General features: G+C 46.9%; 1 protein-coding gene and 1 long non-coding RNA gene across 8 annotated transcripts; one reads left to right on the top strand and one right to left on the bottom strand.

The window, feature by feature from the left end:
- Positions 1-36,434: 36,434 nt before the first annotated feature.
- On the bottom strand, positions 36,435-41,785 carry Zfp36l1 (ZFP36 ring finger protein like 1). Of its 2 annotated transcripts, none has more exons than XM_003472373.5 (2): positions 41,578-41,785; positions 36,435-39,205 (listed from the first exon to the last, which is right to left on the bottom strand). In XM_003472373.5, the coding sequence occupies exons 1-2, from the start codon at positions 41,632-41,634 to the stop codon at positions 38,246-38,248; spliced, it is 1,017 nt and encodes a 338-aa protein (XP_003472421.1). In that variant the 5' UTR covers positions 41,635-41,785; the 3' UTR covers positions 36,435-38,245. The 2 variants fall into 2 exon arrangements, with proteins under 2 accessions (XP_003472421.1, XP_063097203.1); XM_063241133.1 differs by lacking the exon at positions 41,578-41,785 and adding an exon at positions 39,545-41,562.
- A 73-nt stretch (positions 41,786-41,858) lies between these two features.
- On the top strand, positions 41,859-59,888 carry LOC101788646 (uncharacterized). 6 transcript variants are annotated; one of them, XR_010044883.1, is made up of 8 exons: positions 41,859-44,679; positions 46,312-46,380; positions 46,579-46,664; positions 53,327-53,413; positions 53,968-55,508; positions 56,536-56,677; positions 58,121-58,196; positions 59,242-59,888. It is a non-coding gene; the product is annotated as an uncharacterized LOC101788646 (long non-coding RNA). The 6 variants fall into 6 exon arrangements; XR_010044881.1 differs by lacking the exon at positions 46,579-46,664 and having other exon boundaries at positions 41,862-44,679; XR_010044882.1 differs by lacking the exons at positions 46,312-46,380; positions 46,579-46,664 and having other exon boundaries at positions 44,247-44,679; positions 53,968-54,304; positions 55,285-55,508.
- The last annotated feature ends 11,088 nt before the right edge of the window (positions 59,889-70,976 follow it).

The raw sequence follows: 70,976 nt of genomic DNA, 5'->3' as shown, positions 1-70,976 counted from the left end.
TATAATGCAACAGTTTTCAAAAGTAAGGTTAAGATTCACATGCATAACTGGGATAGGGGAAGAAGGAGAAAATAAATAAATATATTTTTATATACATACGCACACAAAACAGTTAAGATAGTTACACTACTCAATTGATATTAGTTCACTAAAAAAAGATGTATTCCTATATCATTTGATCGTTTTTTATGCCTATAGCTTGTAATCAGAGCAACTACTTTGAAAATAACAATACACAATGTACTAATCATTATTACTCTCTTACAATCTTATTTTGAAATTTTGTACCATTGTCTTTATTGTTTTTATTTTTTTTAAAGGAAAAATAAATTAACAAACAACAAAAAAGATCCACATGCATCAAAGAATTTGACATGCAAAGAATTTGCAATCGTTCTTAAAGTTAAAAACACAGTATTTTGTAACAGTGTGAACTAAATTAGAGAGTAAATGTTTATATAGGTATTTATGCTTTAAAACATCAGGAAAATTTAATTCATTTGGTGTAGGAAGGAGGTAAAGGGTTAGAGAACAGGAGGCTTTTATGTTTGGATTTTTAATACCAAATTTATAAACTTGCCAGATAAGGTTGTTTTGCTTCTTAGGCGCACACAGAGGACTTGTGATTAGCCTGATGAGCGAGCGTGTCTGGTCAGCTCCATGTATGCTGCAGGGGCTGGAATCACTGTCGCCTTGACTCCTGGGACGCTGGGAGCACGACTGAACCCACAGCCTTCAGAGACAGCAGCACCATGGTCGCATGCTGCAGGCCAGAGTGGATGTTGACTGCCCCATCTTTTGGGGACAGGAAGAGGTTCCCCACTTACCCAGAGCCTTCACTGCCTTCCCTCACAATAACCGGCAGGGCAAACATGACAGGAATTCTTATCCCATTTCACAGCAGGGGCTGGGACAGGGCACTGAACCTGACCCCAGGCACAGGATGGGAAGGCAGTGAGCTGTGACCAACCCATGGAGTGTAAGTTGCAAGAATAGAAGCATCTCTGTGCAGAGAGACAAGCCTATCACTGCAACTGGGGCCATGCTGGGTCAAAGTCCCCTCCCTGGCCAAGTCCCTAGGGAGCAGCCCACTTTGCCACTGACTTTTCATTTTCAAGCTACCTGATGCATTCCAAAAGTCAAGTTGGACACTTCAGACACCCATTCGTTTCAACTCTTGAAACGAAATGGCTGCACAGCTCTGCGTTCTACCACGGGTGGTTTAGAAAGGCATCATTCTGAAGCAGACTGGTGTCCCTCCCACATTCGTATGTCAAAGTCCTAAACCCTAATATCTCTGAATTTGGCTCTATTTGGACATACAGGCCTGAGAGAGGTAAGTAAGTTAAAATGAGGTTACAGTGATCCGAATGCAACTTCAGTGACATCCATACAGGAAGACGAAATTTGAAGACTGGCAGAGGGAAGATCATGTAAACACACTAAGAAAAACAGCCATACACAAGCCAGGGAGAGAGCCCTGAAACACATCCTGCTTTCACAGCCATCAGAAGAACTGTCTGCCTACACCTCAATCTCAAATTTTCTACCCTCCAGAATGGATCTCAATCCATTCCTGCTGTAAAAGCTGCTAGATCTGAGGACTTTGGTTATGGCTGCCTTGGAAAACTGTGGCATACATCTTTCAGAAATCAACTTTTTCTCATTTCCAGCTTCTTGAGATGGGGCCTCCCTATCCTGGACAAACTGTTGTATCTTAAAAATGCTCAAGAGAGTGGCTTTGAGGCCAGCCACTGTGGCGCACACCTGTAATCCCAGCATAAAGGAGGCAAAGGCAAGAGGGTCACCTCAAGTTTGTGGCCAGGTTGGGCTACATAGCAAGGTCCTGTCTCAAGAGAGAAAGAGACAGAGAGAAAGACACAGAGAGTGGCATTTGTAGGAGACAATTTGAGCAGCTCCCCTTGAATGCAGAACAATTGTTTTAGCATTAGTTAAATCAAGTCTTGTCTCCACCCCCTGGTATGTGCAGAGTTGGCTATGGTATTTCCTTCTCCCTTCAACTGGCTATAAGCAAGGCAAATAAGGCTAGAGGAGGTACTGATACGTAATCTTGAAAACCAACCAACATTTTCCTGTTTCCTCGCATTGTGTTCCTTGTTTTAAATGGTTGAATGCAGTGAGATGGCAGAGCCAGTCAGCTCCAGGAATGTCAACTGGGTACAAGCCTCAAAATAAAAGGCCATGATTTCCCAGGATACAAAAGTTTACATGTCAGAAACTAAAGCAACAGCCTCCTAAAACCATTCAAATGCTACGTAACTGAGTTATGCAGGCTGCTCCTTCTGCTTATCATTCTCTGCATATTGCAAAGATGCTTTTCTCCCCACTTGGCTGGCCAGCTCAAGTAATTCCCACCATCCTCACTCATCCTTAAACCACTCCCCTTTGCACAAGATAATAAGTTCTCTGAGAGGCCTTGGATCAAGGCCTTTGTCCATCCATATATGCTCACTTGGAGCAGACTTAGGACCCCTTGGCTGCCCATAACTTTAAATATGTCTTAGTGTCTACTCTCACCACGGGTTGCATTGAAATTGACTTGTTGGAATTCCAATATGTTTCTATGGGATTACAAATACAACTTTCTGGATTGTGAGGTAGACTGGAAAAAGGATTATGACATTTGGATTACAATATTCTATATTTGATTACAATAGCATTAAGACTGCGTGGCTCTACTAAATGATCAACCCTACCATTGTTGTATTATTTGTGCTTTGGTGCTGGGATTCAACCCAGGCCCAAGTGCTGGGGTTGAACATGCTAAACATGCACTCCACCGGCAAACTGTGGCCCCAGCCCTTCATAATGTTTCTGATCTTAACAATGACTAAGGGGGGAGACTGTGCCTACAGTAACTGTAGCAGTGTACCAAGTGTTTGTCACTGCAGGAGAGCATTTCTGTGAAGGACTGGGGCCCACCTGCAGATGAAGTCCCAGCATTGCTTTGCTTCAGACTCCTCCATTTTTCAGAGATAAAATAAAATCTTTCATTGTAAATGCCAAGTAAAAGAGTAATCAATAGAACGTCATTTTGCTCCAAGAACAGTTTCTGTTTTAAAATATTAATTTATAGATTGTGTGATAAAAATAATGCTCACTTTTAGAAATTTTGGACAATATAGAAAAAAAGAAGAAAATACCCATAACCCTACCACCCTGATACCACCTCTGTTTACATTTTTGTACATGCTTGCTTTGCTTTACATAGCTGTATTTCATAATTGAATGCAGAGTCATATATATACAATGTTACATACTTTTATTTACAAAGCATTCCTCCATACTGCTATAATCTTTCTGTAAACATCCTTTTAAAATGACTGCAAAATTCCATCAAGTGGATCAGTTTTCTTAAATGTTGAACTGTAGAACATCTGCATTAGAAACATATAGAGTATGTTAAAAATGCAGATTCTGGACTCCATCCCAGACCCATTAAATCAGAATCATGAGAATGAGGGCTGAAAGTCTTCACTTCAATAAGTTTCTCAAGCAACTCATGAACCTACAAAAGATTGAAAACCAATAAATTCTGCATCACCTTGGCTTTATATAACTGCATCCCTAGTGCTGGACAATGCAGTTATTCCCAGTTTTCTTTCATAAATAACTTTGTAAAGGACATCTTTGTGCATAAAGCATTTTGCAAACATTACAGCAATTCTTTAGGATTTTATATGCAAGCTATCAACCTTTTAAAGATGCTTGACTAACAATGCATGGTGACGATACCTGTAGTCCCAGCACACCGCAAGAATGAGGTAAGAGAGCTGCAAATTCAAGTTTTTAGGCAACTTAGTGATTTAGGAAGAATCTGTCTTTAAAAAAAAAGGAAAAAGAAAAAAGAAGGAGGAGGAGCAGAAGAGGAAGGAGGAGAAAGAAGTGACGGGCGATATAGCTCAGTGTTACAGGTGTTATAGGTGTTATAGGTAGGTTCGATCCCCAGAACCACTAAATAAACAAATAAATAAATAAGCTTGAAAAATACACAATACACATGCATGTAAACACACAGTCTGCTCAGGTTTCAGGGAGACATCTGTTGCCAATTACTTATCTGTATTTCTGTATTATACTGGCTCTTATTTTCCAACTCTCTTTTTTTTGTATTTAAGAAGAGAAAGGAAAAAAAAACAGAAAAAGGGTACAAGTTATACAAAATTTAAAATATAAACAGTAAGAAATCACTAGTTAATAGATTACATATTCTCATCTTAGAAATAGTTGTTCAAGTTACAAAATTGAAGCATATAAAGTGGACTTTCAAACAGTGAGAGTGCAAACAGTTTTGTTCAATGATCCAAAAAACACTCAGGATTATGGTTATCTATGCTATACACTTAAACATATATGCAGTTATAACCTTTAGAGAGCTTTCTTTTCTTTTCTTTTGTACAATGACAGTTACACATTTTGGGTTTTATTACTCCCACAGTTCTTACTGCTTTTTTTGAAGAGAGTAAAACCAAATGCAACATATCAGAACAGAGTCAGTCAAATCAAAAAGATGGACATAATAGATAATGTAAAAACAAAATATAAGGTGATCAACAATGGTTACTATACTACCTCTTGCTATTTTAAGAATTGGCAGTTATAATAAAATTGAACTAAACAGTAAAAAATAAAACCAAAGCATTGGAAACATTACAGGATTTTAAAAGAAAATAACAGTCAACCGGAATGGGCATCATAATGATTCTTATTGTCTTCACAGTTGTTGTCTATACTTTTGAACTTGGTACTATCAAGCAAAGCAGAATAGAGGAAAATCAGTCAAAACAAGATGGTGAGGGCAATACAGGACTTCAAATCAAGTTAACAGGAAATCAAAATAGGTTACTATAATGTATCCTGCTATTTTTTATGTATTTTTCCCTTAATTAAAAAAATAAAAGAAAAAAGTAAATAATTAAAAAAAGGGGGGGGGATTGAGATAAAAGAGGGTATAACAACAGAACAGCACAAGTCAAAACATAACCATTTAAGCAAAATAGTGTTTCACCACAAGATATCCTGACATAAAAATAGTTACCATAGTGTCTCTTTCCTTGAAATCTTTGAGTATAACTTCGTATACTGTAGCACCAAACATATCAAGACACTATAAAACCATTCAAGAAAATTATTACAGCATATTTAGAACCAATTAACAGAAAATGAACAATGGTTTCTATATAAACTCCTTGTCTATAAAAGTTTTTGCTTATATTATCATATATAATAAAATTCAATAAGATACAACCTTTTAAGACCAATGGAGACAGAAGAATACAAGTTTGATGGGACTTCAAAACAAGATGATACTCAGCACCAGCTATTATGATGTCTTGATTATTATGATGATTATAGCTGGCCCTACCTTCTGATCTTCTCTGCCTCATTTCTGTTGAGCTCTTTCTCTGTCCTTTGTTGTCAGTTTGTCATTCTTCATTTCGTTTTCTGTTCCATTCATTGTGGCCTCTCTGCCACTATTTCTGATCTTAGTATTTTCCTTTTTTATGCTGCAGCATTCTCTGTAGAGTTGAATTAGTGGTTACAAATTCCCCTAGTCCCTCTTTATCCTGGAAGCACCTTGTTTTTCCATCAATTTCTAGGGACAGTTGTGCAGGATATATCAATCTTGGCTGGAAGTTATTATCTTTCAAAGCTTGAATTATTTCCTCCCATGCTCTTCGTGATTTGATGGTTTGTGCCGAGAAGTCTGCTGTAATTCTGATGGGTATTCCCTTGTAAGTGATCTGTTTCTTGTCTCTGATGGCTTTTAATATTCTGTTCTTATATTGGATTTCTGGAATTTTGATTATTATATGCCTGGGTGTAGCTCTGTTTGGGTTGTAGCTGGCTGGAGTCCTGTATGCCTCATATATCTGAGTATCTTTACCATTTGCTAAATTAGGGAAATTCTCTTGGATTATTTCTGTGAATAGCTTTTGTAGTCCATTTGTTTGTGTCCCCACTTCTTCTCTTATATTCTTAATTCTTAAGTTATAGATCCTCTTATCATCTTCTAGCTTTTATATTGTTGCTGTTTGTTTCTTTGTTATTTTTAAGAAGTTTTTCATTTCATGCTCCCATATTACAAATCTTCCCTCAAGTTCAGATAATCTATCCTTAGTTTCTTTCAAGCTGTTATGCCAGCTTTCGATAGAGTTTTTAGTTTCCTGGTAATCTCTTTGAACCTGCTTCACATATTCTATGTTTTCTCTGTCTTCTCCATCGAACAATTCTCCCCCTTTTTTCTGTTCTTCCATTCCACCATCTGTTTTTTCTTGGGTGGTGCTTAGCATTTCTCTAACTATTCTGCTTATGTCATGCTTCAGGTCATTAATAACTTCATTCCTGAACTCGTCTATGAGGCTCTAGAGATAGCGCTTTATGTCTATTGGTGCCGTGTCTGCTATTGCATGTTTCTCAGGATTGGAGACCAAGGACCCTTTCTTGTTTCTCCCTCTTCCCATATTCTTTGTTCTTTATATATAAGCGTATATAGGAGGTCCAGCTTCCTTCCCTGTCGGCCACAGTCTGTTTGAATTGTGCCAGGTAGGTGTTCCCACCCACCACAGCGCACCAGGGAGACACAGACCTGGGCAATCTATGCCGGGCCTGCCCCTCCAGGTCAACCTATGGAAGGCTTCACTGCGAGGGTACACCTCCAGGTGCGGGGACCTGGTTTGTGCTAGCCTACTAGGTCTCAGCCAGTGGCATCTCGCAGGCCAGGCACTCCCCACCAATCCCGCTTGAGAGGGGGATATGTGACTGAAGTCACTGCAGCATCTCCTTCCAGGAAGTCTGCCTGGTCCGAGTATGACCTCTGCAGAAGCCTCCTTCTCTATGGAAGGGTCCTGATCTGCTCACTCACTGCAGGTCGATGCAGGGCACCAGGCCAGTCCCGCTCCCAACTCCATTCAACGCTTCCCAATCTCCAAGCTTTTGCGCCTCTCTCCCCGCTGTGCCTACCGGCACCCAACAACAGCTGCAGGAAATTCAAGTCGCAGTTTCCAGTGGCGCAGGGTCCGGCTTCTGTGCTGAGACCTTATCTGTTCCTGCTGTATCACCAGGAATGCGTTTCCAGTTGGTTTCTCTTAATTTAGTTCGTTCCTGGGTCAGCAAAGAATATCCCCCCGCCCGTGCCTAGGACTTCCTGCCCGGCACCATTCCTGGATTTCAAGTGCGGTTTCTCAGAGAGCCTCTGAGGCTGCTGCTATCTATCCACCATGTTCTTCCAGACTCCTCCAACTCTCTTTTCAATGATGTACCATATTTTTTTTTTTTTTTTTTGGTACTGGGGTTTGAACTCACATTTGCCAAGCAGGCACTTACACCACTGAACTAAGCCCCTGGCCCTGATGTACCATCTTTATTACCGATGGGTCACATTTAAGTAGCCAAGGAATAAGTAGACAGTCAATAAAATATCCTTCATTGGTATGGGACAACTCTGGCCTAACACATGGAAAACCAGGACACCCCAGACACCCCCAAACCTACAGACACATACACATGAGCCCAGTAGCACCTTAAAACACTCTCGTTCCACAAGTCACAAGGACAGCCCACTCCTCAATTTAGGAATGATAACCCCTTTGGGAGACACGTGAGTAGGCAGGGGTTGGGCTGACCTGTCTGATGCAGAAGTCATCTTTCAAAGAACAAAGACTATAGCACCTAACAGAATTCAGGACCCCTGTGAGCAAAATTGCTTCACAGAGCCATAGTACACTCGGGCCAGGGTGCTTTTATATAGGTGGAACTTGCAAGCAGCCAAGAGGTCAGGAGAGCCACAAAGCATTGTCAAGCACGCAGCACGCTGTTCTTAGTGTACTACAATGCTTGGGGAAAGGAAATGATACAGAAGAATGAGGGACTTAAAGCAGCCTGCCCTGCTCAGGGCCACCGGAACTCACTCATTTATTTAACCAGCATGTATAGAGCATTTTCCATGGGATAAGCATTGGTCTAAAAGCTTCACGAATGTTAATGTATTCAGTCCTCCAAGCCAACCCTAAGAGGTAGCATCACTCCACCGACAGACGAGGAAACTGAAGCACAGAGGTTAAGTAACCTTTCTAAATCCACAGCTAGCAAGTAGAGGAAGAATATTTAAATCTAAGTGATAGCACAAGAGTCCATTCCTTTTAGTCCTTGAAAGATAAAGTCACATGAGAACTCAGGGGTTTTTATTTTATTTTATTTTGGTACCGGGGATCAAACTTGTGACCTTGTGCTTGCCAGACAGGTGCTTAGGCCACTGAGCTAAATCCCTGGCCCAAGAACTCAGTATTTAGAAAGAAAGATTAGTGAGTAAAGCCAAGGCCACAGAATTTTTTAAAGTAGCATTAGGAGCCCAGGTGGTGTATGCCTTTAATCCTAATACTTGGGAGGCTGAGGCAGGAGGATTGCTGCAAATTTGAGACCAGTCTGGGTTACAAAGTGAGTTCAAGGACAGCCTGAACTACATGACACCCTGTCTCAAAACAAAACAACAACAACAACAACAAAATGGGCCAGGGATTTAGCTCCATGGCACAAGTGCCTGCCTGGCAAGCACTAAGTTGTGAGTTTGATTCCCAGTACCAAAAAAAAACAGTGGCCTCAGGAGCAGCGACACTACCCGCAGAACTTCTCACCCCAGCAAATGCAGCAGGTTGGGCATGACACGGCAGCACTTGCCTGCAATCTCCAGGACTTGCCAGCAATCTCCAGGATTTCCCAGCAAACCTGGCATGCTGGCCAGCCGCTCACACGCAGCACATGGGAACACGCGTGGCCTGTGGAGCCGGTTCATAGCGCCCCCCCCCTGCCCCGAGCCTCCCCCTAGCTGAGGGCTCTGAGACAGGAGGGGGGCACCTGGCTGGTCACCCTGCCTTCAGCTTCAGATAGTGGCACCTAAGTTCCTGGAACATCCTCTCCTCTCCCATCCTCTCCTCTCCCTCTCGTCTCCCCTTAGAGACGCCTCTCCCTTTACATGAAGGAAGGCAAAAGCCGTCAGAACTCATTATCCTTTGCCTCCAAGGCCTTCCACCTCTGCAAATAATTATTTGTGTTGTAAACTCCCATGTGGAAGCAATCTCCAGGATTTCCCAGCAAACCTGGCACGCTGGCCAGCCGCTCACACGCAGCACACTGGAGCAAGCAGGGCCCCCCTTTAAACAAACACACTAAGTTAATAATAACACTGACCACATTTGACAGCCACGCTTACTAATTAATTCTCATTTGTTCCTTCTGTTAAGAAGGGGGTAGGGCTTGCAGGATTACAGAAGAACTGAGGCTCCAAACCCATTTCTCTTAAGGTGGCACCAAAGAGCCATTGGAAAGTTCTGCATGGAGCCTCCACTCTGGTCAGCCTTACCCAGTCCCACTAAACTGAACAGGCACTGCTACTTGTACTTGTCCTTAGCCCCTGGCTCGGAAGGGAGAAGATCCTAGAATCCCCTCCTGCCCACTCCAGGGTGGTGACCAGTCTGCCCGGTAACAGAACTGTAGGCGGCTCCTCACACCCTCCCTTCCATTCACCTGCTCTTGCAAACACACTTGGGCCTCTCAGCCATCACCTCATTCCATCTTCTCCACCCTTCCCATCTCCGGAGCAACTGAGCAACCGAGAGGTGCAACCACAGTGGAGAGGTCAGATGACACGCTCAGGTTCACACGGCTCAGAAGCAGCCAGACCACAGCCTATTGTCTGCAGCCTCACCCTTTGTACCCAGGGATGCGTGGTGCAGAAATGCATTCCAGGTGATGTAACCGGCAGCTTCCAGGAGAATAGAAGTCTTGGTGCCCAATCTGGGACTCTGACCACAGAACCCATCCCCTCCCCTCACACCTGCCTCCAAAGGCCTTTGGGCTCTGGGCTCTGAAGAGTTGAACTGTTTGTGGGCTCTGGAGGAGGGAGGCCAATCCTCCTGGGAAACTGCTCCTACTTGGTAGCCTCTATTCATGGAACTCAAATCAGTTTATCCAAAGAATATTTTTGCTAGACTACAACACACCCCTGGCCTTATGGCATGAGCTAAGTCATGGCATGGTTAGGGGACCTTCACCCTAAGCTATTTTCAGATCCTGGCATCTCAAGGTCAGGACAGTTCACTGGGATGGCCCTGGACCTTGACGTCACACTCTTTCTTCTCTGTCTGAAACACTCAGTGAGCATTTTCTATGCACCAAAAGTTTCCCTGAGGCCATTAACATTTTAAATCAAGTTCAGTTCTTATAACAACCCAGAAAGATACACAGTGTTATTGTGGTACTTGTTTGACAGATGGGGAAACCAAGTCTGAGGGTTTTTGTGCTTTCCAAAGGATGCACCCCTGGATCTGCCTTGGGACTCTATAATGTTTAGGACTCCCATCTTCAGTTGTAAGCGCCACCTGTAATACGCTGCTCCACCTCTTACCCCCACCACCACCACCACCACAGATGTGCTGAACTCTTAGGGCAAAGGTGCCCACAGTCACGTTTTTCCACAGTTGATGGTTTATGAGGTTGATGACAGTCATGTGTCATTTCATTTCCTGAGAAGACTCAAGCGCCTAGATGCAGAAATCAACACACTCCCCACTACCCTGGACCCTGGGCAAGAGGCATCAGTTGGTTCTGAGAACTGAGAATATCAGGCTTCTGAGGTTGTAAACAAAAAAGAAAAGAAAATTCACTTGGCTCCTTGCTCAATCTAGGCCTGACTAACCACATCCTACCTGAGATCAGCATGGAGGTTGGGGCCTCATGAGTAATAACCCCATAACCTGTAATAGGAGCCACCATTTGCCTTGGGCCCCTCTGACCCACAGCTCGGTGGAAAACATGAACTCGTGTATGCTGGTGACATCCTCACAAGCCAGAGGGAGAGAGATAGCCAAACAGACTCTCCTCTTCAGCATGAAGATGCCGAGTCACGGAGGAGAGATTTCCCATTATTCACCAGGAGATAAGATGCCTCCACCCTCTGCCTGTGCCACAAAAGGACAAGGGATTACTAGGTCTCCCAAAGCCCCTAGACTGGAACTGGTTCCATGGCCCCTCAAGACTGACAGTGGCCCCTGAACAGGGGAGTGAGCAGTTTGGCCCTTATCTGCAGGCCTGCCTGTCCCCTCTCTCCGAGCTCCCTGCTCAGGGAGCAGGTTGTTCCAGACACAACTGGCTGTTGTGGCCTCGCCTGCCTTTTCCCCATGCTGGGATCCAAACGCCAGATAGCAAAGATACTGTTTGCCTGGAGAGCTTAGTTTAAACCTCCTGCAGTGTTGGTCTGACTGCTGGCCACCCCAGCAAGCCCCACGTGGAGGCCTTGTCCCTTCCTGGCCTGCCTCAGGCAGACCCACAAGGCAAAGAGCTTGCCCAGGCAGACCTTCAAGGAGCAGGGCTCACTCTAGCTTCCTCATTGGAGGGCCCCCCAACCGGCCTCTGAGGTCTCAGAGACCTCTTTTGAGCAAGCCTGCTGGGTTAGCCAGACACCTTGATCCCTCTTTACTGACCCCTTCCCTCTGCTGGCTTCTCTGACACCAACCCACCTGGTAGCCTCCTCTACACACCCAGTCAGCAAGCCCCTCAGCTTCAGTTTCTTCCCATCTTCTTAGCCCATCCCTGGCAACTCACTTCTGCACAGAATGAGTGGGAAGGATCCTGAAAGGCCACGTAACAACCTCTGCATCATGTAACAGATGAGGAAATAGCAACCAGGGACACAAAGGAGACCAGGGCCAGAGCTGGCACCAGCGCCAGCATTCGGTTCTGGCAAAGCTGGACTGGTTTCCAGGAATTTGGGAAATGTTTGCTCCACCAGCCCGCACACAGTAAGTCAATAAGGGTCATTGGAATGGCAGTGGGGGTGAATGGAGAACAAATGTCACCACTATGGGATGAGCCTGCTAAGGCCCAGAAGGGTAAAGGAGGCTTCCCAAGGCCCCGCGCTCACAGTGTTTGTTAGTGTGATCTCTTAGATACAGACGAAATGGATGAGAGGCCCCTAATCGTGCTGGTGACAGCTGATGTCCAGACAGCATGATTCTGTAACCTCACTTAGTCACCTATTAACAAGCAGCTCTGACAATCCCTCTGCAAGGGCGCCCTAAAACTCCCCTTCTGCAGGGCTCTGCATCTGTTTCTCCCAGGGCCCTCAGACCCAGGTGAGCCCGCCACACGGAGACTCCATTCTCATTTTTAATGGAGAAAATTCTAATGCTAATGACCATGTTCCTCCTTGCCTGGAGAACTCCTACTTGTCCCTCAGTGATGGGACCCGTGGCACAAGAAGGTCTGGCTTTCTGTCCCAGCTTGGCAGTTATCTGTACCTGGTCACATTTCTTAACCGCTGCAAGCCTCAGTTTTTCCCATCTATCAAATAGAACTATGTCTTCTCTTCCGCTGTCTCTTTGTGAAGTTAAAATTAGAAAACAGATAAAAAGAATGCCCTGATTTATAAAATGTCCTACAGATAGCAACCATTATTCATTGTTAACATGATGGTTTCCTGGTATCTGAGAAAGGCTCTTTGTCGGGAAGCAGAGGGGGAGTCACTTAGGTAACTCAGCCAGGTCACTCCTGCCCGAAGGACTTAATGAGCTCCTCGCTTACTCACCACTGTGCTGCACCTCTCCTCCAGCCCTGACTCTTTCTAAACTCCTTCTGACCCTGCAATTGGCAGCTCACCCCACCCACGCATCTGGTCTCCTCAACCATTGTTAGCCCATCAGAATTGACCGTGGTAGGGAGGAGCTCCCCAGAGCCCCCAGAAAGAGCCTCCCCCGCCTCCTCCACTCCCAGGCTTCCTCCACCCTGGGGAGCTCCCACAACTCCCTTTGTCACTGTGGGTGTCAGCAGAGGTAACCAAAGGCTGGGTACCCTAGGGGTAGGCTGATGGCGGCCTTGGGCCAGCCTGGTGGCACTGACCCCTGTGGACCTTAGGTTCTCTGAATCCCACACTAATTCTGAGAGCAGGGCCAGGGACTAGCATTTTTACTAGTCCTCTATTATGTGCTACTCTTTCTGGCCACGTTAGTACTACTAATCATACACAACAGAAGGGGTCATTATCTTCATATCAAAGAAGAGGAAAAACAGGTTCCAGCACCCACTACCCACACCTAAGGAATGGAACACAATACAAACTCAGGGCTCTCACCTTCAGCCTGGACTCAGGTGGATTCCTCACCCTCCATAATTTCTTGAATCTATACATAGCAGGTTTAACAAAGTAAATCAGAAGAAAAACCGGGCATGGCAGCACATACCTATAATCCCAGCATTTGAGAGGCTGAGGCAGGAGGATCATTGCAAATTCGAGACCAGCCTGGAACACAAAGTGAGCCCAAGGCCAGCCTGAACTGCCTAGTGAGACCTTGTCTCAAAAGGCCAAAAAAACCAAAACAAAACCAAAACCCAAAAAACACACAGAAGGAAAGTCTACATTTCCTAAGATTTCTGCATTTTTAAAGTTATGACAACACAATAAATAGTATGCTTGATCTTGGTCAAAAGACTAGAAGTGATGATCTCACAATAAATATTTGAACTGAATATAAAAAATTAAAATCCCCTCTAGTTGTTGGTAGAGTCAGGAGCTTTAATATTATTGCATTAACTCCTCCAAAATGTTCCTCTCCTAACAGCTTCCTCTTTCCAACTGAAACAGCTCATGTATATAAAAAGTAGCAACTGATATTCACGGACCATTTACAATGCACAATGCCCTTCACAAGCAAACTCCCATTTTAATCCACCAGCAGCCTCTGCAGAAGGTATTATTGTTATCTGTTTTTCAGAGAAGGAAACTGAGATGGAGAGATTTGCCCTCAGGTCACTGAGTGAGCTTGGGAATTTAAAGTGGAGCTCATACCAGATCTCAGATTTCCTGCACCAAGACCCAAAGTCTTTACAGTGAAGGTACCTACTATGTGCAGGGCCTGAATGCAGTGACAGGAAAGAGTTAGTTAATAGAGGTAAATGGGAGACTTGCTAGGGGGTCTTGAAGATGACCCACGCACACGGAAGGGTTGAATCAGCTAATGGCGAACCTAAGACATGAGTGCCACAGCGGGCTATTTGCCACTAAACTCTAAAAGGTTCATCACCACTGGACTCTAGATCTTTCTCAGTACTGCCATGTGAAGGCAAGACGGGGATGGCAGGCAGATGCAGCAAGCTGGAAGCAGGTCCTGCCTGAATAAGCTGTAGCTCAGCCCTCACCTACTCCCACCCTTCCTGCTCCACAGACACTAAAGATCTAGGATCTCTTCTGGTGACAGGCACCTGCCACAGAGGAGGATGAGGCTGACAAACAGCCACAGGATGGAGCCTCCAATCCACAAGCATTTGCTGTGCTTATTTTTCTCTCTCTCTTTCCAAATCCACTGTTTTTTTCAAAGAGAAAGAAAGAATTCCAAAATATGTCAATCAGGGGACAACAATGGTACACACATTGTGTGCTGTCATTCATTTGCTGTGCTGTGACACAGGCAGGCGACCAGGAAAGCCTGACAAGCCTCTGTTCCAGGAGTCACTACCTAGAGTGTCTCTTAGGTGACTGCACCTCCCCCTGGAGGATGTCTCCTGAGCTCCCCAGCCCCCATCCCAACCCCTCTGCCACTGGTTCCCTTCTTTCCCTCCCTCCACGCCACCTTCTGTCTTTTCCCTGCAGCCTTCTGATCCAGCCCTTGCCTCCCTCTGCAGCCCTGTTTTTCCGCCCCACCAAACCCCAGCTCCTTTGCTTCCCCTGTAGTGCATCTGACTACCATGCACTCTGTGCTGCTCAGTCCTCAGCCCTCTCTTTACACATCATCCCTGCTGAAAGTCTTTCCCACCCACCAGGAAGGTTCGAGCCCCTGCCAAAGGCTTCTAGAATGTTCCTTGCCTTGGTGTGTGATTCATTTCACTCCATTGCTTTTAATCTCACAAGGGACAGTCTGCGTCCTACTCCATAGCACAGCACCCAGCATCTGGCTCCTGGATCCTAAGATGCTACATGACTCAGACCCAGGTTGCCTCAGGGAGGCTGAGGAGTACAGGACAGGGAATTCTTGAACTAGATTCAGTATGTTATCACCAGGCACTGTTGAGGCTGGAAATCTTTTTTAGATGCCCAAAGACCCACATACCACTTCCTAGATGAAAGACACCACCACTCTAAGTATGGAGAATATAGCATCTCAGCTCAGCTTCCACCCAGCCAGCTCTGTGGAGGAAGTCTAGGACTGAGAGTGGGGACAGGGTTGGGAGATCTGTAAGCCACTCGGGCCTTGGCTGGCTGAAAACAAGCCTTGGTCCAGGCCATCGTGCTGCACTCTGCCCCCACCCCAGAGACCAGCTGGCAAGAACCAAATCTTGTGTAAACAAGGCCACAGGAAAGCCAGCCCCTAACTGTTATCAGTTCTCTCGCTCCAGCTCGGCCACTTTGCTGGAACACTGCAGGCAGAGAGAACGGGGCCCAGACTCCTCCCCTTTCTCTTTATCTTTGCTCCAGGCTGGCTCCTCCTCCCCCAGGGGTGGCAGGGCTCCCGGGTCACTCGTCACTCCTTCCCGCCAGCTGGAGAAGGGAGGCTAGCTGTCTTAACGACCCAAGTCAAGAAGTCAAGGCCAGTCTCGGACTGTGCTGGGAGGTTCTCTCCTTCCTGGTTCCATCAGGATGGGGTCCTGGATGTGTTTACGTTGTGAGAGGAGGTGGGCAGGAGTAGCGGCAGCACAGCCTGTTCACTGAAGGGTGTGGCATGGCCACAAGAGCCATAGGCTCTGTCTTTGACATCTAGGACAGAAGGATTGCATATAAGTCCTCACAGTGTCCAGCTGGAACAAGATGGATGAGAGTTCATTAGCTACAAGGCCTCTTCCTGCTCTAAAACTCTATAATGACCAAGATAGAAGGCTGCCAGGAAAAGCTGTAGCCCTGGGGAGTCTGACCGTCTCTTTCTGGACTTTTAATTTCACAAGCCTGGTACTGACCCAGAAAGAGGGGGTGGCAGGCTAATACTCTCCAAGCTGTCACGTTGCACCAGAGACTTTTCAGCCTGAAAAAACTTGGAGTCTGTGGCAGCTGGTTCCATGAAATGTCTGAGCCACATCCCTAAGAAAATAGATCCCTGTATTTCTCAGGCCCACTGAACTGTGAAGACAGGAGATGCAAGCTGCTCCTCCCTCACACAGCCACATTTCTCTTCCCATCACATTCTATGGGTCCTCGGAAAAGGTCGAAAGGAAGAGTGGATCTCAGCCTCCAAAGCAAGAGAGATGAAACTGTGGAGTATTCAGCCTAACTCAACAAGCCAGGTATGGTGGTGCCTTCCTATAATCCCAGCGCTCAGATGTTGAGGCAAGAGGATTGCCTGGAGATTAAGGGCAGCCAGGGTTACACAGTAAATTCAGGTCAGCCTGCACTATATATAGAGACCTTGTCTCAAAAGGAAAAAAAGACAACACAACACAAAACCAAGAAACCCCCAAAACAAACAAACTACATCAACATAGTAAGATTCAAAACCTGGCAAGTCAGGGGATGTTTGGGAATGGAGATGCTTCCTCAAACTAAAAGAAAGCAAAACTCTAAACACATAAAGCAAATGTCAGGAGGCCACAGCTACAATATTGTGCCTCTGGATTTTATGGAAATGAGAACAACAACAAAAAAATATGACCCTAAAATGGTCTCCTAAAGGGCACTGGGAAAAGGAAGAGCTTGAGAAGCCAGTCTTGAGTCTAGACACCAGGCAGGCAAACTGCAGCCCAATTCCGGTCATTACCTGAGTTTGTAAATAAAGTTTTATTGGAACACAGCCACTCTCATTTGCTTACACATTGTAAGCAATTGGCTGCTTTCATTCTACAACAAATTTGAGTAGTTGCAAAAGACTATAAGGCCTCCAAAGCCTGAAAGAACCAGTAAGTTGCCATTTATAGAAAAAGTTTGCTCGTCTCTGAAGTGAGACAAAACAACAAATGGTGTTGGGAAAACTGAATATCCACATGCAGATTGAAATTTGAACCCTGTGTATGATCCTGTACAAAAATCAACTCAAAACAGATTGAAGACCTAGCTATGACCTGAAAATCAGAAACTGCTAGAAGAAAACAGAGGAAACACTTCAAGACATTGGAAAGGAAATGGTCTTTTTGAATATGACCCCAAAAGCAAAAGCTTGACAAATGAGATTATATCATAAAAATAAACTTCTGCACAGCAAAAGAAATAACCAACAAAGTAAAGAGATAACCTACAGAATAGGAGAAAACACTTATGAGCTACGCATCATACAAAATAATATTCAGAACATCTAAGACACTCAAAAAGCCTAACAAAAATACAATTTAAAAATGAATAAATAAAAAAATGAATAAATGATCTTGATACTTCTTAAAAGAGGGAATTCAAACAGCAAATATATGAGAAAATGTTCACTATCATGAGCTATCAGAGAAATTCAAATCAAACTACTACGAGACACCATCTAACCCCAGTTAAAATGGTTGCTATAAAAAATAATAATAATAACAAATTTTTGTGAGGATGTGGGAAAAAGGGAACGAATACACTGTTGATGGAAATGTAAATTAGTACAACCATCATGGAGAAGAGTATGGAGATTCTTCAAAAAACTAAAAACAGATCTACCATGTGACCCACAAATCTTGCTTCGGGGTATTTATCAACAGGAAATGAAATCAGCAAACTAAAAAGATCCCTGAAGATCCATGTTTATTTCAACACTATGCACAACAGCTAGGATGGATTCAAACTAGGCATCTCTCAACCGATGAATGAATAAAAAAGTGGCATATAAACAATAAAACACTGTTAACCATAAAGAAGAATGAAATACTGTCAATTGCAGCAAAATGGATGGAACTGGAAAACAATATGTTAACCGAGATGAGCCAAATACAGACAGACCAATATTACATATCGTCTCTTCTATGTGAAAGCTGGTGGAGTTCACTTGAACGTAGAACAGTGGTTAATAAAGGTTGGGAGTTGGGACATGGATGAAAGGAGGTTCACTTTGGACATTGCACACTGTATGCATGTGTGAAAATACCACATTGAATCCCACTACTATCTATAATCAATACTTGATAATCAAAAATAAAATAATTATTAAAAAAAAGAATTAGTGAGGCTGAACCTCATGACTTAAAGCAGAATTGACGCTCAGGACTTTTTCTGTGGTAGCCTGCATTATTGCTCACTGGAGGAGGACTATACTTCTCGGTCCCAGAACAGAGTAGGTTTGGCCATGTGACACACGTTGGCTAATGAAGGATGAGCAGACGTGGCAGGTATCACTTCCAGATAAAGTCTGAAGGAAGTCAGTCTCTCTTTCCTCTGCTATGAAACCACGAGCGTCCCTAGTAAGGTGTCCCAGGGTTACTCCAGTAGCCCAGAAAACCCCTGAGCAGTCCATAGCCAGCTTACAACCAACTTAGAGTATACGTGAAAAATAACTTTTGCTGTTGTGAGCCACCAAGATTTTCTGGTTGTACTGCAGCATAATTAAACGCATACACCTTAACTTCCTGTTTGTTTTTGCCTTATGTGTCCAGTAAAATTGAGTATAGTTTTTTTTTTTCTGTTTCCTTCCTGACTTTGATTGAGAAATGGTCAACTGAGTCCAGCGGATGATTATAAACCCCTCGCAGACCCCACTGCCCCACTCTTCCTTTATTTTCCCACTGAAGACTTCTCCATCAGAGTTTCTGTTATGCCCCATTATCATACTCCCAGCTTCTCACACTCTTTTTTTGTTTTTTACAACTCAAACAGTGGCAAGGTCTCCTAGAGCTGGGTTGTCACATCAATTTGGAACCACCTAACTCACAGCTAGGTCCCAGTCTGGAAAATCTAGGGAGATAACCGGTTATATAAAACATATTGATGTCTTCCTCTTCATCCTCCCCTCTGAGCTGAGTGTTCCACCTTGGCCACTGCTTCCCTTTCTCCATGACCAGCAACCATCCCTTGTGATGTAGCTCATGCTCCTGCGGTCTTGTCAAAAGCACTTGTGTTGTTGTACTCTTTCCTTCTTGCTCTGTTAACGTTCCCAGCCAAATCACAACTGGCCACAGGTGTTGGGTGCAGTTTCTGAAGCGGAATCCCCAGGTTAGAAAGACCGACATGCTTGTGGACAAATATGAGAGCACTTTCCTAGGCCAGACCTGGGGTTGCCATCTGTGCCATTTGGCAGGAAGAAGACTAAGCCCTGGAATGGTTTGGGAGATGAGTAATGACCTTTTCCTCACATGGCAGATAGACCCACGGAGCCACTGGCAAAGCAACATGAAAGTCAGGGTTGAACTAGTAGAAGATAGGGCAGGTCAGAAAAGAAATGAGTTATTATGATGCCAATCAGGTACCCAGAGCTCTGGGCCCCCTCCCAGCTCAGAGCCCCTCTTCCCTCTTGGGAGATCCAAGAAGAGAAGTTCTGCTCTGCTTGTCTTCTTGGAAACCAGGACAACTGGGTGTGGGGTCACATCTCTGAAGACATAAGAAGGGCAGGACCAAGGGAGAGTTAGAGGGTCTCTGGGCAGATGGCCATTCTGCAGCTTCTTCCCTCCTCTCTCCCTGCCCCAAACCGAGCACAGCAGTAGATCTCCACTACAAGTTCTCAGCCTGCAAGTGATAAGAGAGGGATGGGAGGGCCCACATTAAGGGATCTGAGCAAGCACATGGAGGTGGAGGGAGCTGAAATTCCTTAATCCTCTCCCTACCCGTAACAGACAGAAAGCCCTTTGTAAACTAGAACACCACATGAATGAGCAGCAGCACTGTGGCTGTTACTGTTTTTATTATTCATTCTATCTTGCTCCAGGAATCAACCCAGATTCTCACCTGGTCATAACTTGGTAAGAGTCCCAAAGTGACTCTAATACCTACTGAGTACCAATTCCAGGTTACAGCCTGTCCACCTCCCCAGGCTAGTCGAAAGCTCTGAGTATGCTGGGTCCCCCTGCCACTCCTGGCCAGTGGCATGCCTCTATTTCCACCTTCCCCAGTTCCCCTGACTCTTGAAGTCACATCTCATTCACAATCCCCTAGCAGCCCCTTCCCTCTAGCAGGTCAGCAGAGGTGTACTAGTCTGAGCTCTAAGGATAGTTCTCCACAGAGCTCCAAGGTACACATCTCCCTCTGCTCTCCACCCTAGCCCTCTCCCGCTGACTGACCGGAAGTTCTTTGGCTGCTCCATGCGATGAGTTCACTGCCTGCTCCACTATGGATCCAGCTTTACTTGGGCCACACATTTGAGCCTGTGCCTCTCATGGCTTCCTCAGAACCAACCAGATCATGACCCAGCCTCTCCAGCTGTTTTTTCTCAGGCCTCAGTGGACGCTTTGAAGGCCCAGCCATGATGAGATATTATGTGGGACGTGGTTGTTGCCTTTAAGAGGGTTGAAGAAACAAAAAATATATGGAGAAAAAAATTCACTCAAGGCAGTCAAGACCATGTGTGGCACTCTAGGTGCTCACAGAGGTTACAAATGTCCAAATGTCTCAGCCCTTGCTGAGAGACCAGCTTCATCTTACTGAGAGGATGGAGTAGGCCTTGCTGCCCTAAAACATTCCAGAGAGGTAAAACTCTATCCTGTTTGTGAAGGACCTCCAGGGCCAGAGGTGCACTGCAGCCCAGACTGTCAGGGTCAACTATTCTCCCTGAGGTCTCCCTCCAGCACAGCCCAAGCTCCTGCTTGTATCACGACCAGTTAGACCCCAGCTTCAGTGCCACCATCCTTGGACCAGAACATGGGCAGCTGAGGGAGAACTGTTATAGGCAAGAACCAAAGAAACCCAGCCAAGGAAGTCTTTCTGACTCTCCAACTCTGATCTCCGGGATTCACGCAGAACCACCCACTGCAGCAAGCAGAGGGAGGCTTTTGGGCTCTGCTGGAGACCAGAGTCTCAAATATTCTGGGGAGTGAGGAAGGCCAGGAATGTAAAGTGTGTTCACAGTGCCAGAGCTGGAGGCTCACACTCCCAACTGATGAGGCTGTAAAAGGAATACGGATGGAACTGCTGTGACTCCTGGTCACCACTTGGCCCAGCACAACTGATGGCCCAGCTAATGGGACAAAAGGGGCAAAGTGGGCAGCCATTAGCCTAGACCGCATGGGAGGGGATCCACGGCTGCTCACACCACAGGGCCTGGCTTCCAGGGCAGAGCGCGCTACGTGGGGAAAGGATGGCAGGCTCCTTTCTGCCCTCCCCCAGGTCCTAATTACAGCCTGCCGCAAGCACCCTAATGGCCATCTTAGCTGCACTCTCTCTGCCCCTCACAGCTTTGCACAGCTTGAAGAGGCTGCACCAGCTCTTCCCCTAACTCATGGCAGTTGTAAATGTGGGATGGGAATGAGATCCTCACTGCACCAGCACGTCTGCAGCTCAGGAGGCTTCCCCAGGGTCACACCTCAAGAAGTACCCATACCTCCCAGCTGAGCTCTCCTCTCCAAGTTGCTGCCACCAGCGTACCACCTCATTTAACCCATCTGATCTCTCCATGAGGACAGGCACTGTTACTCCCACTTCACAGAGGAGACAGTTGAGGCCCAGCGAGCACCTCACACACAGGAAACAAAGGGGCAATGTTAAGACTGAACCCCAGCCTTTCTGACCTCACAATTTACACCTGTGATTACCGCTTTGCTCCCTTCCTGCCTCCCAACCCCATGCCAGGAGCAGAGATGGATTCAGCCTATTCCTTCCAAAAAGAGTGGCTGTCTGAAAATATTGAGATCTGTGACATGGAGATGCAGGAGGAGAAAGCACCTCCTTGATGAGAAGAGACCCCCTGGACCATGGAGACACAGGTGTAGCCCTAAGTGTGGAGAAATGGGTTGTACAAAGTGTCATTTCATCCATTTCCTACTTCCTCTGAAGTTAAAAACAAGTACTTGGTAATGTCACAAGACCATGACATAAGTCTCAATAGTGTGTCATCATGGAGTGTCCTTTATCCTCCTTATCGTGGATTATCTGTTCATGGGTGGGGAGAAAGGGCGCCTCTCGGTAGAGTGCAATGGCACAGCTGCCAAGAGCCTGTGTCCCCCAAACACTAACCCACACCACACCCACTGCAGCCTTGGGGCTGCTACCTCAGCTTCTGCAGCAAATAAATTTGTGAGAGGAGGTCCAGTGACAAAGGTAGGCTGGGAGCCCTCAGTCCCTGCTCACCTCCAAGCAGGCAAGAGGACCCCACCGGCTAGGGCCTGACTGGTGGGCAGATTGGTCAGGGAGGGCCTCCTGCCCTCTCCAAAGCCTGCCGGAAACAGTTTCCTCAACATGACTCAGTGAGAAGCCCAAGGCAGGACAGGCTAGATGTGTGACGAAGGCCAGTTTCTTACCCTGGAAAATGGTTTCCTGCATATTCCCAGCATGCCTTTTAGGTGTGATTAAGGACACTATTGGTCGCCATCTTGGCTTTAGGGACCCATTGGGACGGGCTAGGGGGATGCTCAGCCCTGGGCCCGAGCAGGTGAGCAGAGTCAGCCTGCTGAGGGGGAAACAGAGGAGCAGGGGTCCCACGGTGCCTCTTCATGGGGCAGAAGGAAACTCCAGTCCCGCCCCTCCTCTCCTTCACTTTGCTAAAACAAGGTGGAGAGGAACCGCAGGCCCTCCTGGAAGCCCTTTCCTGCAGGCATCAGCCAATCTGAAGAAAGGCCTCTCCCGCCACCATTTATTTCTTCTACGTGGGTCCAAGTGTCTTCTTACTTGTTATCACTGAACATTTTAGGCCTGTTAGTGTCGCTTCTGAGAAGAGAGAGATTGGATCATACCCATGGCTGCTCACAGGTCTTAGGAAATGCTATTCAGCAGGAGGCTGGGCAGGGCAATTTAGGGCCCTGTGCTCCATGCTTCCCCCAACACTGCTGCCACAGCACCACTACCATCCATCTTACCACCTTATCTGGAGAGTCCTGGAGAAAGGCGTTCTGCCCACCCGTGTGGGAACCTTCTACCCTAACCAGTGCCTGGCACATAACTGCTATTGGTATTCACTCACTAGCATTGATTCCAATCCTTTCACCATTCATGTCTTAGAATGCTTCATGTGCATTCTTTTTTATTTTTATGCCACAACTCCATAAGGTAGACATTCTCCCATTTTACAGATGGAAATGGTGAGGTGTGGAGCAGCTAAATGCCTTAACTGAGGTCACACACATTATAAGAGGTAGAGAGAGGCAAGAGTTTAGGTGCTAGATCCATATGGTTCCCAAAGCCACATTTAACTCTTGTAGACCAGCTGCTTTCCCTAGCCTCAGTGTACAAAGTTCTCTCCTCAAATCCTCTTGGCCAGTGGGCTACGGAGCCCCTGTTACCCCCTCAAGAAGCCATTTCCCCTGGGGCCCAGACAAAGGTCAAAGGGAACTCAAGCCTAGAGCTGTCTATTGCCGATGTTGGGAGCATGGGAAGCGGGTGTTTTTCTTCCTCGCAGCCTTAGTGGCTGTTTCCTACAACATATCCGCCCTGGAGAATGACCGGAAGAAGTGGCTTCCGGTTGGGGCAGGGAGGAGCCCGCCTTGTCCTGCCTGGCAGAGAAGAGATTTTTGCTCCAATGTAGCAGCTATTCTGCCTTGCTCTTAGACAGGGAGCACAGGAGAAGCAGAATTAGGAAGTGGAGTTTGGGATCTTTATTGCATTTGCTCTCAGTATAATTGATTTAATTAATTGTACATTTGTATGATTTCATAGTTAACAATGGCTGTGTTTAACAACTGACTCACAAAGTGCCTGAGAATTCAGCAGTTGGCTCGCACGAACCAATACAATATAGGGGCAATTATTTCTCGGGATGTTGTGAAATCCAATGAGATAATGTCAGTGTCCCCCAGTCTTGGGCAGGAGTCAGCTGTGCTACCTGGGACATAACCACTCTGTGATTCAGGTTTAGCCCATTTGTAAAGATAAGCAATATCAAAGATTATATGACAAAACAGATACAGAGCCAGGGTAGGACCAAAGTGACAACGGTGTTCACAAAGGACCAGGCATCACTCTCAGGCCCTGCTTATGTGAGGTAGGCACCTGGGTATACACTTAAGTACCTCACCTGCCTGCCTGTCATTCCAGTCCCACTCCTGGCACAGAGTAGGTCCTTGCTGCTACCACTACAAGAGCCACTAGCAGGGTGTGTAACCTGGCAGTCACATATGAAAGAGAAAAGTTATCTCATGACGGAAGAAGCTTCAGCACAGTCCACTGTCCTGGGGTGCCTGGGGATACTCAGGGAGCTATTCCCATAATGAGGGCTCTGTTTCTGCAAATGCCCCCACTGCCTTCTCAGGGAACTGAGTCATCTCTAGGAGATCCAGGGCTGTTTTCGGAAATAGATTCTGCAAACAAGAATTTCTTTGCATTAATTGGAAAGATAAAAAAAGAAGTGTTACTCTTCAAAATGTATTTTCTACTACTCAGTATATAAATATAGCTGCAGGATTATTGTCCCTCATCAATTCTCTGAGGGAAATTGACCCCAGAGGGACATGGGTTTGTTGACCTTGTGGTTTCCCAAGCCTGCTGTCATCCCCTCTGCGCCAGTCACCCGGAGCTGGGTGAATGCTAGGACACTGTGGTGTCAGGGGAGGAGGAGAGGCTATGGGGGCCACCGAGCTGGGAAATTTTCGCTGGCCAAGGAGGTAAGAAAAAAGACTTGGGGTTATGGGGCTGGGGATTTAGCTCAGCGGCATAAGCGCCTGCCTTGCAACTTGCAAGCAGGCAGTCGTGAGTTCGATCCCTGGTACCGATAAAAATGAAAAAGACAAAAAAAAAAAAAAAAAAAAAGACTTGGGGTTAATTCCTTGAAAGGGGTGGCTAGAAAATTCTAAAAGCATATAATACTTGTAAGGATGACAAACTCTCCAAATTCAATTTTTAAAAATTATATGCCGTCTTATGATAAGATCACCAAATCTACCTACTTCTGAGTATTTATGTAAATAAATGAAATCACAATTTTAACTATTAAAGAAAAGTCTAGAATTAAAAGATTCAATTTCTTCCCTTCACTCCCTCCATAACCTTGGGCAAATTCCCCAGGAGCTCACAGTCTCCATTTCCCAAACCCAGGCTGCTGTAAGGAGCAAAGGGATCGAGAGCCATTCCCAAAGAAGAGGATGGTACAGATGCAGGAAGGAAGGCCCTCTGGCTTCCAAGGTGTGTCCCGAGCACCACGGGTGAGGGTTCCTTACACCAAGCAATCCAGACATGTGAGCATTTGAACTCTGCCTGCTAGGTTCACAGCGGGCTTCACATGCAGAGGTTCTCCCAGAATGTCTCTGCCTCCTGGCCTGGAGGGAGGGGCTTCCATTGCAATCACTGTGGCCTTGATGCCTTAACAGCAAAGGTAAAAGGGCCTGAGATTGTAACTGGGCATTTGCCTGGCACGCCTGAGGCCCTGGATCCAATCATCAGTTCTAGAAAAAAAAAATTGCTAAAATACAAATTATATGCCCTTGACCTGGCTTAACTCTCAAATCAGTTCTTTGATGCTCTTCTTACTCACATAGACTCACAGACTCAAAAAGTACTGACATAATATACTGTCCTTTAGAAATAACTGCTTTCTTAAAATACATGACCAAAGGGAAGGATGAAATCTAACAGAAAGCATCAGTGAAGGAGGTATTGTGGGTCAGAGACTTTCCCACACTCGAGCCAGACAGCTCCTGACTCCTACGATGTCTAAAATAGTAGGACAAACACTGGTTTTGATTGTCCACCAGATCACAAGATGCCTTGGGGCATGGGCATGTGGTAGATTATTTGCAAAAATGGCTGAGTATTCTTCTTCCTGTGTCTGTCCCCCCAAATAGGACTCCACAGCTGCTGCCATGGAGATACAGAACTCCATTTTTTCACTCCTTGAATGGGGGCTGGTCTGATGGCTTGCTTTGGCCAACAGAATTTGATGGAAGAGATATGCTGATTCCAAGCCTGTCCTCCAGGATCCCCACCTGCACATTCTCTTGAAGCACTGCTGCTTCCATGAAAAGGAGACCAAGCCTCACTGCTGGAGGTCGAGGGGCCATGTAGAATGGAGATAGCTGATATGATCAAGGCCATCTTAGACCAGCCCGCCCTGGTGCCCATGGCAGCTGACCACAGATGGGCAAATAAGCCATGCTGAGACTCATCCAGCTCAGCCCAGATCAAATCGCCCACCTATTAAATTGTAAGCTAAATACATGGTTATTACACACTAATTTTGCGGTGTGGTTTGTTACCCAGCAAAAGCCTGATACGGCACAGATATAGTTCTTCTGCAAAGCACCCAGGGCTCTGGTCCTGATGCCCAGTCTGTGTAGACAGAAGAGGGCTACAGATGAATTTGGTACAACCCATGTCCCTCTGTCCTTACCATTTTGGTGCTTGTCTGTCCAATTGCAACCACTAGCCCCTGCCAGCTCTCTCTAGCCCCCTCACAGCTCATACACAATGCCAAGCAGCCTTCAATCCATGCATGCAGAGTCTCAATAGTCCAGGCTCCCTGTCCCTGGTGTATGTTGCCCCTGAGGCATGTGTCCATCCCTGGTTCCCACATCTTTCCCACAGTATCAAAGGTCAGCCATCCAAGGCAATGAGTGATGTGATAAGGATTAGGATAAGGACTGACCACCTTCCTTCTTCTGACTCACTGCTTGGCTCATGTATTGGTTCTTCCTGGGCTCACCTATCAAATCTTCATTCCCGGTTTGCTTCTAAGCAACTAAGGAAGGTGGGCACCAGAGGCAGGCTACCAACCACAACTACTTCAAGCCCCGTGCTGCAAGTTTTCGATGCTTCTCCCAACACACCCAGGAACCTGCTGTGAAGACACTGTCCATGAGCCCCCTGCCACTGCCTCGGGCACAAACACCCCCACAGCCCAGTGTGTTGTTTGAAGAACAGTTTCCTCCACTAGCTGTCTTTGTAAACAGTTCCTGCTGTTTCTTTCATTTTCCAATTTACTGTTTCATTTCATGCTCTTCATTGTGGAAGAAGAAAGTCTTAGAAAAGAGAAAGAGCAAGACTCAGGACAGAAAAGCATGGAGCAATGGGGTTCTCCCCACCTGTCGCTCTTCTCCTGCCCAGATCTGGCCAAGGCCCAACCCCACTGCAGGCCTCAGTATTCAGAGACACCAGATCAGCATTGCCAAGGCTCTCAGACCAGCACATACATCTAGAGTTATTTACTGAGTGCCTGTGACATGCCATGCACTGCTATATTTGCATACAGCAGAGCAGAGGGTGGGAAAGGCCAAGACCTTGCTTTTCATGTAGCTTATAATCTGGTGGAGAGAGAGACAGAAAGAGAGAGACAGAGACAGAGACAGAGACAGAGAGAGAGAGAGAGAGAGAGAGAGAGAGAGAGAGAGAGAGAGAGAGAGAGACAGAGAACCTATGCATTACCCCAGGTCAGAAACAAAAGGAGCAAAAGTGAGCGTGGGTTCTGGGGGAAGGCAGGCCTGCATTCAAATCCTGTCTCCGCCCACAAGGAGCTGTGTGATCTTGGGCATGGTGGTTAACTCCGCTGCACCTGTTTCCTCCTCTAAGCAGCAAGGAATAATAGCACAGTTGGTTGTTACAAAGTTAAGTGAGTTAACACCTGCCACATATAAGCCCTGAGTCAGTCTCAGCTAGAAGGACTTTTCTTAAGGTGACACCTGTCTGTTATATAACCTGCCATGGGGCCAGCCCAGGACCCAGCGGGGAATGGACATTGGTGAGGCCAGTAGACTAATTCTTTCAATATTGTGCATGTATACAGTTACAGGCTTTTTCCTAATTATTCTTTGTAAAATACACAGCTGCCTAGGCTCCAAGGCTTTTTATATTTCATGTTTTGACAAATATTCAAGTACAGAAAATATTTTTCTACTATTAGAGGAATAGAACATTCAGGAGATTCTAGGGAGTGTGGTGGGGACCAGGGCAAACAGAAGGGCCTAACCCCAGCATATAGATACATACATACATAAATAGGTAGATCTGCTACTTAGAGCCATATAGCTGATGGTAAAAGAAAGATAAACTTTCTGAGGCCAGATGTCCCAATTTTTCAAGAAACACCAAAAGCTCAACTATTATTTAAACACTGACTTTTTAAACATTGCCCTAAAATTCTTAGAAATGCTGGGCAGAGCACAGCACATTTTAATGGTCTGTGGTCTGGCTAAACCCACAGGCAACGACCTTGAGACCAATCTTTCCCCGCCTCGGTCAGTCTCTGTATTCTTCACGACGGGGCCCGTGGAGAGGCTCAGCTCTGGAAGCATCATTCTCATTTGGCTCCTGTGGCTCTGGGTAGTAAGAGGGTTCCTCAGACACCCCAGAGCTGGGCAAACCTCTCTCTCTCTGAACAGGTGCTGGCCTGAGCTTCCTCCGGCTCCTTGGCAGTTAAGTGTGCCAGCCAATTAGCAGGACATCACAAGCTGAACTACCCTCTAATTATCCACTCTCAACTTAGTATTTTATTGGGTCCATATACATAATACTATCTGGTCCAAAATCCAGTCTGGTTAATTGATAGTTTCATTACTTTGTGTCTTGTCTCTCAACTCAAATGGAAACTTTATGAATGAGGATCACACTCTATGCCCTTTTGAACTATGCGGCACCTTTCACACTGTATCTTCCCCAGTGCCTGTGTATGTGTTGACCAATTCATTCCAAAGATAATTTTGCATGTGTTGTTCTTGTGGGCGGTGTTTGAGTAACGCTTCAGAATGTAGAAGAGACCTCTTCTAGGAACATGTAGAAAGAGAAGTATGTGTTTAACAACAAAACTTACCTAACAACATAAAGTGTAACCATCTGTATGCCTCCCACATCAACACACACCAGTCCCAAGGTGCAATCCTGCAAGAATTGTTTCAGTGTTCTCACAGGACTCGGAAACAGAAATATCTGGGCTCTTCAGCCATCTCCTGGAGAGGCCAGAAAGAAGAAAGAAGTATCAAGTGAATCCAAAATATGCTTAAAATCAGAGGAAAGAGTCAGCTTTCTTTATTCTCAGGTTCTGAGTCCTCGGATTCAACCAACTCCGTGTGGAAAATATTCCAAAAACTTCCACTTGTACTAAAGATGTATAGGTTCTTTTTCGTCATTACTCTAAATGATAAAGTTTAACAACTACTCACACAGCATGTGCATTGTACTGGATATTATAAGTAATGTAAAGATGATTTAAAATGTAAAGGAAGCTGGGCATGGTGGCCTACACCTGTAATCCCAGTTCTTGAGTCAGGTGGATTGCCATGAGTTTGATACCAGTGTAGGTTACATAGTGAATCCAATGCCAGCCTAGAATACATAGCGAGACTCTGTCTCAAAAACACAATGACAACAAAAAAGTATGTAGGAAAATGTGTGTAGATTATATGGAAATCCTGCGCCATTTTATATAAGAGACTTGAGCATCTGCAGATTTTAGTATCAACAGAGATCTCCTGAAATCAGCCCTCTAGGATTGTGATGGATGACTATATTAGGTTTGTTGTGACTGAGCACACTGTTAGGCTGCTAAAAAAAACCCTCAATTGTTAATTATGCCTGCATTGAAAAATCTATATTACTGGTGATTAATTCATTAGACAGCTTTCTTGGAGTCTAGCTGTAGTCCTCACAATTTGTTTTGCAGAATGTAGTGATTCATTTGCACTTTATTTACTCTTGGCCTCCCTATTCTGTTTTAATAGGTCTAGAACCCATAATAGAAAAGAGTTGAACAAACAGTTTGAGAACAGAGCAGTGAGTGCAAACATAGAGCACTCAAATCCCAAAGTAGTCCAGCTGGGAAGGCCTGGAAGATGACCAAATCCAAATCTCCTCTTGCAATGAAGCAACTGAGACCCCCAAAGGTTAAATGACGCACTCAAGGACACACAGCCAGTGACAGACCACAGGCCTGATCCTTTCCCCTGGCTTTACCAGGGACACCATGGCCCCTGCACATCTACAGCCAGGCTTTTGAAGGACTTGGTCCCCTAGAACGATGGGCTCCTAGACATTATGAAGTTAGACTAGTGGCAAGATCCATCCATTCGGCATTTGTCAAGCATGTGCTAAATGCCATGAGTCTTGACAGGAAATCAAACAGGGAGCCCTGCCTCCCTGACCTACAGTATCCTCAAGTTCCATGAGACACTGACAAATGAGTAAAGAGTGAAGTGAACATGGAACTTTCAGAGACTTAAGTATCAAAATATGAAACCAGAAGGGTACAATGGGAAGGGAGAAAGAGGGGTGGCTGTGGGTGGGGCGTCTGGGAGTCACTCTGCAGAGTCCCTGTCCAGGTTGGGGTGGCTTCACCTAGGTTGTTTGACCATTCCCAACAACAGGAAACTCACCTCCTCCAAAGGCCAGCTTGTTAAAATGATTTTCCCTGGACCAAGCCAAATCTCTCTGTCTGGACCTTCCAACTTCTGTAACTCCTTCTCTGAATGTCATAGAAACCAGTCAGCTCCTAGATGCAGGGCAGTGTATTCAAATACAAGGCATAGTCCTCAAAGAAGACAGTTTGTTTCAGTGTTTTAATGTGAAATAGTGTTTGGCGAAATACAGCATACCAAGTGGATGACTTACATGTTCTCATCCAACCTACAGTTCATAAAAGTGCTTAAAATCATCACTTCAAAGGGTGTTCAGACTGCCAATTTTTAGTCCTGGACTCATCTGTGAGTCACCTGACATCATTAACACACCACCTCCCTTCTGACTATAGCTCTAGTTGAATTTTACAATGTCTACACTGTAAGCTTCCCATCCTTTGGCATGGAAAAGGAACTTCAACATTCTCAATAAAGGAAAATATGTGTATTTTGCTTTCTAAGATATTCATGAACTTTACAAGAATTTTCTGGCCCAATCCCAGTATTTCATTGACAAGGAAATGAAGACCAGAAGTAGGAAGTGACTATCTAGGGCCATCAATGATAACTATGGCAGGAGTGGTCACTTTTGGTTCCCAAACCAGGCTGTCACTGGGCCGGTGGCTGCTCCAGTGTCTTGCCTTGGCTTGCCTTTGTATGGGGATGGACTCCCAGCCCTCCAGTGATGGTGCACATGTACGAAGAGACAGCCCAGCTCCCTGATTCGTTTTCACTGAGGTCCCACACACCAGAAAATTTCCAGAACACCTGACTGCACAGAAAGTCCCTTGTGAGTTGGCATGCATATCTGAGTTTAATGCATCAGGCTCCATCCAGGAGGAGGCAGCATAGGCTCCAAACCCAACCAACAGCTGCACAATGCTAGTGGCCAAAATTATTTTACCTAGTCCAAAATTCTGACAGAACTAACTACCTGGCTGCCTCCAGAGCCCCTGAGGCCTGTAGACTGGAACAAGGGAAGAAAGAAGCCCAAGGCCTCCCCAACCCAGCTCAAGGCAGTTGGGGGGACTTTTGGTAGCTGCACGAGATGGCCAATTAGAAAGGAATTGGTGGAGCCCTTAAATAACTGCTTCATTACCTTGTGCTTCCAGATTGCTTGGTAGGCAACACAACCACCCTCTAAGAGATGAAATAGGGTTCCTTCTACCACTAGCCACGTGGCAACTCAGTCAACATAGGAATTTGGGTTTTGGTGCAGCTGCTGCGCCTGCCAGTGGACTCAGTACAGTGGCTGTCACTGAGTCACACCTGACCTGCCCCACTTTATAAAAGAGACAAAAGATAAGGCCAGCCTCTGCTCACGACCCAGAGTGGGTGGCCATTTAGGATAGAGGGATCTCAGGGAAGGATGAGCTGAGAGAAAACGGTGTCCTCTAGGACTATAATCCCCAAAGAAGAGTGATGCCATTTGATATTGTCACCTGTACCAGGTGGGGACTGAGCTTGGTGCTGGACTCAGACAGCCCTAGGCCCTTAGCTACTTGCTATAGGGCCAGCCATGTAATTGGGAACGGTGGCCTCCCTGAGCCTAACCTTCCCCACGTGGGAAATAGAACCAGTGATAACACACATTCCCAGATACTGTGTTTTTAGGGGAGAGTTGTTTATTTTTTATCTTTTTGAGACAGGGTCTCACTATGCAGTTCAGGGTGGCCCTGAGTTCACTTTGTATCCCAGGCTAGTCTCAAACTTGCAATGATCCACTTGCCTCAACCTCCCGATTGCTGGGACTACAGGCATGTGCCATCATGCCTGGCTGACAGGCACGTTAAACTTGACCGCGTGACAAAAGGCTACACCCCTTAGAGTTTCCCCAGACACCAATTTCCCAGGTTCCCTTTACCACCTACAAAATTTGAGAGGGTACTAACTTGTTATAGAGTTCTTTTGACTCTGCAAAGAGAAAAACTTTTCTGACATGGATGATTAACTCAGGTATACCTGGATCACTGTGAATTCTGTTTTCCTGTAGAAGCAACACCTGCTCACAAGGTGCAGTTCACAGTAGAGGGAACTATGCAAGGATTCACATCTCTATGAGGAAATCCCACTCCTGGGATAAATCACTCACCTACTCTGAGCCCATTCTCTCATGAATAGGGGGGACCATCCGTATCCTCCAGTCAGTGTTATAAAAATCAGCCACAGTTTAAATTCCTATAATAGGCCAGGTCCCTACTGGATTCCTTTCTTTGCCTTTATGCATATTATTTGACACTCACACCAACACTGTGGGCTTTTAGTTTTGCAGTGTAACTTAAGTACAGTGAAGTGCCACATTTTTCCTGAACAGCTTAGTGAATTGTATATACATGCTGTATCTTCTCATGGAAATCTAACTTTGTGAACTGATTTGGGACTTTGGACAGATGGACTCACAGAATACGTGTTCTCTGTGGCTGATTTCTTTCAATGAACTTTGTTTTTGCAATTCATCTCTGTTGTTGTTGTACATCAGTAATTTTTCATTGGCTGACTGCAACACGGTATAGCCTGGTATACTTATCTCCTTCTTCCTCTTTTCCTCCTTCTCCTACTTCTTCCTCCCTTTTTTCTCTCCTCTCCCCCCCTTCCTCCTCTTCTTCAACATCATCATCCCATTTTACAAATGGGAAATTATTTTATATTACTTACTAAATCTCTGGTATAAGAGCATAGAGTGACCTTGACCAAACAGGGGCTTAAACCCAGGTCCCTCTGACTTCAAAAGCAACTGTTTACCCTGGAATAGTAGAGGCAAAAAAAACCAAGTCAGCCCTGGGTGGTCAGGGCTCCTCCTCCTTGAGGTACAACTGGGAGTCAGAATAGCACAGAAAACTATGCTAGGTTTAGCCATAGCTAGTGTTTATTTTTGTCAAACCCCAAGCTGATAGAACAGGTACAGTCGTCACTTACAGCCCTGTACCTTGAGATTAGAGCTTTGCCAACATTTCAAAACAAGTGCAAATAACCTAAATGAGGAGGTGGCATTCTGGTCCACTGGCCAACAGTGTCTCTTACGGGCCACCCTGCCCTGGCTTCTTACAGACTGGTTTCCCACGACAGTAACTCAGATGTAACATTTGGGAGTTTTCCAAAGAACACCCAGATTTATCTGCAATCCAAGCTTTATCCAAGAGGCAGGACTCAGGTGCTGACCTGAGCTCAAGGGAAGGGTGTGCCCTGCAGCCCAGCTCTCTGCACCCCATGGATTGGCCATGCCCAGGGCAGCAAGGGAGACCTCCCACCTTCTCACCTGCTGAACTCAGGTAGCATTCCAGGCAAGCCAGCCAGACATGATTCAGTGGTTGGCTACGTGCAGAGGTGGGAGATCCTGGGGGGAGAAGGGCAAGGGGCCAACTCCCCAAGACGCCTAAGGCACCCTTTGCTCTGTTGATCATTAACAGAAACCACCCCCAGCAGGCAGAGAAGGGGAAAGTCCAGGAGGCTAGCCTGCCCCTCCTCCCAGCCCCCTCCTCCAAACAGGCCAATCCAGGCCTTCTAGGACATGAGATCATGATACTTGGGGGAGGGGTGCATGCAGATATCATCCAACCTGACTGTCCACACTCTTGTAGAATTGCCGCCAAAGGCCAATGGAGAAGGAAACTAACCCTCTTTACAGTATGCCAGGGACTATGCCCAGCATTTTCCATGTGTCTGTCTGTGATACAAGATAGCACAGAGGTGAAACACAGTGATGGAGCCAGTCTGCTTGGGTTCAAGTCCTGACACTTTTTTACTGTGACAGGTAATGAGCTGCTCCAACCTCCCACCAGTTTCTCCATAGGTAGAATGGGGTTAGTATGGAAGTTTCACCATGAGGTCATCATGAGCATCTGAGTTAAAATGCACAGTTCTCAGAGGACTACAGCGCACAAAGAGCTGTCATTACTAACGGTGCACTTGACCCTCATGGTAACCTTTCAGGATACAACTGAAAGGTCCAAGATTGGGTCACTGGACAAGGCACATGCACATTGGTCTTCTTCCTTCATGTCATGGAGTCTTCTTCCTGCTAGGATCCTCCCTCACTTTCATAACCAAAGTTTTGAGATATGACTAACTACGAAAGCCAAGGTAAGTCTGCCCCAGATTCTCTGCTGGCCTTCAAAGGCCATCCTTCCCTCCTGAGTGCCACTGCCACTCAGGTAGTCACCACTTTTCTCCTGACAATGAAATAGCCAGGCCAGGAAAGGGAAGCCATCAACCAGTAGCTCATTTTTCTGACAGCTTCAAGACATTCAGCCAAACACAGGTTGCAAGGCCAGAGGCCATGGAGACTTGGCCTACACAGGGAGGACCTTGTGCAGGTCCCCAAATCAGATCAACCCTGGAGTCCTAGCCAGGATATAGAGGATGCCCTGTGTCCAGGAAATTTGGCTGACAAAGCAGGACTTGGCTCTTCCTACCCCACTTCCCTCTGGGAAGGCCTCACTTCCAGCCTGGTTCCTACCCTGGCGGACTGTGGAGGGGCTTAGAGATGGAGGTCCCCTAACATCTCTGGGCTCACACTACCCTCAGCTCCCTGCCAGCCTATAGCAGGGCTGCTGAAAGTCCTTCATCTTCAATTATCCTAGGAAAATAATGTACCCAAAAGGATTGTATTTGCTTTCCTAAGTAGCTTAGGCTGTAAGGTCTAGACTCTAGGCCTGTTTGGCCTAAATCTGAGCTCAGGTACTCTCCATAGGGACACATGTGGGATAAGAGCTGAAGGCCCAGGGACAGCTAACTTCCCCAAATGACACAAAGCCTCTTCTTCCCTTCACAACCAACCTTATCCTCTAAGGCTGGAGTCAATGCCTATCTTTGGTATCTAACTCCAAGGAGGAGATTTAGGGCTGGCTGGAAGGCAGGCTTAGATCCCTCTGAACTCAATGGTCACAAGAGGGTTAACTAGAAAGAGATGTGCACCATATACTCCTGTATATCTGCAGGGAATGAGCTTAAGGTGAACAGTTGTTATAATCAGAAAGGAGAATCACATTCCACCACAGCCCAACCGGGACGTGTAGACAGACACTGCTTTTGGAAGGTCTGCTTTTCCCCTTCCTGCACCACTTGCCTCTACCCTGGAAAATAGACCCTTTTTACCTTACACCCTACCTCCTGTGATACCTGCAGGCCAGATAGAGACAAGAAGGTATAAGTACCACAGTCCTGGCCTGGAAGGTATCTACTAAAGACCTGACCACGTTTGTGAAAGGTCTGGTGGTCGAGGCAAAAATTCAGCTTAACTCCCACCCTCCTCTACCCACAAGGAAGAGCCTCATTTTAGAAAGATCCAACTTAGGGGCTGGGGGTTTAGCTCAGCCGCATAAGTGCCTGCCTTGAAAGCAGGCAGTTGTGAGTTTGACCCTTGGTATCAAGAAAGACAAAAAAAAAAAAAAAAAGATCCAACTCCTCTCTTTCAGGTTAAATTTCACTTCTTAGTGGTCAGCTGGCCCTAGCTGGGGTGCTCTCAACCAAATGTACCCCAGTCTCTTTTGCATGGTATGAGGTGTAACTAGGCCCCAGGTGATGGGAACCATCGTTGACTCCTATGTTAGTCAGTGTAATACCCATCTCTTATCAATGGCCCTTGAAACACAGAAGTGAGTCAAACCCAGATATGACTGAAGCCCATGCCATCCTCTTTCTCCTCTCCAGGCAGGCAAGTCTCAGACACCCCGAGGCAAGCGTGGAGGTGAGGATCTGGTGGAAACATGAGCCTGAGCTTTCAGTAACAGAATTCACAAGTCTGCAGGCATGCCATGTTCCACCCTCAACACTGTCCAAAGGGATGAAGACCACAGGCTGGGATGGGTTGGCCTCAAACAGGCTAAAAGGTGGGCAAGGCCAGCCTTCGCCATTCAGTCAGTCAAGTTATTGCACTGCAGAGCCTTCTCTGAAGCAACCCAGCAGCAAGGACAGGCTCTTCAGCACAAAGCCTCACCCATCCTCAGTAAGCAACAGACTTCCCAGAGTTAGGGAAGGGAGCCACGTATTTAGTTAGGAGACCAACCAGCCTGTCCCACCAGTGCAGGGCTTCTCCAGGGAAAATCTACAGTCAGTTCATGAGCCACGTAAAACCAGAGCCATCACCAGTGTTTCTTGAAAAACGGGGTTTATTGATTTTTAAACTGCAAATAGTCGTTACAAAAAGTTTTTTTTCTTTTAAATAAATTCACACAAAGAAAGAGAAATAGAAAGCGACGGTAGTGACCAGCAAGAGGAATAATAATTACATTCATCTTAATGTGTCTGTGTGCCAGTTCTGTTTACACTAACATTGGAAAATTCCAAACCTGGAATCCAGAACCTCAAATCTGCGAGCGGAATGTCTTGAGATGGGCACATGGAAGTCAAAGGGTTTTCTCTTTTTTTTTCCCTTTTAGAAACTATACATAAAAAGTTGTTTTCCTTCTGTACTGTCACAGAACTTTTACATACATTCTCAGTCCTAGCTGTGAAAAGCCTAAAGAGAAAGAAACTCAATTTGCAGTCCAACACAAAAGGGGGAATTTCTAAAATAAATAATCCAACAGTTTTTTGCATTTTTTTAAATTAATTTTTCATTTTTTTAAAATAAAATAACCAAAAAAGTGTAAAGTTACAAAAAAATGTTGTTGAAGAATAATATATTAAAACTGTGGAAAAAAAAGGAAAAGACACGTCACAAAATTTTAAGATTAATATGAAGATCATAATTTAACATAAAAGAATATATTCTATGGATTTGTCATCCCGATAAATATGAACAAAATTAACAAAAAAAGCATAGTTTGGCAATAAATACGTTTTGATAAGTTAAATAAGCTTTTTTATATTGATGTGCAGTGACAAGCAAAATTTTTGCTCTCCAATTTCTGAAAGTTATATGAAGTTTAAAACCCAGGGAAAAAAGCATGGCGTGAGTGCTCTAAAGGTAGACCTACGGTATTCTAGAGCAAAACCATTAAAGCTACTTCTACAGGAAATCGTTTTACACAGATATTGTATGTGGAATGAATACCATTAACTGCTCACCCCTTACATGTTTTTTTAGCTTTTCTCTCTTTTTTTTGTTATTTTCTTTTTAAGATGTCACATATGAATTGGGGAACTTTAGCACCAAAATCAAGTCTCTCATAGTCCATCTAGCCTCCCCTTCCTCCCCACTTTAAAAAAAAAAGGAAAAAATTAAATCACAAAGTCCCACTTATGTCAAAATCTTCATCCACTTTTCCAGCCTTCCTTCCTGCAGACCTACAAACCCAGGCAAGATTAGTCAATGGGGGTTCAGGTTGGGAAGAAAAAGGTTTTGAATGTCAAGACAGTTTTCCCCAAAAACCCAAGTCCAGCAACGACTCTCCCAAGGGGGTCACAACTCTCTACTGGGAAGAGAGGAAGAAGTGTGTGGGAGAAATAAGGGAAGGTGCAGTCATGTCGCCAGTGGAGGGAGCTGCTGGTTTTGGGTGTCCCCCCACCCCATGGGCAGAGGCCCCAGGAGGCCCACGGGTGCCCCCTGGCGCTGAAGAGGTAATGTAGTCACAGTGACAAAGTTAGATTACAAGGCACTAAGTTGCTTCTGTAAACTGTTACTGCTTTTTCTTTTGTGATTTGGCACTGAAGGCTTAAGCCAGAAAAAAGGCATCTACGGACAAATATGAGACTTGTCTGTTATGCGTGGTAAGTGGGCTAAAAAAAAAAATCGAGGGAGGGGGTTTCAAGCCAGAAGAAGCTACTGACAAATTGACTTGTCCTTGTGTTGGGGGAGTGGGGAAATAGGGAAGGGACATTTCAAGGTTCTGGTGGAAGGCATCTGAGCTTAACCTTGTTAATGTAGGGTGTGTCAAGGGGAATGGGGCGGTAGGTTGGTGAGGGTGTAGGTGTAGGATGAGAGGGGTGAAAGAAGCAGGGGGTCCGTCCCTACCCTGGCTTAATCATCTGAGATGGAAAGTCTGCTGAAAATGGGCAGGCGTCTTGAGTTGTCCAAAGTGGGGGAGTCTGAGCCACTGTGGCTACTGCTGGAGCTGCTCAGGTAGCCCTCTTGGTCCGAGAGAGAATCCTGAGGGCTGGGGGGAGAGTCAAACATGTGAGGGGACTCGGACATGGGCCGGAAAAGGAAGGTGGTTGGAGAGCCACCCCCAGGCAGCCCCATACTAGGAGCAAAGAGGGTCGCCAGCTCCTGGCTGGAGAAGGCAAAGGGGTTATTGGTGCCATCAGGCAGGGTAGGTGAGCCCAGGAGGTCATCGGCGCTCAGAATAGGGGGTGGGGTGATGGACGTGGGGCTGTCCAGCAGCCCGGTGGCAGCGGCGGTGGCAGCGGCACTGGGAAACCCAGCAAAGCTAAAACTATGCTGGAGGCGGGGACGGTCAGCGGAGAGGTCCCGGGCCCCGGCCAGGGCTCGGCGCTCCTCGGCGTTGTGGATGAAGTGGCAGCGGGGCCCGTAGGGGCAAAAGCCAATGGTGTGGAAGGTGCGGCACAGCTCCGTCTTGTACTTGGGGTGGCGGGTCAGGCTGCGGAGCTCGTGGATGCCGTGTGCGAACTGGCACTTGTCCCCGTACTTACAGGCGCCGTTTTCCTCAAAGGGGCGGCACAACTCCGTTTTGTAGCGGCTGGAGTTGACCTGGCCACTCCCAGGCTGTTTCTGGGTGGGCAGCAGCCGCTCGCCCCCTTCAGAGAAAGAGCGGTCTCGGAATCGGCTGTCCCGAGAGCTCAGAGTTGGGGCAGGCTCACCCTTGAGGCTGCTGAGGAGCTGGTTCTGATGGAACTTGGAACTGGGCAGGGTGACCGAGTGCCTACGAGGGAAGCCCCCTCCGGCAGGAGTACCCACGGCCTTCCTGTCCAGCAGGCAGCCCCCTGCATTGGGAGTACTGTAATTGAGCATCTTGTTACCCTAGAAGGAAGAGAGGAGGGAAAGCAAGGTTATAGGTGACATCCGCCAGGTCAGGGAGGGGTGCCCAGGAATGCCAGTCCCTCCATAAACAGCAATGTGCTGTCTCTTTCCCTAAGGAACTACCTCCAGCTCTACCCCAGTGAGCCCCCTTCTGTCGCTTTTCCCGCACACACCAGCCACCTGGGTTTATTTTGGCCCCATGCATAACGAACTCCCAAATCCGGGCCAGGGTGACAAATTATATATTCATCTGGCTGTTATGACCCCTGAAATGCACCTTCATACCCTCTTATCTCCAAAGGTATAATTTTTTTAATCTACAAAATATAATTTCTTTACCTCCTAAACAGATTCAATCCAGAATACCTCACACAAGGCAGATCTCTCTAGATTTCTTGTCTCTGAACAAAAATGGGTAAGACCCAGAGAAAAGACAAACATCAGCCAAGTCCCCTCTTAGTCTCCGCTCAGTGGTAGCCCCTCCCCCACAACCTGGCCCAAGACTAACTTCCTCCTTCAGAAGTGTTCCCTTCCTTCCGCAACAGGTTTTCAAGCCCTGTGTTTTTTTGTTGCAGCAGCAGGGAGGTCTGGTCTGCGATTGGGGAAAGTGAGTTGTGATCCCTAAAAACTCTAAGATCCAGGCTCCTGCAAGGGGTACCCTGGGCAGCCTCGCATTTCCCACCATAACTCTAACCCTTCACTCTCCTGGCTGCAAGAGAGAGTTGGATAAGAGCACCAGTGTTTAATCTTGAACGCAAAGCTGCAGATGGGAAGGAGAGGAAAGCACCGACCAACCCCCCAACACACACGCAGCAGTCAACAGCAGACTGGGGGAGGGGGTGGGGGTGTGTGCTGATTTGTCACAGGCAGGGTTCTGTTCCAAAGGGACCCTGGTCACCTGCCCAAATAGTGCCTCAGATATGGAAAGGGCGCCAGTAAGGGACCTGGGAGTTGGCTCTTGGCCCAAGTGGGTGTCATTGTGCAAATTCTAAAGTTGGTCCCTTAGGATCAACAGCAGGGGATCGGGAATCTGTAACCACAACCACCCCACCGAGCGGATTACAGAAACCCAGTGGAGAGCCGGTTCCCAACAATGAGGTTCATTTTAAAAAGTCCTGCGGGGGAGGGAGGGGAAAGAAAGAAATAGATCAAAGAGCGGGAGAGCAGGAAAGCGAAGGGAGACTAGCCGGGAGCTGTGCGCAGCGCGGGCTAGTGGAGCTTGGGAAGGCGCAAAGGAGGGAAGGACGCTAAAAATTCCAATTTTTTGATGTTGCTCCTCAACTCCTCCGCGTCTCTGCACCCCAACCCTGCAGCCCTGGGGCCTTGGCAAGCTGTGCCGACAGGGGCAGCAAGCTGGGAAAAGAGAGCAACATGACCCGACGTGTTTAAGAGAAGGCTAAACACTTCGGCAATTATAAGTAGCCTAGCAGCTTTGCCCTTTCAAACTGGGGGAAGAAGACTGGGAAAACATTTAACAACATCCATAGGTTTTTGTTATGACACACCCCTAGACCATTCCGGGTTTTAAAACACACTCTCAGAACACTACGAATTTAACACTTTTTTTTTTCAATACCGGCTGGCGAGTTATCCGGCTGAAGGAGGCCTCTATGTAATCCTTACAAGAGGCGATTCTTCAACTCAAACATTTTGTCCCCTGCCCCCCGCCCTAATCGATGTGCCACCGAGCCCCATAACACAGGTAAACGGGTCAGCCCATTTCCACCTAAAGTTCGCGGCGCAGCCGGCTACAGCGGAGGAAGTCAGCAGAGATCGCAAGACCCGCTGCAAACTCACTGTGCGACATCTTTTTGAATCACAACCCTCGACCTTTTCCTTCCTCGCAAATCCCTGGCTCCCCAAAAGCAGCAGGGAAAATCGGCCAGCACGACATGGTCTCGAGACTGGCTTCCTCGAGAAACTCTACAAGCCCCAAGCCCAAAGGCTGGTAATGGTGCTGGGCAAAATCGAACCCAGGCGCACACACCCAAGGTGCACACGGAAGAACCGAGGAGACCAGCAAACCCCGGGCTCAACAAGCATATTAAGTACATAAAACTTGTCCCAAACTTTCCCCACACTCCTCACCAGTCTACCCGGCATCCCCGCCTGGCAGACCTCTCCTCTCCAAAACTCTGATCCTCAAATTCACATGTAAACTCGCCAAGAACTGTTGAAACTCCAGGGTTGCGGAGGACAGGCCCAAATTCCTTCAAACTGTGTGGAAAATGCGGGAGAAAAGCATCTCCCTTCATTCTCCTTTTACCTTCTGCTTCCCAAGACCCAAACTTTCAGATGGTTCTTTTTTTTTTTTTTTTTTTTTAAAGCAAAAAAAGGACTTTTTAAAAAGCAAACGCTCCGCCCCACTTTACCTTGCATAAAACTTCGCTTAAGTCGAAGATGGTAGCAGACACGAGGGTGGTAGTCATCGTGGGCGCTCGCACGGGGCAGGGGCGAGGATGTGGTGCGTCGCGAAGGTCCCGGTGCGGGGAAGGCGCAGCCTCCGGCTCTCCGGTCTGGAGTCCCACACGCCTGCTCCTGGCGCCCCACGCCTTTCTGACTCTCCCGGGCTGCGGCGCGCAAAGCCCAATTTATAGTTTCAGTTGTTTCTTTTTTTTTTTTTTTTTTTTTTTTTGGTGGGCTGGAGAAAGGAGGAGCTTTAAACTTTATTTAAATAAGGGGCGAAGAAAAAAAGTTGATTGACACAGGTTGAATCAGCCATGCGGTCAGGAGGGGGAGGAAAGAAACTTTCAAAAGGAAGAGGGGGGGAGGGGAGACGAGGAAAGAAGGCGGAAAAAAAACCACTCCGGGCAGCGCACTTTTTTTTTTTTTTTTTTTTTTCTTAAAGAGGAAAAGTTTCGAGTCCCCGGCGTTGCTGGCGCCCCTCCCCGAGCCGCACGGGGCAGAGGGGGAGGGGCCCCCCTTTGTGAGCCTTGCCGCGCGGCCCCGTGACATCACTCATTCCACTCCCTTTGGGGTGCTTGTTGTTGTGTTGTTGTTTTTTGTCGGGCAGGAAGGCGGGCTCGACTTTCTCTTTTTGCAAGCTGGAGCTGGAGCCTGTCCTGTTGCGCCCGGGCTGCGGTTTCCATCTTGCGCTGTTCTTGCCTTCAAACTTCTCCAAGTGTCCGCACAACTCACCTTTTCCTGACTTCTTCGGCCACACCTGGTTCCCCTCTGCAAACCTGGTTGGGCCAGGACGTGGAAATTCGGAGCGCCCCAAATGTTCAAGTCTACAGAATTTTGTTTTTTTTCTGCCGGCTAAGGGAAGGGAGGGAGTAGAAACGTTTTTTTACACCCCCCCCCCAAGGACCCAGCCTGGCGGGGGCGAGCGCGGCGAGATTCAGCTCAGCACGCGTCTACACTCCTGTTTGCCCTACCGCCTGCGCTCGAGTGTGGACCTGGGGGGTACGTTGGAGGGGGGAAGACCCCAGCCCTGGCAGATTGTTAGTTTTTAAACTGGGCTAGGCGTGGCGCTTCTTTGACATATCCAATCTTAATAAACTTTAGTATAGAAAATCCTGAATCTTTCATGAAGTCCCTTCATTTGCCATGCAAAAAAAAGAAACCACCCACTGAGCAACGAGCCACTTTCCACGCGCGCTTTGAATTATGGGCCGCCCCCCCATACACACGCACAGAGTCATGAACAAAAGTTATTTCGTTGAGAATGAAGGTAAATAAGTGGGGGAAGCGACACTTTTATTGTTGCTGGTCGGCCGCCCCCGCAAGAACGGAAAATATGGTTTGTCACCATGCGCTGTTTTTTTTTGGGGGGGGGGTCCTATGGTGGCATAGGATCCCCAAAACTGACCCGCAGTGAATTACAACAACTCAAACGATAGTGCGGGCTTATTTCCTGTTAGGCTGAGCTCCCTCCTCCCCATCCGCTCAAACACCAAGTTGCGAACGAGTCCCCGGGCCGCTCCCCGCGCCTCTAAACAGGCGCTGCGGTGTAGACCCGGGCGGGAGTCGCGGGCTGGGCTCGCGCGCTGCCTCCTAGCACTCCAGGCCGCCGGGTGTTATGAAACCCGTGCGCCGAGCTGCGAGCAAGTTCCATTGCGATGTAATTAGGTCACCCCATTATGAGCACGTTTCTTTGGAAAGGACGAGGCAGGCGGAGCAGAGTGCTCAAGGTCCCCCCCCACAACTGTTTACTGCATTTCTTATTTATTCGTCAACCTCCAGGCAAGCCCAGAGAAACCTTCCAAAGCACAACTGTTTAAGGAACCACATTTTTTTTTAACTTGGCGAAACACACTTTTGTAGCCACGAACCTACGTGATCTCCCCCAGCGGGGTTTGCTTTTATTTGTCTCCTCTAACGTGAATTGATGGCCCCCCATTTTAACCCGGCCGCTGCCCCCTGGCTTCTTCTGCCGCTGCCTCCAGCCGCCTGTTGCTTCTCCCCACCCCCTGCCCCATTTTTCATCTTTTCTCGAAATCTGGCAAGCGCCAGAAAGGAAAATAACTTCCATCCACCTTAATTTAAATCATTCAAGTATGTAGGTTTCTTTCTTACAGCGATGTTTGCTCGTTTTCTTCCCCAGCTTCAAGAAGTGGGTGTTTGGGGCGGCGGGGGGGGGGGCGGGTTTCGTGCAGTTTCTTGGTGATGAGGGTAATGAGTTCCAGATTTCAGGACAGAGTAGGGTGCGCGTTAAAACCACAAGGTTAGTCTGAGCTCTGATGTGAAGCTATTTCGGTCTCCCCTTCCCACCCACCCCTAAAAAGGGCTGGCTGGTCTTTAACTCCAGAGAGCTCGCCGAGCTCAGCAGAGGGACGAAGATGGGGACCCTGGTCGGTCCCCAAGGACCACCGGCAGTCCTTGAGGGCCGAGAGCACCAGCCCGGGTCTCAGCGCCCCAGGCTGGCTAAGGAGTGGTTTTTCCAGAAAGAAAGGCGATTCCTCGAATTTCCTCCGTCAGTCCAACTCCCCCCCCCCCCTTCTTCGGCTCCCCAAGACCCAGCAGGCTCCCTCCAAGTTGTTTACCGGCCCCGCCGACCGCCCGGGTTTGTTTCAGCTCCCGGAGCCTGGCTCTATAATTAAACTTTTTTTTTAATTGTCGGGTTGAGACGTCATTTCAGGGACTTTCCAAGGGTGAGGGAGCCGAGGGGAGGGAGCAAGCGCCTTTAACCCTTGGCGTACCCGGCGTCTGGCCGCGCTGCCGCTCAGGTGTGCAGGCGGGAACGGCGGCGGCGGAGGCCCGCCGCAAGGGGGCTCCTGGCACGCCCTGCGCCCGCGCGGCCGCCCCTCCACCTGCGCGCGCGCGTCGGCCCGCAGGCCCGGCCGCCCGACTTCCGGCCGCTGCCATTCGCCCGGAGTCAGGCCCGCGGGGAGGAGCCGGGCCAGGTATTTTGGCTGGGGGTGGGATGGCGCTGTTAGGTTTTCACAAAGAGGGAAAAGTGAAAGCCCTCGGGTGGAAGGAGGCGCAGCAGCTCGATTCCTCAGCCGACCCGGAGCCGACGCACCTCCCGGCAGGTGAGAGTGTGGAGCGCGAGGCCGCGACCCCCGCCCGGCTTTGTCACCGCGCCGCCTGAAGGCACCGCCTCCCCTGGAGCCCCGCGGTGTTGCGCTTCCTCCAAGTTCCGGGTCATTTGCAAAGTCCCCCAAATTCTTCTGCTTGGGACCTGCGCTTCCCCCAACTTTTGCTACCTGAGACCTTGGAACAGCAAGTTTCCAGCGGGTAGAGAGGGGGAACTTCTGGTCACCTAGTTGAGTTACCTGTACCATTTGTGCATTTCGGACTCCTCCGTCTAGACCTAGGCCCTGTGAATCCGGCGCTCCTGGGTGGGGCCGGGAATCTGCATTTCTTTGGTGAATTGCCTGTTAGTAACTCAAAATATGGAGGTTCAGTGATTGTTCCAGAACACTGAAGTTGAGAGATCCTCCATCCAAATCTTGGCCATGGCATTTTCTAGCAGTGTCTGGTTTTTTTTGTTTGATTTTACTCATGAGCCTGAGGAGGAGTAAGATGGGTCAGGTTGCAGCCTGAGTACCTGTTACCTAACTGGAAAATACCTGCTTATTGTCACTGAGGTCTTTAGAGAGACAGTAGAAGCCACAGCCTCCTCTCTATAGAAGTCCTGAGCCCTTCAGGGTATTTAAAGGGAGCACTCAGCCATCAGCATCCTTCTAAATCAGGCAGCAGCCTTGAGAGAGAGCAGTTTAGGGTTCACTGTCAGTGCACCCTTGAGTGGTGTCAGGATCCTGGGGGGAAGCTCCAGGAGCAGACTGCTGGGAGGACTGAGAGAGCTCAACCTCAGGCACAGGGTGCCTCTGCCTTGCTCTGTGCCTGAGGTGGAATATTCACTCAGGTCAATTATTTCTAGACATTCCCTGCAGATGTGTCCCACAGTTAAGACTCCAGGCTAGCCCACAACTGCACCTCCAGTACCCACTTGCCTAGGCCTGCCTAGAGCAAACTCAGCCAGCATAGGCTGCCTCTCCTACTTTGACTAACCCCACTCCTCAGGGCACTCTGTTCCAATTTTAGAGGGAAATGAGCCATCTTCCTCTTGCCTGAGGGGCTTTGTACATGCAAATTCTGTCCAAAATCTTATCTTTGGCCCAAGAAAATTCTCAATCTTTCTTTAGAACCCAGCTCCAAACATCACTTCCTTAAACATTCTTGACACCCACCTATCCCATCAAGGCAAGGTATTTGTCCAGGAGCATATGTCATGGAATGTTCATTTCCTTGTCATTCAGATCTATGAATGTTAGCATATGAATGAATGCATACAATAGCCACCATAATCTGGAAACAAAGAGTTTCATCATCTACCCCCAAAATCTCTGTTCTGCTCTCCCTTTATAGTCACATTCTCCCCCACCCTGACCCCTGACAACTACTGCTCTGTTTTCTGTCACTAATTTAGTCTCTTCCAGAATGTCATAAATGAAAACATACACTTTATGATTTCACATAACATGTCTTTGAGCGTTATCCATGTTGTCACAGGTATCTTTAGTTCATTCCTTTTATTAATTGTATTTACTATATGAGCATGCATTAAGTTTGTTTATCCATTCACCTATTGAAAGACATTTGGATTTTTTTCCCGGCTTTTGGCCATTTTGAATAAAGTTGCCATTAACTTTCTTGTACAGGTTTTTGTGAAAACAAAAGTTCTTTCTCTCTGGGACAGATAAACAAGAGTGAGATTTCTAGGTCATATGGTAAGTGTATGTTAAAAATTAATTTTTACACTGCCAGACTATTTTCCAGAGTGGTTTTACCGTTTTGCATCTTCAACAGAAAGTTTCCAGTTGTTCTACATCTTAGGTACTTAAAATTGTTAGAATTTTTTAATTTTACCATTTTATTTTATTTTTATTATTATTCTTTTTGGTCTTTTTCGTTTTTATCGGTACCAGGGATCGAACTCACGACTGCCTGCTTGCAAGGCAGGCGCTTATGCCACTGAGCTAAATCCCCAGCCCCGATTTTACCATTTTAATAGGTATGTAATATCTTATTTTAATTTGCATTTCTCTAATAGCTAATGATGTTGAACATCATTTCGTGTTTGCCATCTGTACATCCTCCTGGTGAAGTGTCTTCAAGTCTTTTGATTGTTTTTGTGCTTGGGTCATCTATTTTCTTACTGTTGAGTTGTAAGAGTTCTTCATGTCCTCTGAACACAGTGCCTTTGTCAGAGATATGATTTGCAAATGGAGTTTGTGCTTTATCTTCTCATTTTTTGAATAAAGTGCCTTTCACAGTGCAAAAGTCTCCCATTTTAGTGAAGTATATGTTGTGTCAGTGTTATCTTTAGTGGGTCATGCTTCTGATGTTAGAACTCAGGATACTTTGCCTAACCCAGTCATTAAGGTTTTCTTACTAAAACTTCTGTGTGTTTTGATGGTTTGTTGTTAGGTATTTAAATGTTTATAGTTTTTCTTTTTGTTTGCTATATTGAACATTTTATTAGTATGCAATTCCCTTTTGTCTCCTTTAACCTTTTCTGATGAAAGTCTTACTTTATCTGTGCTCTTTTGATTCCTGTTTGCATAGAATATCTGTGTGTGTGTGTGTGTGTGTGTGTGTGTGTGTTTGAATCCAGAACCTCCTGCATACCAAACATGTTCTACCACTAACCTACATTCCTGGGCTCTGCAATAGCTTTTTCTAGTTTTAATTTTCAGACTATTTGTCTTTGAATCTAAAGTGAATCTCTTATAGGCTCATATAGTCAAGCATTTTTTGATACCAGGGATCGAACTCAGAACCTTGTGCTTGCCAGGCAGGCGCTTGTGCTGTTGAGCTAAACCCCTGGCCTAGGATCATACTTTTTAATCCATTCATTTTTGGGGGAGGTGTCAGGAATTGAACTCAGGACCTCACGCTTGCCAGGCAGGCACTGTGCCACAGAGCTCTATTCCTGACCCTTTTTCCACTCCATTTTGATGCTCTGTTTTATCATTGTTTCCTGTGCTGGGCCTTCATACTGAGCTACATCTGCAGCATTTCTTTATTTTTTATTTTGAGACAAGGCTTTGCTATGTTACCAGATTTCCCCAGCCGGGTGTTGACCTTTCATTCGTCTTATCTCAGCCTTCTGGAGTGCTGGGATTAGAGGCAGGAACCATCTGATCTGGCTCCAATCTGTCTTTTGATTGGAGAATTTAGTCTATTTACATTTAGAGTAATTAATGACTGAGGGAGATTTCACTCTGTCATTTTGGTATTTGTTTTCTAGATGCCTATATTGATCCTCATTTGCCACATTACTAGAGCAGTCTTCCCCGTCCCCACACACCAATCTGCCAGGAATAAGTATCTTTCAAAACCCCCAGTGGATGCCTGAAACCACAGATAATACCAAACACCATGTATGTTTTTTCCTATACATATCTGACTGTGATTATAACACCAGTAATAAAATAGAACAATTATAACAATATATGGTCATACAATCGTAATATCTCATTGTACTACAGTTACCTTTTTGTGATGCTATAAGATGACATGGTGCTCCTATGATGAAATGAGGTGAATGATGTAGGCACTGTGATATAATACTAGGCTACAATGAAAGGTTACTTTACCTTAGCACTGCGGTAACTGCCATAGTTGATCACAACCAGTCAATCACAGTCAACTATAACCAAGATGCTTAGTTAAGTGACTAACAGGCAGGTAGCATATACAAGGTAGATACACAGGATAAAAGACTGATTCATGTCCTGGACAGGATAGACCCAGACAGTGTGAGATTTCATCACGTTACCCAAAACAGTACATAATTTAAAACAAATGATTAACAGTGAATTTTTTCCTTTTAACGTTTTTGGATCATAGTTGACCACACAAAACTGAAATTGCAGAAAGCATGACCACAGATAACAGGGGACTACTGTATCTTCTTTTTAAGTTTAGTTGATTTTCTGTGGTGAAACATTTAAATTCCTTTCTCATTTCTGTAGCTATTTGCTTGTAGTTATTGTGGAGATTACAATTAACATCCTAAAGTTATAATACCCTTTTTTTGGTGGTGGTGGGGAACTGAGACATGGTCTCACTGTGTAGCCCAGGCTGTCCTTGAACTCATAGGGATCCTCTTGCCTCGGTCTCTCAAGTGCTGTGATTACAGGTGTGCACCACCATATCTGGCTCTAAAGTTATAATGCCCCTATTTCAATATATACCACCCTAACTTCAGTAACATGCAGAAGTTCCCCTAATTTGTAGCTTGAGCTCACCTTTTTCATTGTTGATACACATAATTGCATCTTTATATATAATGTGTCCTGAAACATAAACTAAAATTTTTTAAATGCGTCAGTCTTACACAGAAAACAAAATGTGGAATTACAAAGCAAAGTTTAAGTAATACTAGCTTTTAGACTAATTTTTAATTAGTCTCTTAAAACATGGAGAAAACAAATAAGAGGTGCAGTTCATTGGTAGTGTATCATTGTATGAAGGCCTAGATTCAATCCTAGCATGCCCTAGATTTTTTTTTTTTCAAACTCAGGACCTTGTACTTGCCAGGCAGGTGCTTGTGCCACTGAGCTATATCCCCAGACCCCTAAAATTTTTAAAAATCATACAGAAAACAAAAAGTTGAGTTACACATTGTTATACTGCTACCTATTTTTAATTTGCTACCCATTTACATTTCTTGAGAGCTTCATTTCTTCATATGATTACAAGTTACTGGCTGGTGTTTATTACACTTAGAAAGGTAAACTTGAGGTTTTTGATTTTTGGGAAGGGTCTCCTGTAGCACAGGCTGACCTCACCTTCCTAAGTGCTGAGATTATAGGTGTGTACCACCACACCCAACTGGGATATGAGTTTTTTGTTTTTAGAAAAAGCGTTTCACTGTGTTACCCAGACTGGCCTCTAACTCCTGGGATCAAGTGATCCATCTGCCTCAGCTTTCTGAGTAGCTGGTATAATAGACTCAGGTTACTATGCCCATCCTGAGTAATTTTGGCAGAACAAATCTGATGATTCTTGTTTCATAGGGCTTTTGGTTTGTTATGTTAATTTGTTTTGCTTTGCTTTGGTTTTTTAAATACTTCAAATATATCAGTCCACTGCCTGTATCTTTTACAATTTTTAATAAGAAAAGTAAATTTCATTAAGTATCCCTTGTTTGTTGGTTTTTTAATTTTAAAGGGAGTAAAATTAAACACAACAAAAGAGAACAAAATGGAACATAAGAAAGCAATGTAAGAGATATAAATTTCAAAGCTAGGCGACCTGAAATCTTCACTATCATATTGTCTCTTATTTTCTTCCAAATAGTTGTCCATGTCTTCGCATATAGAGAATTCATACAAAACAACAAAGTATAAAACTGATCCAAACAGAATGAGGCAGGCGTTTTAGGTCTTCAAAACCAGTTAACAGGGAAGTCCCTAATGGCTGTCGTAGAGTCTCTCATTCTCTTCAAAATAGCTGTCCATACTTTCTAAGTATCCCTTGTATGTGAGTCACTTCTTTCTTGTGGTTTTCAAGATCGTCTTTGGCTTTTTTTTAGTTTAAACTTTTATTTTATTTTCTTATTGCATGTGTGCTGTTTGCAGTGTATATCATTTACATGCGTTGTAAAGAGTAAGCACATGTGCTTAACATATCTTAATTCTTTTTATTCCTCTTTCCTACCCTTGGTCCCCTCTCTCTGACTTCTAGGAGCTCAGTTATAATGTGGGTATGGGTTCCTGCCTTCATCTTACCTGGATTTCATTGAGCTACTTGCATGTTTATATTCATGTCTTTCATCAAATTTGGGCCTTTTCAGGCACTGTACCTTTAAATAATCTCTGCATTTTCTTTCTCCTGTCCTTCTGAGACTCCTAGAGTGTGTGTGTGTGTGTGTGTGTGTGTGTGTGTTGGTTAATTTGAATGTGTCCCACAGGCCCATTAGGCTTTGTTCAATTTTCTTCAATCTATTTTCTTTCTGTTCTTCAGATTTGTTATTTCTGTTGTCTGATAGCCAAGTTTATCAGTTCTCTCTTCTGAGTTAATCAAAACTATCTTTGTTTTTTTTTCGTTGTTGTTGGTTTTTTTTGGTACCAGGGATCAAACTCCTAACCTCATGCTTGCCAGGCGACCACTTACACCACTGAGCTAAATCCCCAGCCCCACTATCTTTGAATACCACTAGTGACTTTGCATTTTAGTTTACTCTTCAGTTCCATAATTTCCTTTTTGTTTCTCTAATATTTGTTTTTTTGTACTCCTTTTTTTTTTTTAACTATATGCACACCTTTTCTGAGTTCTCTACACAACCCTAAGACAGTTGCTTTGTCTAATAGATCTTATGTTTTTTTCTGTCTATTGTATTTGTTAGGGTTGTTGTTACTGAAAACTAGACATTTCAATTTAATAATAAGGTAGATGAAAATCAGATTTTGCTTCACCAAACTTTGAGGTGTGTGTTACTGTTTTTTGTTGGGTTTTTGGTTTTGGTTTTGGTTTTGGTTTTGGTTGTAGGCTATCTGTAGGCTGAGGACCAGCCTGAGGTATAAACTAAAGTCTTCTTAGGCTTTCTTTTTCCATCTTGAGCCTTTCCCTAGGCATATGCAGGTACTTTGGGGGGGGGGGGCTTTTTGAGACAGGGTTTTGCTATAAAGTTCAGGCTGGCCTCGAATTTGCAGTAATCCTCCTGCCTCAGCCTCCCAAGTGCTGGCATTACAGGTGTGTGCCACCGTGCCCAGCCAGGCACTAATTTGCCTTGTCTAATGCAAATATGTAATTGCTTTTTAATATTCTTTAATGTCTTTCTCCCAACAGTGCAGAAAAGAAAGGAATAAGGGGGAGGGTAAGAAAGCACTCTGGCCTTTCAGTTCCATGGAAGTCACTTCAGCTGAAAAGGACACGCTTGAAAAATGGAGAGAGGTGCAACAACAGTGGCCTGTTCGTCACTGTCTTCACCTTTGTGGTCAGAATTAGCAGTCAGAGCGTAGATCCTGATATTTGGAAGGCAGGACCCTTTTGCCACTCTGGCTCCCACAAGCTGCGTGCAAGCTGCTCCAGGAATGTGCACAGCTGTTTGTAATGGGGTGGGGGTGGAGGATGGGTAGCTGCTACTGCACTCAGAGCTCAAATTAACCAAAACTAACTACAGCTTATATCCCAGCCTCGCCCTGGAAGTTCCGGGCCTTCAGTAGACTCCAGAGCTCTGAAACTGTCCGTCAAGCAGATTCTACGTGTGCAGTTGTTACCTTGCAGGGGGAGACGGATTCCTAGAGCTTCCGACCCTTCCATGACCCTAGAAGCCTCCCCTAAAATTGTCACCTTCCTGAGCCTTTTTCTAGTGTTTTTATGTTTTACATGTACTTCTGTGGTCCATTTTGTGTTACTATTTTGTTTATTTTTGGTGCCAGGGATTAAACTCATAATCTTGTACTTGCCAGGTAGGCACTTATACCACTGGATAAATGCCCGATCCCCTGGAGTTAATTTTTATATAAGATGTCAATGTATTTTGAGATTCATAATTTTTTAGTCATAGATGTTCAATTCCAGTGCTGTTTATTGAAGTCTTTCACTTCTTTATTAAATGTTCTACCGTTCCAAAACTTAAGTTGCCATATTCTTATTTTTTTGAAATTGTTTTAACTATTCTTGTTCTTTTGCCTTTTTATATAAATTTCAGAATCAGCTTTTCTAGTTCTACCAAAAAAAAATTCATGTGGCGGTTGCAGAAGTAGCTGAGTGGTAGAGCTTGCCATGTACAAGGCCTTGATTTGATCTCCAGCACAACCAGGGGGAAAAATCCTGCTGAGGTTTTTATTGGAAATGCATTAACTCAATTCAAAAAAAAATGACATCTTTACTGTGTTGAGTCTTCTAATCTATGAACATGATATGTCTGTTTATTTAGGCCTTCTTTGATGATTTGGGGAGAAGGGTACTAGAGAATGACCCCAGGGCCTCGTGTATTCTAAGCACAGACTCTGCCACTGAGCTACAACCCCAGCCCCTCTTTGATTTCCTTATTCAGTGCTTTACTCTTTTTAGTATTTAGAGCCTATACAGAGTTAAAGTTACATTTCATATTCCCTGTTTTTAAGATTTATTTTTTTTAACCTAGAGTCTTTGTACTGAACTACATCCCTGGCCTAGAAAAAAGTGTTTTAAAACAGTTATTTCGCTAAGTTGTTCAAGCTGGGCTGGAATTTGCAATCCTCCTGCCTCAGCCTCTCAGAGTACTGGGGTTACAGACATGTGCTACCATGCCCAGCCTATTGTGATTTTTTCTTTTTAAATCTTGGCTTCCAGTTGTTCACTTCTGAGTTTATAGAAATACAGCTGATTATTGTGTTCTGTCTCCTTTAATCTTATAAGAGCCACTTAAATTGTATAAGAGGCCTTTTGGCAGATTCCTTGGGAATGTTGTTGTTGTTGTTTATACCAAGTACATTTATTAGAAAATTATTGTTGTTTTTAACATGAACAAGTATGTTATCTGCACATAAATATAATTTAATTTCTTTTTTTCTAATCTTACTCATTACTACTGTTGAATAAGTGTGGTAAGAGTATATGCCCTCTCTTTCCAGTTCTAGGGGAAAAACATTCTGTCTTCCATTCTTAAATTAAATATGATTCATTGCCAGTTTTTTTGTATTCATTTAATTTTTTTAATATCTCTCTTCCAACCAGGGCATATGCTGAATGAAAATGGGACCACTCTGTTCCCAGTTCAACCTAAGGTACTTGGCATAGTACCAAGCACATACTATGTCTTCAGTAAGTACAGAGAAAAATACAAAGATTTAATATTTGTTCACTCTGTTAATTTTGCTGGGTACAATCGCTGTCCTGTCTGTCAGACCACAGAAGACTAGGCAGAACAGGTACAGACCATCATGAAAAATAATCGTATAATAAATATCCCAGCAGATCCGGTGAGGCATTGGCCGCATTGAGTTGATATTTTAAGCTGCAGAGCATTTATAGATCAGCTTTCTAGCAAGCCTTACCATGTCAAAGCATTTATCTATGAGAAATAGTTGACTGCAGTAAAATAATTATTTTAGATGGAGAGCATTCCATTCCAAAAGGGAATTTAAACAAAAAGCTCTCCACTGTGAAAAACAGGGGTTTTCTGGGTAAGGAATCCCACTGCTCTGAAATCTTGGGCCCCCAGACGGGTGGGGTTGTTTTGCTAAATTTATTTCAGCCACTTACAGAAACAGAAGGGGAAAGAGGAGGGTAGAGATGATTGCGTGCTCACCAGCTCTGGTTCTGGAGTATTAATATCTGCCAGGCCCGGCTTTTATTTAAGTTTGTTTTACTTTCAGGCGCTGGGGAAGCAGGCCGGCCGGCAGGCAGCAGGAATCTCTTGCAGCTTCTGAGCTTCAGTTTCTGACTTTCTCCCTAAGCATTTCCTGGGGTGGAGTCACAGCCAGCCACCCTCCCCTGTCTCACCTTGGCACGGCTGCTGAGCTGACACCAAGCACTGTGCTAGATCGCTCTGCAGTCACACTGTGGCACCTGCAGCATCAGCTTTTCTTCCATTCCAAGAAAGTGAGAGAGAAGGGGAGAGATCAAGTCTGTTTGCTTTCTTCCTGGCACAGTTATAGCTACAAGGAGACCAGAGCTCTGTCCCTAATCTCCATCCCAATCCCCTAGCCAGTTGTGAGTATCCACCCCAGGAGTCCTGAACTTTAGGGGGTTATTGGCTAGCGAAAGCCTTTTTAATCCCGTCTACCTCTGCTTCAGCCTCCCCAAAGCACTGAGCACACATTCTTCTTACTGCCTGATACCTGATCAGTCTCCTCTGTTACATCCCTGACCTATTAATAGAAAAAGAATTTCAAATGGAACCATCATATTGCTATTTTTAAAACCAAATTCTTGAATTTGGAAATCTTTGTGTAGCTCAAATGGGGGAAACTGAGGCATGGGGCAGGAAGGAAATAGCATGTGACCTGTGCTCACTGGGGATAGAAGAGATCAAAGTCCAGCCTTTGCCTGGCTCTGAGACATTTCCAGCTGCACTGGAAGGAGCCAGGAGCTGAGGAAGACAGGGCTGTGTCTAGGAGTTTGCTTCTTTGGCGTCAGACCTTGGAGGTGGGTAGAGCAGGCACACATGAGGAACCTCAGAAATCTGCTGGGCTCAAGACTTAAGCTATTACATGTGGATATGGACATGGGACCCCAAGTGCCAGTTTGGCTCTTTTGCAAACTCACTCCCTGGGTCCAAGGAAGAGGGGAGGGAGCACCTGTCCTGTGCTCTCCTTCTCCACGCTGGGGGAAGACTGGGCCTAGCAAGAGAGACAGGGTAGCCTGGACAGGAAAAGGAGAGAAGTGCGACATGGAGATTCTGCAAGGGCTTCTTGTGTTGTCGTTGTTGTTTATGGGGTGGGAGATGAAACCTGGGCTCACACACACCCGGCAAGCACTGTACACAGGGAGTTCTTGCGCTAAACTAAGGGGTGTGTTCAGGACAGATCAAGAGGATCACAAATACTAGTAAATTGTGAAGTGATCCAAAAGAGACTAAGTTACTCTTTTGTCCCATGATCAGCCTATTTGCTTTGAAATTGTCCTGCCTTAGTACAGCAAGGCTGGGGTATGGCAGACCCATCCTGGAGAGCCTTTCCTTTAATAAACAGGAACTCTGCAGTCCAACCAGAGAAGGAGTCAACAGCCCTTGGAGACTAGCTCTGGACAGCCGGCACAGAGAGCAGCTGGACCTTTGCCACGGTCCTGTGACCTCTTTCGTGCTGAGTTTCTCCCGCCAACTGCGCCATCCACCCTGGGGGGAGGGACTGTGGGCCCCCAAAGCAGGGCCTGCCCTTGTCTGACTAAAGGCAACCAGATCTGCTGCAGCTGCTGGGTAAGAGAACAAGCTTGCACAGGGACCAGGGAAGCAGCTGGAGAAAGATTCCTGCCAGCCCGGGGGTGTAAATATTTATACAGTGTGGTGCGTGGGAAGAGGCGGGCGGGAGAAGTGGCAGGAGCGCAGAGCCAGACCCTGCCGCGGACAGATTGAAGGAGCCTGCGCGTTGGGCTCAGCTGAGAGTGAGGTGCTCATGTAGGTGGGGAGAGAGGCTGCTGGGATCCCTAATCCCTACGTGCATTCCCACATCAAAGAGGCTGCAGTGAGAGGAACAATCGACAGGAAATATGTCACCTGTCCCCTAATCATTCCTTCTGTTGACTTCGTACTAGACAGCATTTTATAGTGATGTAAATATATGTGGTCGATACAGGGAAAGGAGGCTGTGCCTTGAATCATAAGCCAAGCCTACAGGGCCTGAGGACTCTTGAGGCTTATGGTTGTAGTATCCTTAAGTATTTATCACATCCCAAGACTTGGAAACCAGAAATGATGCTTAAAAAATATAAGTAAAATGTGAAATGTAAGCTGAAGTATCTTTCAAATTAAAGTGGTAGACAACGTTGCACATGGAGGGTGATGATGATGATGATAAACATGGGATCTGCAAAGAGCTAGGCATGCTGTGATAGTGGTCCTCAGTGGCACTTCGAGAGAAGCACATAGCCACCATCATCACAGGGTAGCCCAGTGATGCCCTGTGGGTGTTCCTGGATTCCCCTCCCCAGTACAGCCCATCTCTGATCCAGCCAGAGCCCAATAGCATTGATGCCCCCGGATGGGAAGCAAGCCTGGGCTGGTGTGGACAGCCAGATGGACTCCAGTCGATTTGCCTCGGACAGCTGGGGAACGGCCTGGGCCACTCCCCCGCCTCTCCAGACGAGGAGTGCAGTTTTAACTTCTAGGATTTCTCTGCCACCGCACCCATCAAGACATGCCACCTGTCTCCATCAGTACCAGCAGTGACCCTCAGGGCCTCCTACAGGTGGGGTTTGTGTTGCTTCCCAGTGGCCTTGCCTTTCAGATATCAGCCTCTTTGAGCAGTCCCCCTGCATCCCAATGCCCACTGGCCAAGTGTGGAGACTTTGAGGAAAAAAGAGACTTTTACTGGGAAGTATCTGTTATATCCCCAGAAGACCAACTTCTACTCAGAGCAAGGATCAAAGGTACCAGATAACCCCAAGAAGCAGAGCTTGTGCTGCCTCTCCCCACCCCACCCCCCAGCAAAGAACTCTGCAAGTGGCATATGTCAGTGATGTGCCTCCCCAGAGTGCCCTCCTTCCTGGGTAGAACCTGGTCACCCCTACCCATCCATCCAGAGGACAGATTCCTCTGCCTCCCCAGCAGTGGGAGCAGGGCCCACACACTGAGGAGGATACGCCATCTGCCCCAACCCCAGCCCCTCCTGAAGGAGCCCCTCTTCCAGGGCGCCAGGCCTGGGAGGAGCATCTTCAGGCACCCAAGACCTCTTCTGTCACCACGGCTGTGTCTGCCGGCTGTGGCCTCCTCCCTGCCAGCACTGCTTAAACAGATGAACAAGAATAAAAGCCACGTGGCCCAAGGAAGGCTATAGGGAAAAGAACTGAGGCTGGAGATGGAGAGAAAAGCAACACAAAAGTATAAAAATGGGAAATTGAGCCCTAGCACCAAAGAAAAAGGGGAAGGGAAAAAGGGAAGGAGAAAAGAAGAAGAGGAGAAATTTTTTAAAACTGGCAAATCATTTAGGAATCTAAATATAAAATAAGATAGGCCAAAAGAAAAAAATTATGCTAAAAAAGTAGAGGGAAATAAGGAGAGGAATTGAGAATGATAAAGAAGAGCAGCTGTAAGTATTCTGGAAGGAGAAAAGAATGTAAAAGCAACACCATCAGGAAGAAATTTAGAGACCCAAGAGAAAAGAGGATGAAGCAGTGAATTTGAAACAATGGTTCTGATCCTTAGCAGAATCACCTAGTAATGTGCTGGATGCCTACAACTGGGTCTTAAGACATTTTTGTGAATTTCAGACTCTTCCAAACACTGAGCAGGAAGAGCCCGAGAAAAGTAAGCTCACCCTTGCCATTAGAATGTGCAGAGGTGAGAGCTAGTCTTCCTGGGACAAGGGCCAGACCAGTCCTGGAATGTGGCAGCTTCCATCACGGTGTCCTATGGAGGCCCCCCTGAGACTGAGAGGAGCCCTGTGCCTGCAGAAGTGTCAGGAATACACCTTGCACCTTCAGGCAGAGGTCTGGCCCAGCCACGTCTGTGTGCCAGGGCTAACCTAACCTACAGACATCACTGCCCTCCCCCACCGCACCTGGAAAAGCAGGGGCTCACAAGGGATTGGCATGCCATCTCCAGGCAAAGCCAGGAAATTCCCGGCAATGCAATTTAAGAGGACTTAAATGGATTTCCAGGTGCTCCCAAGGGGACCTAAAGATAGCTCAGTTTCTGGAAGTTCACTGTCAGTGCACAGACCCCATGAAGACTGCCTGTCCTCTCTGACTGCTGGGCCTGCTCCATGCTGCTTCCTCTCTTCTTCTGTGAGAGCCTCTCTTCTATGTCTGTTTTGGTTTTTCCAATTTCCGTGCTTAACAAATCCACCTCTGCCCACTCTTCTGTCTTCCCAGGGCAGCAGGAGCTGGGAGAAAGCTGAAGCAGACCAAGACAGGACCAAGAAGTGAAGCAAAGGAGGCAAAAATGAAGGTTGGTTGGGCACCAGCTTTGGCGTGGCCAAGCTGTCGTCAGTGGGTGAGGCACACTGCTAATACACAGGTGGCTCACGGAGCCACCTGACAGCCAAGGCGAAGCCACACAGGCTGAACTCTGATCAAAGAAACATAGCCCATGTAAACCCTTTTCTCTCCAAGAGTTCTTAAGTAATTGACCCCGATTCTGTACATTCCAAATCATGTGTCTTTTCTGTCAGAACTCAGGAGATGTGCAAAAAGTCCAGAAGGGATAATGTTTGGGTTGTGGCCTTATACGCTCAACCCAGTTTCTTCCATCCCTCCTAGCATTCAAACCTGTCAGCCTTATAATCCTTGACTCAAAGTATTAGTTAACCACGAAAAAAGACAAACCAGGAAATTAGAGGCTGATGGCCTAAAATTTATTCCATTCTACTGAGCTAATCTCAGAAGGGTGTGTATAAGTCTTGCTGTCTGTTCTAGAAGATGCAAACGGCAAAAAAAAAAGCACCGTGACTACAGATCTCAACTTGTCATGATTTGTCCTCAAAAGAAAACAGACTGATCCTAGACCAAGTTGCCTCACAGATCCTTAAACAAGGTTCTTAAACATTTGGGATTGGTGTGCCACAAGCACCAACTCATGCTCAGGCTGACCACATTCAAATGTTGGCATTACCAGCTCCCAGGTAGGAGGCACCTGCCTGCCCTCCTGCCTTTCCATGAATGACTGGAATCGCTGGAGGACAGATGAGTGAAGCCTTTGGTGCACCGTGTGATGAGTGCACCCCCTCCCCCAGCAGCCCAGTCAACTTTTGTTGTGTGTGAAGCAGCAATTGGCAAGACCAAGGAGGAGGCTGGAAGCCCCACAAAGTAGGATTCCATGGAGCCACTGGAGCATAGTCAAGTATCCCAAGCAAGAGAGAGAGGAGGGTCCCAGAGGAGCCCAGGCAGCTGGTGGGCAGAGCATTGCATGGGAAAGCCAAGGACAGCCCCTTGCAGCCAGGCATCTGTGTGGGTGGGAGGACACAGGGGGCTTCACTCCAGTCTCCCCTCATTAGCTCAGTGCAGCTGAACCCCACCCTGGCCTGTGTTCCTGTCCACACGGAACTCCGCACAGTCTGACCTAGCACCCACGACACAGACAGCTGCAGCCAGAGTGATCGACTGAAGAGATGGCAGCCCTCAGAGACCTGACAAACGGCGTTGCTGCCCAGATTCAGAAATCTGCCCTTCCGGGAGCTGCATTGTGAGGATATGACTAAAGGCTGAACAGTTCTTATTTTAGGGATTTTCTTTCTTTTCTCTTTGAACAAAAAGCAGAATTCAAAAGCTGTTCTGAAAATTTGAACACTAACCGAATGTTGGTCATGTTTAAGGGATGTTGGTAATTTTCAGGTTGAAATAATGTGGCTAAATGTAATGAGCCTGATTTTTAGAGTCGCACTGGAATACTGATAGCAAAGTGATATGATCTGCCTTCCAGGATTTACTTTAAAATTGTACAGGAGCGGGGCTGTAGGTGTAGCTCAGTGATACAGCTCTTGCCTGCAATGCAAGAGAAAACGAACAACAAAATACTTCCACGAGAGGCGGCTTGGAGGAGGCTGATGGTACACTTGAGAGGGACATGGTGAGTTGCCAGAGCTGGGGTGCTAGGGTTCATGGTGTTTAAAATTGTAATAAAAGTGTTTTCATGAAAACTGAAGCAATTTTAACTTAATGATTCTGGTCTTCCTGGTTCTTGCCACACAGTATCTACATCCTAAAGACAGGAGCTCTTGGATAAAAGCTGAGGCTAGCCAAAGATCTGTGAGGGAGAACAGAGACAGGATGGACCCCACCCGGGGGCAGGAAAGCTCTTTTCTCTTCTTCTTCTTGCTTTCTGTGGTGCTGGAGATTAAACTAAGGGCCTCACACATACTAGGCAAGTGCTCTTCCACTGACCACATCCCCAGGCCTACTGTATTTACTTGCTTATTTTTTAGGCAGGATCTTGCTATAGTTCAGCCGGGCCTTGAACTTACTTTGTAGCCTAGACTGTCCTCACATTCACAACAATCCTGCCTCAGCCCAGGATTATAGATGCGCACCACTATGCCTGGCCCCCAGCCCTTTTTAAATTCTATTTTGAGACAGGGTCTGATAAAGTGCCCACACTGGCCTTGAACTTGCAGTCCTCCTGTCTCAGCCTCTGAGTAGCTAGGATTGCAGGAATGACAGCACATCCAGCTCAGAGAAGTCCCTTAAACCCCCTTCCCATATTTGTGAAAGTCAGGAGTGAGGCTGTGCCCTCTGGGGCTTCCTGAACTGGGAAAAATCTTGAACTGGGCTGGTATCCACTTTTACACTGCTTTTAAACTCAGTGAAAATTATTTTTAAGTTCATTTTAATGCAGCTTAAATCAGTGAGCTTCTTCCCCCTCAGCAGAAAGCCGTTGTACTGGTCGGTGAGCCCTCAACCTTTCTCATCTCACTCCCCTCTACCAGAAAAGGGGAGAATCATAGCCCCCACTGCTATGTGAGCGTAGATTCATGTGTCTGCTGCCTTCCCCTGCTAAGGGCTGCTACCTGGGCCTGAGAGGCTCTTCACAGATTGCAGCCCTGGCCTCTGAGGACCACAGCAGAGAGCACCCCATATGATATACTCTGAACTGGGGGGAGGGCACCAGGGATCAAACTCACAACCTCGTGCTTGCCAGGCAGGCACTTATGCCACGGAGCTAAATCCCCAGCACTGTACTCTGAATTGTAAAAGCTTCCTTTCTCTTTCCTTCTCCCTTCTCTTTCTCTGCTCCCCACTTTGGCAGTACTGGGGGATTGAATCCATGACATTCACATGGAGCAAAACCCTTTGCCCCTTATTTTAATTTTTGAGACAGGGTTTTGCTGAGTCACTAAGTTGCTCAGGCTGGCTCAAACCTGCAACCCTCCTGCTTCAGCTTCCCCAAATGCTGAAATTACAGTTATGTACCACCATATCCAGCCAGATGGTCTTCTTAAACATCACATTTTAAAAAAAAACACTTCTGAAAAAACTTTCTGAGCTTGGAGTCTTGCTAGGTTCAGAGAAGTCGTGGCGGTTGTGTTCCCTGAGGAGCTGCTCCTTCAGAAGGAACAGGCCAGCTGGGGTGGAACACAGCTTCTCTCTGGCCAAATGAGGTGGAGGTGAGTAGGGCACCTCTCATACCCACCCATGGCTTTGAGTGGCAAAACACACCCTTTCCCCCAAGAAAGTAGACCCATGGCAGATCAATTTACTCCCAAAGATGGGGTTTGGGGTTCACTAGCAGAACACAGCTAGCCCTGTGTTCTGCAAATTACAGGCAGGCAGTCGGTGATGGCCTACAGACACCAGGAAACAGATTGCTGGGAAGAAGGACCTGCCAGGTGGTGGGCAAGGTGACCTGGCCAGGGACACACTTGCCAGTCCATTACCATGGCATGCAGAGCAGGGCGTCCTGGGAGAGGCGGGAGGCCTGCCCAGCCAGTGGCCTCAGGTCAGGTGATGAGTGTCTTTCTTCGAGACAAGTTTCAACCACAAAGAGTGTTTGTGATTTCAGGTGAAGGACTCACGGTTGGCGAGACTAGAGGGGACAAGAGAACTTAAAGCAAAGGTTGTCCAGACTGCAGACACTGCAGCCAAGCTGAGGCTGAGTCCTTGTTCTGAGGCCTACTGCCAGACACAGAGGCGTGCACCACTGTGCAGGGACCTGGACTGGGCTGGATGGAAGGGCCACGACAGGTCCCCCTGCTGTGCCTCTGTCCTAGGATGAAACAGGATGAAGGACAGCCTGAGACACAGTTGGAAAGTTCTCAAAAGATCCTTGAGGAAACCAGCTCCAAGCCCACCAAGTAGACATCAGAACAAAGCTCACTGTCCCAAGTTGAAAAAAAGTATTTACCACGAAGTCAGCCACAGTGACCTCTCCTTGTAATCCAGCACTCTGGGAGACTGAAGCCCAGCCTGGGCAGCTTAGCCACTTAGCAAGATGCTGTCTCAAAATAAAATATGAAAAGGGCTGTGGATTTGGTTTGGTGTAAAGGCCTAGTGTTCCATCTCTAATACTGGGGGTGGGGGCGGGATGGGGGTAGCATTGAAATTAAACAGTGACAAATGCATGTGAGAAATACTGTGGGATCTGAACCCTTTCCAAATCTTGTGATAAATGATTTAATTGACAGAAATGGAATCTAGAGGGCAAAAAACCAATATTGGAATGGTGGGAACATGAGGAAAGTCACGATGACAGAAGCCTTGCAATAGCTTAAACAAGGCATGTTCAGCTGACATCCCTGTCCTCTCTTCCTGTTTTATCTATGACATAAAAATTGGATCATGTATGTTTTTTAAACTTTTTGTTAAATAAACTTCCATAACAGCTCCCTCCTTCACTTAAAAAAAAAAAAAGTCCTTGGGCTTTGGGACCTTTCCAGTGTGTTGGTGAGATTATCCTAGGCTTTACAATGCCAAGAAAGCCCCCAGCTCCAGAGTAGAAAGTGAGACCTTGAGTGAGGGGCTAAGAGCCAGACCCTGCAGCCACAATGCTTGGGTTCAAATCTCTGCTCTTCATTAGCTCTGTGACACTGGGCGAGTGACTTCACCCCTACTTCCTCCTCTGTAGGATGAGGCTAACAATACCCTACAGGGCAGAAAGCCCTTGATAGACTCCTCCTGAGCCCTATGGCGGTGATGGATGTGCTGCCACTTGCCCCTTGAGGTTCTAGAAGTCAACATGCTACAGTGTAAGAAGGCGGCTGAAGGGAGTGGAAAGTTTTCACAGAAAGTAGCCCAAAGAAACATACAGAATGCGGCTCTCACTTCAGGCCTGGAAGCCTGAAGACTGGTGCCTGCATCCATCAGAATGTCATTCTCTAAAACCAGGCCGTACTGGGTATGTGGTACCTGGACCAGGAGTGGGTTTACCTGTTTTTGTCCTAGCGGGGTTGACAGGAAGAGGGATAGTGGATTTTTCTGCAAGACAAGCAGAAGACATGCCCCATGCCCATAGGGGACAGGTAGGCAGGCCTGGGAGAAAGAGCTCTTCCTAAGCCAGCCCTTGCTTGTAAGGAGCTGGTGTCCAGCCTCAGAGCAGGACTGGGCTTCTGTGGACAGGGAGGAGAGGGTTAAGTGGGCTCTGGGCTCAGCAGCTATAAACAGTGAGCCAGGGGAGGGAGGGAGCTGACACAGGATGTGGCCTGGGCTCGAGCTGTCTGATTATTAACTTCACTTTTATTTGGAGGGGGATTCGATTCTCTGTTTTACTTCCCATCAAGGAAGTGAAAGCCCAGGTCTCAGAGGGGCCTGGTTTCAAATTGTTTTGTCACAGCTCATTTATTTTTCCTCTTAAATAAATAAACAAAACCACCTCTTTGTTTTCCCCTTAATGAGCATTCAGCAAATTATCTGTAGCAAAGGCATGAAAGGAGTTTTTGGGAGTCCTTCTGTAGACAAGCTTTTAGCTTAGTCCTTTAAAAGGGAAAAGAAAGGATTCCCTCCTTTAGTCTTAGTCTTCTCCAGGGTGCTAAACCTGCGTTCTTTTTTGCCTCCTCATGAGATCCCCACCTAGACCTCAAGTCCATCCAAGGCCCTCACAGCTACACTGACAGACCAGAGGCCACAAAGAAGCCCTAAACCTGGTGACACAGGAAGACCAAACGTGGCCCTCCCTGGTTAGTCGTCTTGGTGGGACTCAGACCTATGGTTTGAGCTCCTATGGCAGCCTGACATTTCTACTCAAAGTAACTTCGAGCAATTAAACACACAAAAGGATTCCATTACAGAGATTTTAAAAACTCCATTGCATGTTCTATTGCCCAAGGTCCAGAACATTTGTTTTGAACACCCAAAACTGTTTCCTGCACCTAAATCTTGATACAAACCCATTCAATAATTTCATGGTTGTCTTGTGCAACAACCATCTCCTGAGTGACCTAGTAGAGGACACAAAGGCCAGTGTCACACGGGTCCTACCCAGATAGTGCTACAGCAGCAGCCAGTGGTCCCTGAGGCAGGCTGAGGAGGACAGCTACAGATTCTGCTAGAAGCAAGGGGGCAGCTGGGGAGGGCTTCCCGATGGAGCTTCCATCTAGTTAGGCCAGATCTTGAAGGACTGATGATGGTATGATGAAAGAATATTGCAGAACCTGGAAAACAGCTAAGTGACTGACATCAGCATGCACATTTAAGTTAGGCCTGAGCCACAGGCGTGCTGGGCCTGATCTGGGCAGATGGCGTTCAGCCTGGCGGTGGACCGATGGGCACGGTCCAGTCAGCTCGGAGGCCAGGGCCTGACTCTTGGCTGGGAGACTGGTGGGACCTGCGCTGAGCAGCAGGACCTGACACTGGGCCACCCGGCAAAACCCGAAGGCCGCTGTGACTGCCTTACCTGCCTCCGCCTGGGCCTTTAAGCTGGGGCAAAACGAAAGAAGGTGACCCAGAGCAACCCGCCACAATGCGAGCTCCGGCCCCGCCCTGCGGGCCTCGGGGTGGCATTGCCAAACACCCCGGGGAAGTTGCCGGGCCCAGCCTTTTCTCAAAGTTCTTAGAAATCCCTCCCGGTTCCCACGGCCTGTGGGTTGCCAACCCCCAGGCCCAGCCCGAGCCACGGCCGGGTCCCGGGTCCCAGCGCGGCCGGCGCGCGCGGGGTTAAGGCGCCAACATGGCCGCTTGTTTTGCAGGCCGAGCGTCACGCGGAGCGCTGCCCTTTGCCTCCCGGGACGCAGTCAAGGTTCCGCCGCCCTCTCTGGCACCCGGCCCGGGCGGCTGACAGCGCCTCCTCCCCGCGTCCTTGCAGCTCCCCGGAGCCCGCCGACCCCTCTGAGTCTAGGAGATCCGGCCGGGCGGCAGCGACCACCCCGAGACCCCGGGGCCGCAGCGGCTCAGGATGCCCACGGCTGCCACCTGGCCCCGGTTCCTGTCCTCGCTCCTAGCCCAGGCCGCCGCGCAGGTCTCCCCCGGCTGGGCCTCCCCTGGCCGGTCCCGCCGAGGAGCCAGAGGAGGCCGTGCGAGGCACGTGGTCACACTGCCCTCCAGTGGCAGGCCTCCGGAACAGCAGGCCTGGGCCCGGGGGCCAGGGTCCTTCCAGGCTCTCTGCACCTTGCTGCTTTGAAAATGCAGGCTAGGGGCTGGGGATTTAGCTCAGCAGCATAAGCGCTTCCCTAGCAAGCTTGTGGTCGTGAGTTCGATCCCTGGCACTGGTAAAAATACAAAAAAAAAAAAAAAAAAAAAAAAAAGAAAATGCAGGGTTAGTAGATTTGCTGCCTTCCATGGTTCTCAAACGTTGGTGTGCATCAGAATGCAGTTTGTGCAAAGCCAGATTGCTGGGGTCTCCACCCAATTCAGAGAATTCATTTCTAACAAGTTGCAAGTGAGGACGCTGTCGGTTTGCTAGTCCTAGGACCACGACCACACTTACAGACCGCTGGCTCAGTTCCGTCATCCTGCCAGGGACACTGGCATTCACTTGTTCAATATGTAATGTGTGTAGAAAAGCACAGAAAATACAAAATGACCTCAATCATAGAACTTAAACTTAGCTGTCTTAAATAGATGAGTCCCTTTGCAAAGGTTTCCAAATTCCTGAGACCAAATAGAATAAGGTGCTCCAAGAATGTTGAGGAACAGGGAATTACAGAAGTCTCTCGCTTACAATAATTTGATGTGGTTTGCCAACTTTAAGATGGTGCTACAGCAGTACCAGGTCTTCAGTAGAAACCGGCTTCAATTCTGAATGTTGACCTTTTCTCAGGTTAGCATGTGTGATGGAACGCATTGGCTTGCAGTGAGATCCCAGTGCGCCCAGGCAGTCTCCAAGGGAAACCCCCTGTGCTCTGCAGTGTAGTAGGGGGAAGCTGCGATGTTCAGTAGGTTAAGGGATTAAAGGCACTTGGAGGGCCAGGGATGTAGCTCAGTGACACTGTACTTGCCTACAATCACAATGTCCTGAGTTCGATTCCTGATATCAATAAGTAAATAACTTGTACTTGGTTTATTGGAACATGACCTAGCTGCAAATCAAGAAACATCTGTAATTGGAATTGGACCTACAGAGGCTGTCAGGGAAGGCCTTTGAGGAAATCCTTAAGAGAGGCCAGAGGCCCTGGGAAGGGCCTGAGAGGGAGTGGGGAAGGGACTGGAGGTACAGGTACAGCAGGAAGGAAGAAGTAGACATTGAATGGAATGCAGAGTCCAAGGGAGGAGCTGTGGAGCAGGAGAGGGTGTCAGACAGGCTGGGTCCTTGCAGGCTGGCCTCACACTCCACCTTAGCCAAAGGGTGGAGAAGCGAGGGGGCTGGCCTCTTCAGAAAGGCCACTTTCAGAGAGAGAAGAGACTTTATTCTGAGATCTTAGTCATCCCCACAGTGCCCAAGAATGATGCCCACTTCAAGAATCCCAGCCTGTGCCCCTGGCCCATGAATTCACTCCCTGGATCAGATTTGCTTGGTCCCTTCCTGTCAGCCCAAGGACAGTCACATGCATTGGAAACAGTTTTGCCAGGCACTGGGGAGAAGACACATCACATAGCACTGTCAGCTACCCATCGATGCACCGGACAGTGGTGCACGGGGATCCAGCCACTGCTCCCATGAGCGCCGTGAGCTCCCAGCATGTGCTCACTACAGGCTACGGAGGAATGAGACTGCTCTGGGCATGCCCTACTGTCCCGAGCACCTTGGAAGGCATTAGCTGAAATGCACCATCCCTGCCCCAGCCCCACTGGCCCTGCACTGCTGTTTGACCAATGCCACGCTGATGTCCCTGGGGCAGCTTGCTGAGGTTGGCTAGGCTGGAACATGGCAGCCAGGGATTCTGTTGTGTAGGTGCTTGTTGCTTGGGGATAGTCCCCAACCACTACCTCTTCATCCCTCAAACTTTGACAAGGAGTCACCTTCCCATTAGTCTCATCCTCTCCTTCCCAGTTTCCTTGTCAGAAAAATGGGTGAGAATGAGTCATATTACATGATCTCCAAGCCCAGCCCACTAGCACAACATCGGGAGGTGTGGGAAGAGGTTCATATTGGTGCCTGTGATCCTCCGGCATAAGGCATTGTGAGGTCTTTGGGGTAAAAGACTCCATCCAGGAGAAAAACCCATGTAGCTAGTCCAAGTGCACTCCTAATTCTGTGTGCTCTCCTGCAGGTGACTTAACCTCTGTGAGCCAGTTTTCTCATCTGGGCAATAGGAATAACACAGTACCTGCCTCATCTGATCATTCTGAAGATTAATAGTAATAACAGTAATAAGTTACCACTTATCCGGTATTTCCTCTGTGCCAAGCACTAAGGGCTCCTCATGAGGTCATGGACAGAAGCACTGACCCGCTGCCAGCAAGGAGTAAGGAGTCTTGGTATTTCACAGTAGCCCTGGTGCTTTTGCAGTTGTGAGTACATTTAATAGGTGGAAAGTGCTCAGCAAGCCCTAGGCACATAGTGAGCGCTCAATAAATGGTGGCCTTCATTATAAGCAGAGAATATAAGCCTCCTTGAGAGAAGGTCCTGCAGGGCTGGGTGGCCTGGGCCAATGGCTCACCCAGGTCTCCCCAGGAGACCTGCCTTCTTAGCTGCTTCCTGGGCTGAGACCGCAGTTCTTACTCTTCCCAGGGAGCAGTTAATTAGCCTCCCTGCAGCCGGGAGGGAGTGCCCCAGATGAAAGGTGCTGAATAAGAGACAGCCAGAGCAAGGCGTGACCCCATATTTATAGCCCGGCTCCCATGGGTGGAGAGGCAGGCCGGATCAGGGCCTCGCCTTCTTTATGACAGAGGTTCTCAGGCAAGGAGCTGGCTGCGGTGGCTCGGAGCCTGAGAAACGGCTGCAGGGAAGTGGGGGTGAAGATGCAGAGCCTGGGGGTTGGAAGGGGCAGGTCCAAAAGAGGCAGAGAGCTGCCCCAGCCCCATGTTGCCTCCAGGCCTAGGGAAGGATGGGTCAGAGCAACGGCTATGTGCCAGCACCCAGTTCCCCATGTCCCAGAGCCTCTCTTCCTCATCTGGTAAGTGGCGATAATGGCAGCACTTAGGACCAGCAGGCCCTGGTGCCCCTGGTGTGACTACGGAGGATGCACACCTGTTCATTCAGTAGGTATTTAGGAAGCACCTCCGTGTGCCCAGCACCAGGTGCTGGAAATACAGCGTGCAACAAAACAGAGCAGATGTGTGCTCACATGACAGACTCGAGAAGCAGGAGACAGGCTGAGGACCTAGCTGGTGGTACGGTGCTGGCTTAGTGTGTGCGAAGCCCTAGATTCCACCTCCAGCCCCACAAGAAAAGGAAGAAGAACCAAGCGATAACTAAAACTCACTCTGCCAGTGACCAGCTCTCTGAGGAGAATACAGAAACAGGCCAGGTGCAGGCCACAGGCACCGCGCGTCTCCTCACATCACCCTGAGCAGGGAGAAAAGCAGGTACCCGGGCAGGTAGGGCAGGTGTGGGCAGATGCAGAAACAGGCCAGAGCCAGAGCCCTGACGCATACTGTTAATCTCAGGCACCTGGGAGATTAAAGCAGGAGGATTTCGAGTTCAAGGCCAGTTTGGGCAATTTTGTGAATCCTCTCTTCCCCATTTTAAGATAATAAAAAAGCCCAGGGGATTTGGTCCCTCAACACTACATACACAAAAAAAAAAAAAAAAAAAAAAAAAAAAAAAGGAAAGAGAGAACCAGGAAGGAAGGGCCACACAGCAGCCCAGGAATCTAGACCCATACCTGGCCCCGCTGCCTAGCTGCCTGTGGTTAGGGACGGGCACAGCCTGAGCACTGCCCCCGTGCCCCTCAGCTCCTCGGGCCATCCATCAAGGCATCGAACACCTGTGGCAGCCAGCATGACGCTGCCTCCACCCTCACATTCGGAGCACTTCCCACCACCTGTCCAGGCCACCAGCCATGAGGATTAGGGTTTTGAGTTGTTTGATGAGAGGAGGTAACAAAATGAATCATTCAGACCCAGTGTGAAAATGGGCATCTGAAGTGAATGGACACTTCTCAGATGAAGAAGTACAAGCAGCAAATAAATATTTGGGGAAAAAAAAAAGTCAACAACACGGCGTCACTGGAGAAATGCAAATTAAAACAACACAGAGATTCCATTTCTAGAAAACATGGCTGTTATCAAGAAATCAACCAAATAATGCTGGCAGGGCTGTGGGGAGGGGGTTCTCCATTGTTGGTGGGAGTGTAAACTGGTACAACCACTATGGAAATCAGTTTAGAGATTCCTTGAAAAACTAAAACTAGAAATTCCATTTGACCCAGCTGTTGCCCTTCTTGGTATCTTCCCAAAAGGATTAAAAGCATTGTACTACAGTAATACATGCATACTCATTTTTATATTGGCACAATTTATACTGGCTTAATCTTGGAAACAGCTCATATACCCATCAACAGATAAATGGATAAAGAAAATGTCATATTATATACAGTGGAGTACTACTTTGCCATAAAGAAGGACAAAATTGAGACTTTTTAGGTAAATGGATGCACCTCAAGACCATAATATTAGGTGAAATAAATTAGACACACAAGCTTAAATATCTCATTGTTTTCTCTTGTGTGAGAAACCAAAAGGGTAAAGAACAAAATGCAGGATAGATACTGGGAAGAGGAACAAGGGAGGGGTGAGGGAAAGGGAAGAAAGGAAAAAGACATTAAAACAATTGAAGGAGGCAAAAATGGAAACAAAACTCTTATAAATGGGGCGGGGAAGAAGTGTTGAAAGAGGGCCGGGGATATAGCTCAGTGGCATAAGTGCCTGCCTTGGGAAGCGCAAGGTCCTGAGTTCAATTCCTGGTGCAACAATAAAAGTGTTGAAAGGAAAGGAGAGGAGTGGGGAAAATGAATTAAAACACATTATGTACAGGTGCAAATTCCCTGCGAGGAGTGTGAACTTATTTGGGGGAGGTATCAGGAATCCAACTCAGGACCTTGCACTTGCCAGGCAGGCGCTGCACTGCTGAGCTATATCCCGGGTTGCACTGCAAATATGTACTAATAAAAACCTGTAAAAAATAAGTAAATAAAGCAAGTTAGACTTTGTAAAAATAAATGATTTTAAAGTGACCCAGTCAGTGGCACTTAGGACATTCTCTTTTGTGAGCTGCACCTCTAGTTCCAAAACATTTCATACCCCAAAAGGAAACCTGTACCCGGCTCTGCTTTGCCTCCGCCCCCAGCACCGGAAACCACCAACCTGCTTCCTGTCTCTGTGGCTTCCTCACCTGTTCTAGATACCTCATACGTCCAAACCTTCTGTGCCTGGCTTCTTTCACCTAGCCTAGTGTCGTCAAGTGTCGCCCTCATGGCAGCACGCATCGGCCCTGCTTTGTTTTTGTGGTTCAGTAATGTTCCGCTGTATGCACACACCACTTTTTGCAGATAAAAAAAAAAACAGACTTGGAACAAACAGGTGACACTCAAAGGTCACAGCAGGGATCTCATCCCATGCTGAGTCCACACTGGCGATGTGGACTGTGCAAAACTGCTCTCCTGGTGGCCCAATCCTGGCCCTGGCCTGGTACAGTCATCAGGGAGGAGGAAGGCTCCCCAGGCAGGGTGCTGACCTCGTCTAAGGTCACTTCTGCTAGGCGGGGAGAGATGGCCTCCAGCCCCCCACACCACGGACAGCCAGACACTCCTGGCAGTGGACCAGCCAGTCAGTGGGTGTGTATGAAGCACCGGCCCCATGCTGGAAACCCCACTTCTGAGAGAGTGAGTGGCCCAGAGCAGAAAAATGGTGCTGAGGCTGGGGAGCGTGACAGAGGGGGACTCTGAGCTCGGGTGAGTTCCCCACTGCAGTACTTGGCACGGCC

This window comes from Cavia porcellus, unplaced genomic scaffold, assembly GCF_034190915.1.
Source record: "Cavia porcellus strain 051 isolate PalLab524CR breed Dunkin Hartley unplaced genomic scaffold, mCavPor4.1 scaffold_31, whole genome shotgun sequence".
Lineage (NCBI taxonomy): Eukaryota > Metazoa > Chordata > Mammalia > Rodentia > Caviidae > Cavia > Cavia porcellus.
This window is presented reverse-complemented; position numbering and strand designations above follow the sequence as displayed.

Bases quoted from the DNA above. Each gene is read 5' to 3' on its own strand.
- Zfp36l1 (XM_003472373.5), bottom strand. From the start codon at position 41,634: ATGACTACCACCCTCGTGTCTGCTACCATCTTCGACTTAAGCGAAGTT. The intron at 39,206-41,577 runs GTAAAGTGGGGC...TCTTCCTTCTAG, and splicing joins TAAGCGAAGTTTTATGCAAG to GGTAACAAGATGCTCAATTA.